The 70,507-nt window shown below is 49.9% G+C and overlaps 1 protein-coding gene and 1 long non-coding RNA gene across 4 annotated transcripts; one reads left to right on the forward strand and one right to left on the reverse strand.

Annotated features, from left to right (window-relative positions):
- Positions 1-17,388: 17,388 nt before the first annotated feature.
- On the reverse strand, positions 17,389-26,421 carry LOC132252142 (uncharacterized). Its single transcript, XR_009463937.1, has 2 exons — positions 26,336-26,421; positions 17,389-21,063 (listed from the first exon to the last, which is right to left on the reverse strand). It is a non-coding gene; the product is annotated as an uncharacterized LOC132252142 (long non-coding RNA).
- OCRL (OCRL inositol polyphosphate-5-phosphatase) lies at positions 26,383-55,654 on the forward strand. Of its 3 annotated transcripts, XM_059732676.1 has the most exons (24): positions 26,383-26,480; positions 26,574-26,653; positions 27,813-27,892; positions 28,538-28,576; positions 29,643-29,753; positions 29,828-29,923; positions 30,452-30,575; positions 30,664-30,825; positions 31,701-31,802; positions 34,045-34,159; positions 36,066-36,182; positions 36,361-36,548; positions 38,008-38,119; positions 40,482-40,591; positions 41,519-41,654; positions 42,641-42,751; positions 42,874-43,039; positions 43,307-43,542; positions 47,365-47,388; positions 51,463-51,582; positions 51,848-51,932; positions 52,174-52,301; positions 53,242-53,353; positions 53,466-55,654. In XM_059732676.1, exons 1-24 carry the CDS (start codon positions 26,436-26,438, stop codon positions 53,588-53,590), a joined length of 2,724 nt encoding a protein of 907 aa, XP_059588659.1. In that variant the 5' UTR covers positions 26,383-26,435; the 3' UTR covers positions 53,591-55,654. The 3 variants fall into 3 exon arrangements, with proteins under 3 accessions (XP_059588659.1, XP_059588660.1, XP_059588661.1); XM_059732677.1 differs by lacking the exon at positions 47,365-47,388; XM_059732678.1 differs by lacking the exon at positions 29,643-29,753.
- The last annotated feature ends 14,853 nt before the right edge of the window (positions 55,655-70,507 follow it).

Genomic DNA, 70,507 nt, shown 5'->3' on the forward strand with positions numbered 1-70,507 from the left:
ATGCCTACACAGTTGGATGGGTAAAAAAAATTGGCTGATGGGGCGCACCCAGAGAGGAGTGGTGGACGAGTTGTACTCAGCCTAGCAAGATGTGAGCAGTGGGGTAGCCCAGGGCTCAGTCCTCAGGCCCGCACTGTTTAACATCTTCATCAGCGACTTGGATGAGGGGGTGGGAAGCACGCTGTCCAAGTTTGCTGATGACACCAAGATGTGGGGCGAGGTGGACACACTTGAAGGGACAGAGAGGCTGCAACTATATTTAGACAGACTACAAAAGTGGGCAGATGAGAATAGGATGGGGTTCAACGTAGACAAATGCAGGGTGCTGCACCTTGGGAGAAGGAATCCACAGCATACATACAGGCTGGGGAGTTCCCTTCTTGAAGGCACAGATGTGGAAAGGGATCTTGGAGTCATTATTGACTCCAAGATGAACATGAGCCACCAATGCCAGACCACAGGCAGCAAGGCCAGCCATACCTTGTCATGCATCCAAAGTTGCATCTCAAGTCAGTCCAGAGAGGTGATACTTCCCTTCTATGCGACTGTGGTCAGGCCACAGTTGGAGTACTGTGTCCAGTACTGGGCACCGCACTTCCAAAGGGATGTGACCAACCTGAAGAGGGTCCAGAGGAGGGCCACCCGCTTGGTGAGAGGGTAGCAGGAGAGGCCCTACGAAGAGAGACTGAAGGACCTGAACCTGTTCAGCCTCAGCAGGAGGAGGCTGAGGGGGACCTGGTGGCTGCCTACAAACTCATCGGGGCAATCAACAGCAAATAAGTAGAGCCCTTTTCTCCCCAGCACCACCTGGTGTGACAAGGAACAATGGTAATAAGCTGATGGAGAATAGGTTTAGGTTAGAGATCAGAAGGCAATATTTTACAGTTAGGGTGGCCAAAATCTGGAACCAGCTTTCCAGGCCAGTGGTCCTCACCCCTACCTTGGGCAAATTCAAGAGGAGGTTGGATGATCACCTGTCTGGGGTCTTGTGAACCCAGCATTCATTCCTGCCTGTGGCAGGGGTTCAGGCTAGATGATCTGTTCAGGTCCCTCCTGACCCTAGCTACTATGATACTATGAACCTAGAGACTGCTATTTTGTGTGTTTACATCAGTCCTACCAGGGGTGTGATCACCTACCTATAAGCGTACATAGGTTGTTACAAAATTAATTTGTTACCAAATTATGTCTATAAGCCTTGAGTTCAATAGTATTATTGCATAAATTAACTGAGTTATACCTTAGAATAGATAGCAATGTACGTGTACGAATACAAATATATATACGTATGTATGTAAATATCTGAATATAAATTAGTGTGTGCGGTACATAATAAATATTGTAAATAGTTACCTACTCTGTTGGAGCGCTGTTACAGGAGGTATCCCCATACTGGGATCCTGAGGGTCCTTATTAGCATAAAGGAACTAACAGGACAGGCCTAGCTGGTGCCCCCAGGGTTCCACAAATTGCCACTGGCAGTGGTTAGCACCGTGCAGTGGGGTGTTACAGAAGAAAGTGGGATCTTTCTCTTCTTTCACATGCATTTTCCAAATCACCCCCAGACCACAGGGATTTGATACCTGAATAAAATAATGACCTGTGGTACCATTTTGTATGTGTGTGTGCACATAGCAAGAAAAAGCAATAAAGAAAGTAATTTGGTTCCTAGTTTTATAAATGCCCTCAGCTTTTAGCACTTACCATATGAGGCTCAGAACAGGGAGAAACGTCATTCTCCCCCTGTACTCGGCATTAGTGAGGCCGCAGCTGGAGTACTGCGTCCAGTTTTGGGATCCACAATTCAAAAAGGATGTGGAGAAGCTTGAGAGAGTCCAGAGAAGAGCCACGCGCATGATCAGAGGTCAGGGAAGCAGACCCTGCGATGACAGGCTGAGAGCCCTGGGGCTCTTTGCCTGGAAAAGCGCAGGCTCAGGGGTGATCTGATGGCCACCTACAAGTTTATTAGGGGTGACCACCAGTATCTGGGGGAACGTTTGTTCACCAGAGCGCCCCAAGGGATGACGAGGACGAATGGTCACAAACTACTTCAAGATCGTTTCAGGCTGGACATAAGGAAGAATTTCTTTACTGTCCGAGCCCCCAAGGTCTGGAACAGCCTGCCACCGGAGGTCGTTCAAGCGCCTTCATTGAACACCTTCAAGATGAAACTGGATGCTTATCTTGCTGGGATCCAATGACCCCAGCTGACGTCCTGCCCTTTGGGCGGGGGGCTGGACTCGATGATCTTCTGAGGTCCCTTCCAGCCCTAATGTCTATGAAATCTGTTCTCTTCAGGAAGTACCACCACTTCCCCTGAAGACTTCAAAACATATGCTTCACTGACATCCTATTCAGGGGCTAGTTAAACCTCTTCTCTCTTTCAACTACATGTCTAGTAAGAGACCTCATTAATTTAGGGAGCAGAATATAACCTGGGTCCCCCAGAATGACAAGAGGAATCACACCACCATTCATATCTCTCTGGGTATCATGTGCCTTTCTAGACCCCCAACATTAATGTTGCTGACCCTGCCAGGATGATCATCAGTCAGACCTGGAAGCATCATGGAGAAATGGATATTCAACTTCCTGTTAATGAAGTTTTAGGCCTGGTCTAGATGGCAAAGATGAGGCATGTATCCCATCATTAGTCCCTATACAATTCAGGAACCTCACTGTAATAAGTGGGTGTCCTGGGGCCAGTCTCATTGTTGGCCCACCCACTTGTCTCAGGACTAACCACACGCCTACCTTGCCTTTCACGCTTTTGATTATATTAATTAGAAGTTGATAACAAAGCAGGAAACTGCCCATTTACTTACCCCGATGCCAAGGGCCTATACACTGCTTCAAACCTTCCCTTACATAATGTCCCATGCCTCACAGATGGCATCCATGGCCTAATACCCAGCCTATAAGCCCTTGCCCTCACACTGGGACCTGCACCCCATGGGACTCTCATTCCCATGCCCTCACACTGGGCTCTCAATCAATCAGGGCTCCCAGCCCCTCCCTTTTCCTCAGGCTCCCTGCCCAGCTCAGGACCCTCATACCCCATACTGGGGCTTCATCCTGGGCCTCAATCCCTTTAATCCCCTTGCCCCAGGAACTCACACCTAGGGCCCCACTCCCCTGGAGCCTCACACTCGGCTCCTTTATACAACTCAGGCCTCACTGTAAGGCTGGGCCTTTGCTTTGTCTTTAGGGTGTGCTCCCCTAGCCTTTCCCCTCCATGGAGTAACTCACAAGGTAGTGGGGGCTGAGGCTTTCTGGCGCCCCATATTCACCCTTCACTACGGATGCACAGGTGTGGCATTTCCTGAGGACTGCCCCACCACCAGCAGTCCCACCACTGCTCCAACCCCAGCAGGGTGTAGTTTTAGGTTATGCCCCAGGATCAGAGCTTCCACCATCCCCATAGCTGCTTCCCTGTACCTCCAAGATGTTATGAGCAGCAACTCCAGCCACCTGATGCTCTCTCCTTAACTGATTGCAGCAGGCTGCCGGCTACACTGCTCAGAGCCCTGTTATAATAAACAGCTGGGCCCTGTTCCCAGTCAGGCAATTGTGCCTGATTAGGAGTGCAGTCACCTGCAAGCTGCTTGGCTGTTTGCTCATGCTTCTTTGAGTAACAGGGCACACCCTGTTCTCTGTTACATTCACTCATGTATCCTGGTCAATAACTGCCTTTGTATTGGCCACTGTAGGGCTGTGCAAAACAGCACCATTTTGTTTCAACTGCCATTTTGCTGTTTCAAAGGGACAGTGCTTCGTTTGGACTTTCTGTTTCGTTTTGTCAAAACTATTTCACTATTTTGACGTGGTTTGACGTTTCACCTATAGGCTATAATGGAGAATCACAAAAATGCCTATAACTTTGTCATTTCTTACCTGATTCAAATGAAATCAGCAGAAAGGGTAGCTCCTGCTGAGGCCACAAAGCCTGCCAAATTTCAAGGAGATAGGTGCAGGGGTTTCTGGGAAACTGTACCTCAAGCTGCTGACAAGCAAAACTCGTGATACGTGTGACTCTGTGTGTGTGTGTGTGTGTGTGTGTGTGTGTGTGTGTGTGTGTGTTTAGGCACGCCCTCACTGGCGCTGGGGCCTCTACATGACACGGTAGTATGCCCCAATGAGGTCTCCTCCTCCCTTACAGCCTCAGCCCAGTCCATCACTTTAAATAACAACAGGTAAGTAAGCAGCACAGTAGCATTAGCATCAGGCAACCAGACTGTGACAGCCTTTCTTTCCTTTCCTTCAGGAGCTTCTTCTCTAGCAGCTGCCAGAGAACTCTCCCTGCCAGCCCCAGGCTTGCAGCTTAGATGTGCCCAGGGCCCTGCGTCCTTCCAGTCAGCTGACTAGGGACAGGTGCCAGGGGTGTTGGTCTAAGGACATGGCACTGGCAGACAAGGTTCTTTGGGTCAATCTGATATCTTTTAGTAGACCAACTGAATAGCTGGAGAAATATATCTTAGCAGCTTTCAGGTTGAAAAACCCTTCATCAGGCTAAGGAAGCACTTGCAGTTGCTGTGTGTGCTGTTCCTGGATGGAAGAAATAGTAAAGAAGTCACAGGCTGGCGAGCAATGCAGGCAAGAAAGCCAGTCAGTTAAAATGGAAATGGAGGTGTCAGTGTGTGAGGGACAGGCTGGGGTGGGGGGCAAGGGTGATGTAGCAGGTAAAAGTGGAGAGGTACCTGGGGAGTCAGTTGTCTGTCAGGTTGTAATGTCTCATAATTCCAATGTCCATATTGAGTCCTTGAGTTTCTGTACCTAGGAGGTTAATGAAGTGCAGTTCATATGCTCATCTGCGAAAAGTGGTTTGTAAATTCAATCAAGCACTGAACCTCGCTAGCCTCATCACCAGAAGCCAACTTACTACAGCCCAAAACACACCAAATGGATCCAGACCATGCCATGACAAAACATGCAAAACCTGCCAACAATATCTCCAGTATGGAGAGATCTTCACAATACATATCTCTATGTATCGAAAATGCATAGGAGACACCAAGTAACAACTGCGCACCAGAATGAGTGCACGCCGAAAATCTATCAAAGACAAGAACACCCAACTACCTATCTCTAATCTCTCAGGCCTGATCCTCAAAGGGAATTTACAAACCACTTTTCACAGATGAGCCTATGAACTGTACTTCATCAACCTCCTAGATACAGAAACTCATGGACTCAATATGGACATTGGAATTATGACACACTACAACCTGCCAGACATCTGACTCCCCGGGTATGTACTTTTACCTACGCTGCTATATCCCCCTCCCCCCCTCCGCGTCCCCACCCCAGCCTGTCCCTCATCCCTTGATGCCTCCATTTCCATTTTCACTGACTGGCTTTCTTGCCTGCATTGCATGCCAGCCTCTGACTTCTTTACTATTCCTTCTATCCAGGAACAGCACACACACCAACTGCAGGTGCTTCCTTAGCCTGATGAAGGGTTTTTCAACCCAAAAGCTGGCATCCCATACAGCTAAGCTGAGCTCACCTGGAGCCTCACAACTCCACTGCAACCAGCAAGCCTCAGGCCTGTCAAAGATGTGACGGGTCTGGGCTTTCCCCAGCCAGGACTGTGCGTGCGTGTGGTGGCTGGAGGTTATGGCACCTCCTACACACCTTTCACCAGGGAGATCCTGGTCCTGGCATTTCCTGGGGCTGCCGCACTGTTGGCAGTCCCACCAGGTTTCCCAACCCTGGCAGGATGCAGTTTTAGTGGTCATGCCCAGGACCTGGGGCCTCCTCCTTCCCCATAGCCCCTGCCTATACCTCCAAGTTCATCCTGGCACAGGAGCTCAGCAGGGACATGTTCTTCCTCTGCTGGCTGGTGATGTAGTGAGTGCCCCATCCAGCTCTGAGAGCAGGGCATTAAATGGTTCAGAAACCAGAAACCAAAAGGAAATAGGTGCGGACTAAGTGAGGAGGGTGGCACTCACTCCGTCTGCACCTGGAGCTTGGGGAACCCCAGGAGTGGGAGGTCCACCTTGAGAAACACCAGCTGCTCCACCAAACCAGGATCCAAGGAGGTGCGTTGGGGTGCCACTACATCCCCAGCAATGCTGAACACCCTCTCACTTGGAACACTGGTTGGTGGACAAGACAGGTGTTCCTGGGCAACCGTAGCCAGACTGGCCACATCTGGCTGCAGCTTGCCCAGTAGGCCAAACGGTCACACAGCAGCAGCTCCACATCCTTGGTGAAATAGGCAGCCACCAAGGCCTGAACACTACCTGCCTGATGGTGGAGTCAGGTGCCTCTGGACCCCACTATGGAAGCCATGACCTTGGCCAACATTGGCAGCACCTGTCGTGGAAGAGGAGACTGGCTGGTGAATGATGTGCTGGCACAGGATAGTGGATCCTCCTCTTCCATGTCCCCCCACCTCCACTCTTCTGCCTCCCTGACTCTCTTCACCAGCACCTCCGTCCACTGATCCAGGATTTTGCTGCCACATATGCTGACACTCCCATTCACCCTTGGGTCACACATGGTGGCCAGCATGTGGACTGTACTGGAGTGCAAGGGATCAAGCCATTTCCTGATGAGGAATTAGATAAATACCTTAAACTTTGATTATATGAGTGATAAGATGACATAACCGCTTTGTGGAAAATCGCTGGCTCTGTACAGTAGAACAGATAAGGAAAAGTGTTTGTTCTTTGTAACTCCTCTGCAACTGCTTCGCTCACTGTGGCCTTGAAGATAGCAAATAGTATGTACAGCTCTGATTTCCAGGTGCAAGAAAGGAGTGTTATTTCTCCCTTTGTCTCCCTCATAGTTCTCATCCTGATAACAGCAAAGAAATAATGAGGTAATGTTTGTAGCTGTTTTTCTAGCTAATTCCACTACATGATCACGTGAGTTGTAAGCGACTGATAAGCCTCCTGATTTTGGAGGGGGGTGGGGAACCCCTTCCAAGTGCTTGAGAAATCCATGTCACTTTGGGGTCTCCCCTACAGCTGTAGTTTCATTTGAATAAAAGCTTCTGCTGACCTGACCCAAAAGTATGCTGCATGTGTTTCCACGACACTGATGCCCTCTTTCAGCCACCTCACCAGTGCCTGCATGTCTGGTGACAGTGGCTTGCCCCAGCCAGGAACATGATCCCCTGGAACTTCTCCATTTGGTTCTGAAGTTCCCTCACTACAGGGATCACCTGGCTAAGGAGGGGATTGCCAGCGCTGAGGCTCTTGGTGTCCTCGAGGAAGGGCTTGAGGACCACCAAGATATGGGAGATGGTACCCCACTCAGCTCTGTTAAGCAAAGCCATCTCACGGATGGCCTTCTGTTCCTCCACCAGCCTCTCGAGCATCAAGTATGTGGAATTCCACCAAGTCTCTACATCCTGCATGATTTTGTGCTATGGGATGTTTAGCTCTGCCTGTTTGTCCCACAGTATCTTGCCCCCCTTGATGCTCTGGTGGAAGTAGGCTGCCATCTTCCTGCATTTGGAAATGGGCTTGCTGGTGGTGCTGGTGCCATCACCAGCAGCCCTATCCCTCTCCAAGGCATCCCTGACAATGAGGTGCAACTTGTGTGCCACACAGCGGATGCCAACACAGTTGACATCACGGACCAGCTTGACCATATTGGCCCCATTGTCAGTGACCATGAAGCCGCAGGTGAGCTCGCCCTGCCCAACAAGCAACCCCTGCACCAAGCGGTTCATGGCCCCCATGATCTCAGTTGCTGTGTGGGACTCATCCATCACCTCAGCTTGAAGAAGAGCCCAATGACAGCCTGACTGGTTGCACCAGTGCCCTGTGAGGGAGAGGTAGGCATGATCTCCACCCCAGCTGCTCGAGATGTCCGAGGTGAAATGTAAGGCCACCTGCGGACCTGCCCTGGGCAGCTCCTCCCTCAAGTACTCCCTGCATGCCTCATACAGGGAGGGTACCACCGTCCTGCTGAAGGTGGTGCGTGCGGGCACTTGGTATGATGGGGCCACAAGCACCATGAGCCGCCTGAACCCTGGCTGCTCAACTAAGGAGAAGGGCTGGCCATCCAGAACAAGCATCTCCCCAGTGCTCTGGGTGATCTCGCTTGCCTTTGCAACACCCCTCCTTTTCTGTCTGCCTTTCCCCCACTATTCCAGGGTGGCCTGCCTCTGGTTCGGGGGATAGGGGCTTTGAAGCAAGAGGGGGACCTCTTTTTGGGCATGCTCCCACTGGTGCCAGACTGAGGAGGAGCAAGGGCAAGGGAGTGGTGCATGCAGAGATGCATCAGCATCCCTGTGGTGCTCATGTTTTTCATTCCCTTGCTCCAGCTGGTTTTGGTTTGGCAGTGCAGGCAGATAGCGTATGTGGGATCATCTGCCAGCTCAAAATGATCCCAGACCACACTACCTGTTCACTTCTGGGGTGCAGATGCATGTACGGATGCTGCAATTTCCCCTTCCTCAGCAGGCAGAGGCACAGGAGGAGCAGACTCAGCTGAGCCACTTGCCTCCATAACCTCTACCTCATCCAAAGTGCCTTCTGGGGAAGGAGACCTGGCTCTAGAGGAAACTTGAGGGGTGTGGAGCACAAACTCAGATGATTCCTCCTCCTTCCCCAAAATTTCCCTTGTTATGGCACTCAGATCCAGATCCAACTCCAGCTCTTCCTCTGGCACTGGAAGGCTCAGCATGGGAAGTTAAATGGGGGTGGAGGAGACTGTCATGCTGGTGCTGCTTGTTGTCATGGTGGTGGTGGGGTGTGTGTGTGTGTGGGGGGGGAGGTTATGGCTGGTGCTCTTGGAGGAGATGCAGACTCAGGCACAGGCAGTGACACTGGCACTGCTCTCCTCTCCTTGCTGCCTGTAGAACTGGAAGCCACAGGCCTACTAGATGTAAGAAAGAGGCTGTGTCTCAGTTTGGGGGTGGGGCAGGGGCAACACATCGGGTGTGCGTGAGGGTGCATGTGCACCCTGAGAGCGCTGGTGCACCCCCTGTCAGGCCGCACTCCCTGTTTAGTCAGCAGGCAGGGGGGTAGGTGGGAGTACCAATGCCCCCCCGCTCCACACACACACACAAGTGCCAGCCGGGGAGCAGGGCCACCAGCAAAAGTGGCTGCGCTGCTTCCAGAAGTGTCTGCCAGGGGGATTCCGGGGGACTCCTCCACCCCACCAGTCAGTGGGATCGGCTTTTGGGGGACCCCCTGCCCAGTCGCTGACTGGTGTCAGGGGATGGCACTTCCCCCACACCTCCAACTCAAGAGGCACCAGACACCCATGGGGGGGAACTTACAGTTCTCCCTCTACCCCCTCTTCTGCCCCTCCCTGAAGGCTTGCCAGCCTTTCCAGCATGCTTCATGGTGTTTTTCATAGTGTGTTTGCCTTGGTATGCTGGAAAATTTGTGTGTTCTTCTGTAATGTAATCTGTATTTATGTAATATATGTAAATAATTGTATGCATGTGTATTTGTGTAATTTCATAGATTTCATAGACATTAGGGCTGGAAGGGACCTCGGAAGATCTTCGAGTCCAGCCCCCTGCCCAAAGGGCAGGAAGTCAGCTGGGGTCATAGGATCCCAGCAAGATAAGCATCCAGTTTGCTCTTGAAGGTGTTCAATGTAGGCGTTTGAACCACCTCTGGTGGCAGGCTGTTCCAGACCTTGGGGACTCGGACAGTAAAGAAATTCTTCCTTATGTCCAGCCTGAAACGGTCTTGTAGTAGTTTATGACCGTTCAACCTAGTCGTCATCCCTTGGGGCGCTCTGGTGAACAAATGTTCCCCCAGATACTGGTGGTCACCCCTGATAAACTTATAGGTGGCCATCAGATCACTCCTGAGCCTGCGCTTTTCCAGGCTAAAAAGCCCCATGGCTCTCAGCCTGTCATCGCAGGGTCTGCTTCCCTGACCTCTGATCATGCACGTGGCTCTTTTCTGGACTCTCTCAAGCTTCTCCACATCCTTTTTGAATTGTGGATCCCAAAACTGGACGCAGTACTCCGGCTGCGGCCTCACCAAGGCTGAGTACAAGGGGAGAATGATGTCCCGGGATTTGCTTGAGTAGCATCTATGGATGCAAGCCAGCATTTTGGTCGCTTTACTAGCTGCAGCATTGCATTGCAGGCTCATGTTCATCTTGATGTATGTATTCATGTATGTATGCATTACATCTGTAATGTATGTATGTATTTATGTATTTTACAGAGAGGCATGTAATAAATAAAATATATAAATGTATGTAATATGTGTTCATGTATAGATTCTATGTTATAATATGCAATATATGCTGTTCTTACCTGCACAGTAAATGGAATGCACACTGTGAGAAAAAGCACAGATTTCTTTTCTGGGGGAAAAGAATCAAAATAGAGTAACAAAAACAAAAAGAAGATTTTGGGGGTGGAATAAACTGAAAGGAATGACTGAATATAATAATAAAAGAGTACAGAAAACAAAAGGTATTGAATTCCACTTGCTAGTAACAGGCTAGCAAGTAGGAAGTGATAGCCTTTCTCTGATGCTGCTGAGCTGCTGGAAGAGCTGCTCAGTAACTGACCCCAAGGAAGAAAGCTCAGTTCAAACAATGCTGCTTTTTATGCTGTTTTTTCATCCCTCCCCCAGAGCACTGGGATTGGAAGGGACCTCAGGGAAGGATCACAGTCACTGGCCAGCTACACATGTCAATGTCAGAGCAGTCTTTTCCTGCTCTTCCTCCTCTCTCTCCTTAGTTTCTGTTTTCCTGCAAGCAAGCCCAGCTTCAAAACTCAAAATATTTTGAAACTTTTGAAAAATTTCAACTGCCCTCGTTTCGTTTCAAGGTTGTTTTGAAGCCTTTCATTTTGTTTCGATTTTGCTGTTTTAAGCTCAAAACAAGTCAAAACAGCGTTGAAACAAAACACCCAGCAAACATTTGCACAGCTCTATTGGCCAGTTTTATGACATGACACAGAAGCATCCTCTGAATACCATAAAAAATCTCTATGGCCATGTGTAGAGAAAACAAGAGCCATGTGTGCACAACACTTTAAAGCAGGCAAATGCTTTTGCACTGCTTTAATGGTGTCAGTGTTTGCACTCCTCAACGGTGTATTGCGCATGAATTCCAGCTGCTGTAGGAAATTTGGCGGTGTAATATGCCTTAAATGACTTGGGGTGCAGCAAACTAAAACTCCCCCGAGGAGTTTTAGATTGCTGCCCCTACAGCCGTGGAGTGAAGCACCAGGCTCCATGCAGCTCAGGGGCTCTGCAGGAAGCCCTGTAGGCAGCCCGGCAACAGCCTGGAAAAGCAGGCTCTGCCCAAGAAAAACAATGAGAACCTGATCTTTCCCTCCTATCTCTCCCCCGCCCCTCCCCAGCCTGCCTACTTGCCTGCTTGCCTGGGAGTCCAGTGCTTCCCTCCACGGCTGCGATGCTACCCCGGGACCGCCTGAGCTGCGTGCCTACAGGCAGGTGCTGTCTCAGGGGTGGGCACTGCTGCTATGGAGGAAAACACCAGCTCCACCACAGCCCAGGGACCACTCCACCCACTAGCAGCTTGCCCTCCCCTCCCTGCCAGAAAGGCAGGTAAGCCAGCAGGGTGTGTGCACGACATGGGGGTTTAATCATCCCCTATTGAAGCAGTGTTTTTTTAAACCCACCACTTCAATTTAGGGCCCCCATTTCATCTAACATGCCCTATGACTACTGGCCTGACAGCTGTTTATCCAACACTAAAGTAATTAGCTACTGACCAGTAACAATCTGGGATAGCGAACTTCCAGAACATGACTGCAGTATACTGCCATATGGGGGCACCATTTGTGTTGATGCTCTCTCATTACGGCTCCAGACTGAGTTCTGCATAGAATGTTAGAATAGGAAAGGCCTTTGTTATTCTGAAGTTTAGGTGTTACTGCCAGTCATTCCAAATCTTTGCTGCACCATAAAATGTTGCCCATGAACCAAACCAAGAAGCACCTCTTTGCCAAATGGAGCTGCCCTGGATAATATCCTGTGGAAGTTACTACACTATTGAATCCTCCTATTCCTCCTCCACCTATATCAATATACTGCCAGAATTCAAAGCCAGAAAGCCAAATACTTCTGCCTACATGACTGCGAATGCATGTGCCTCATTCTATTCAGCTTAATAAATGTCAATATCCTTGTGCTCAGCAGCATATCCTCTATGGTGGCTGACAGCACACTGAAAATTGGCAGCAACAGAGTATGGACAAGTTATAAGATGCCAGGAGAGGAATCCCAGTATCAAAAATATATATATGTGGGAAGAAAGCAGTGCAGGGCACACTCCTAGAGTGTGCCCAGAGGCAACCAGAGGCTGGGTCCTCCACGAAGATGCTCTGGCACCCAGCCAGAGCATCTCTGTGTCTGCCCCGTGCCCCTGCTGCCCATGTTGGAACAAATACAAGTACACCAAGGCTGTGGCTCCAACCCAGGCAAGCAGGGACATGGGAGTAGGGACTGTGGGTGGAGACTGTGTGGGGTGGAGGAGACTGCTCTGGAGGGGTGGGTACCCCACCTGCTCCCCTACCATGTGGTGCACAGCCCCCTCCCCCCCCCAGCAGCAGCAGCAGCAGCAGCAGCAGCAGCTGTCAGGGCACTCATGCCCACTCCTGGCAGAGACCCCTGGTGGCTGTACATGCCGCAGGTGTGGCCCTGGCCCAGGCCATGCACCCTTGGGCAGAACTGGGCCATTCTTGCTGTCACCCGGGGTCCCAGTACAGCACGCAGAAGCCGCATGCCTTTGGGCTGGGCAGGTCCTGCCTCCGTGGAGCTGGCCCAGCCTGCTGGTGCATGGGGCACATGGAGGCAGGACCCGACCCAGCCTGAGGACACACGGCTTCTGCATGTGGTTCCAGAACCCTGGATGACAGCAAGAGCCGGCCCAGTTTTGTCCAAGGGTGCCCACCAGTAGGCTAGGCCCAAGCCCTGAAGCATATACAGCCATTGCTATGGTTCTCTGCAGCTACACCACAGCAGGTCTCTGTCAGGAGCGGGCATTAGCACCCCAATGGCTGCTGCTGCTGCTGCTGGGGGGCAGGGGTGGAGGACTCATCCCCCTGAGCAGTCCTTCATCCCCACACAGTTCCTCCCTCTTCCACACAGTCCCTCCACACCACAAACCCCACACCCACAAACCACACCCACAAACCCCGCACCACCCCAAACCCTGGTACAAGCCTCACACTGCCCCTACAAACCTGACCCCCACAAACCCTACACCCACCCACAAACACCCTCAACTCCTCCACAAACCCCACACCCATCCTGTAACAGAGCACAAGTTGTGCTCTGTTACTCACAGGGGCGTGGGCAAGCAGTAGAGCAGCCTGCAGGTGGCTGCACTCTTAATCTGGCACAACAGCCTGATCGGGAACAGGGCCCAGCTGCTTGTGATAAAAGCAGGCCCTGAGCCAAGGAGCCAGCAGTTTTCTGCTAACAGCCAAGGGGAGAACATTGCCTGGCTGGAGTTGCTGCTCATAACATCTTGGAGGTACAGAGCAGGAGTTATGGGGAAGGTGGAGGCTCCTGGTCCTGGAGCATGACCTAAAACTACACACTGCTGGGGCTGGATAATGTGGTGGAACTGCTGGTGGTGTGGCAGTGTCCAGAAAATGCCACACCTGTGCCTCCCCAGTGAAGGGTGAGTGTGGGGTGCCAGAAAGCCTCAGCCCCACTGCCTTGCAGGTTACCCCGTGGAGGAGAAAGACTAGGAGAGCACACCCCAAAGAAAAAGCAAGGGCCCAGGTTAACTGTGGAGCCTGGAGTGGGGTCCAGGTCATGAAGGGGCCTGAGATGGCCAGGTCCACAGTGAGGCCTGAGGGACCTGGGCCAAAGGGACCCCGGTGTGAGGCTCCAGGGGGATGGGATTCTGAGCCCCAAAAAGGAGCTGGGTGTGAAGCTTCAGGGACAGGGGGATTGAGGCCCAGTGTCAGGCATGGGATTAGAGCCCAGTGTGAGGTCTGAGCGGACAAAGAAGGTGCAGAGCCAGGCAGGGAGCCTGAGGAAAAGGGAGGGGCTGGGAGCCCCGAGTGAATGAGATTGTGAGCCTAGTGTGAGGGTACAAGGATTGTGGGCCTAGTGTGAGGGCATGGGAGTGAGAGTCCCAATGTGAGGCACTGAAGTGTGGGTTCCAGTGTGAGGGCATGGGTTTATAAGCCGGGTGTTAAACCATGGATGCCATCTGCGAGGCATGGGACACGGTATAAGGAAACGTTCAGAGCTGTGTATACAGGACCTTGGCATTAGGGCAAGTAAATGGGCAGCCTCCTGCCTGGTTAACATCTATTAACATTTATTAATGATTTGGATGTGGGGATGAAGAGCTCACTGGCCAAGTTCACGGACAACACTGTCACATTGAAAGTAATAGTTTGAATGCTTGCAATAGCTGCCCATTAGCTAGTTTAGACAAACGGCAAGGTTCATCTTCTTATCTAGGTTCGTTGTTTTGCCTGGCCTTGCAACAAACGTGCTTAAAGTCTTGGCTCCTCGATCTTATCTCTAGGGGCCTTTAACAAATTAACCTAAGGACAAGAAAAATGACCCTTAAGCAAATATTCCAAGAGATCAAAACCCTAGGAGCCTTTTGAAAGGGGGTTGTAAATGAAAGGTCACCGCAGTGGTATGGAAAATCTTCCAAAGCAAAATTTAAGATAAACTAAATAGTCAGCGGACAAATTCCGTTGTGGAAGACAAACTGACCACCTAGCAAAAACCTGTTGAGTAAGATCCAAGCCCAAATTTGGGAGTAGTGACAGGTTTGGGTAGGAGGGGCCCAAGATGGCAACTCACCCAATAAAAACTGTAACCTCCATTCCCAATTTAGAGGTAACCTCACTTGCAGAACAAAGAAGGAAGTGTAGGCCGGATCAAACTGATCACCTGAACTACCTTCTCCAGGAACATGAATCTCTTAGTTCACACTGAAGCCGCGGAGCGCCCGAGCGGGACCAAAGGAAGGGGACTTAGTCCTATCAGTATTGAGGCCAGTGCATTGAACCGTACTACTGAGGCCAGCCCATTAAATTGTACTACTGAGGAATTAAACCATATTTAGGTGTTTGGCTTCTTGGAATTCTAGGATTGTAAGTATAGCATGAGAAATAATAGTAGTGATTCGAATTTAACCGTTAGTTGTAATTGTAACTGTTTTTGTAATACTAAATCTTATAGCACTGTTTGAGAAGGAAGTGCATTTGGAGCATTGTTTCTGATATATGTAGTTATTGTGTTTTTAATGTTTGTGGTATTTCTTAAAGCTAAGCAGTGTTATATGAGTAGTAAGGAGTTTTAATAAACATCTTAAAAGGAATCAAAACCATGGTCATTGTGAGACCACACAAGGCTCAACCTCACCCCCACCAGCGTACTAATTTGAACCAATATATTGTGTGGGAACTCTCTCTATTCCATAAAACCCACTAGAGACAAGTTATGGGGAAGCATGGTCATGCTTGAAGATAGGCTACAGTTACAGGTGGACCTAGACAGGCTATCAAGTTGGGTGGATCAGAACCTGATGAAGTTCAACACTGAGAAATGTTAAGTGCTCCACCTCGGGACAAGCAACCCCCAATACACCTACAGGCTTGGAGGCACCAAGCTGACTAGCACCATGAAAGAAAGGGACCTGGGGGTAATAATAGACCACAGTATGAATATAAGCTGGCAGTGCAATGCTGTAACCAGTAGCGCAAATAATACTCTGACACGCATTAATTGATGCACCTCCAAGCAAAACCAAGGAGGTGATTCTTCCGCTCTACTCAGCACTGGTGAGACTGCAGCTGGAGTACTGAGTCCAGTTCTGGGCACCACACTTTAACAAGGACATGGACAAGCTTGAGAGAGTCCGAAGAAGAGCCACCCATATGATCGGTCCTAAAAGGCAAGCCATATGAGGAAAGGCTGAGGGATCTGGGACGACTCAGCCTGAGGAAAAAAAGGCTGAGAGGGGACCTGATAGCAACTTACCGCTACACTAGGGGAGTATATCAAGGGCTCAGTGAGCAACTGTTCACCAGGGCACCTGAGAGGAAGCCCAGAAGAAATGGCCACAAACTCCTGGAAGATTAATTCAGGCTTAACATTAAGAAAAACTTCTTCACAGTCAGGGTGTTCAGACTGTGGAATAAGCTCCTTACCCTGGAAATCTTCAAGAGGAAACTAGATAGTCACCTTGCTGGGGTCACCTGACCCCCACAGTTCTCTTTCCTGCTTGGTGCAGGGAGCTGGACCTGATGATCTTCTGAGGTCCCTTCCAGCCCCTTACAATCTATGAATCTTCCAACTAGTATCATCAAAGGCATGGCAGGAGAGGTAGGTGGGTGGTTAGCCCTGAGACAAATGGATGGGCCAATTATTTCACTGGCCCTGGGATGCCCACTTGTTACACTCTCCCTGACACCCCTTCCCCCCCAAACCCCACAAATCTCACACCCTGCATGCCCAGCCACCAGACTGAATGGGACAGGACCTGCTGAAAGGAACCACAGCTGCAGAGGCAACTGCCACACTGCAGCCCGACCTCATGCCCACACCAACGCTGGGACATGTGGCCCTGGCCTGTGGGGGCTCCTGGTCCCAGGAACCACTTGGAGGGGTGTGATAGAGAGTGACAAAAATGGTGAGGGGCCTGGGAGGCATGACTTATAAGGAAAGACTGAGGAAACGGGGGTAATTTAGTCTAGAGAAGAGAAGACTGAGCGGGGATTTAATAGCAGCCTTCAACTACCTGAAGTGGGGTTCGAAAGAGGATGGAGCTAGACTGTTCTCAGTGGTGGTAGATGACAGAACAAAGAGCAATGGTTTCAAATTGCAGAGAGGGGAGTTTAGGATGGATGTTAGGAAGAATTTTCTCACTAGGAGGGTAGTAAAACACTGGAACAGGTTACCCAGAGAGGTGATGGAAGCTCCATCCTTGTAGGTTTTCAGAACACCGCTAGACCAAGCTTTGGCTGAGATAAACTAGTTGGGGATGGTCCTGCTTTGAGCAAGGGGTTGGACTAGATGACCTCCTGAGGTCCCTTCAAGCCCTAACTTTCAATGATTCTAGGTCTGGAGGTAGGGGTGGAGGTGGCAGCAGGGGTGTGTGTGTGTGAGAAAGACAGGAATTAGGGATGAGGGAGAGAGGCCTCCAGAACTGGGCTTAGAGCCTCCCTGCCCCTCTAGAGCAGGCTGTGCAAGGCTAGGTCAGCCTGGAAGGGAAGGGGTGTTACCTCTCAGCTCTGTGTTCTTGGGGAACCCTGGCGCAGGACGCAGCCTGTCTGACTCGCAAAGAATTTTCCCCTCCTCTACCTGAACAAGAACTGTATAACCCAGGTGGTACTCCAAAAGGTACCCCCTCTCCAATTGAAGGGATCAAAGCAGGTGCACAAGCACTGTGGGAGGTGTAGGGACTCTCCTCCCCCTATAGAGCAGAGCCAGACCACCAATGGGGACTTAACCATATATCTTTTAATGAAAGAACAGTACTGGGAACATAACAGGCATAAATCAGGGGGTATAGGGGACACTACAATGCCTCAAGGGGGCAGGATTCAACAAAGGTTAGACACTTACAATCATTGACAAAAGACAGGGTTAACAAAATATAAAACAAACAGCAGAGCAAACAATACTGGTTGGTGAAATATAAAAAGGCACAAAATACAAAATGTCAAATGACAAGGAAATATATGGCCTAGGTACCTGGAGGGGGAGAAAGGGGGCAAACACAATGGCCCCTTTCCACTGCAAGAAGATTTGCTCCTTGTTAGCTCACTCACCCTAAATCACCCCAGTTGGAACTTGAACTCAAATCTCCCATGCAGTAAACAGAAACGCTGCCGCACAGCCACCAGTATTGGTACTACTCCCAGCTGCTAGGGGTCTTGACCTTCCCAGAGCCCCAGCCTCACATTGAGCTGCTTGGTTTCTGATTGGAGGAGCTGGAAGCAGAGCTGGGAACCTCTCAGGTCACTGCTCAGATCCTTGCTGGAGCAGGGGAGCCTCTCCTGCTGGCCACAGCCTCTCGTAGGGGATCCTAGAGCCCGACGGGCAGCCTCTCCTGCCAGCCACACGCCGCACTGCTGAGGGTCCAACTGCTTCCTGCAGGTCCCACTCCTTCAGGCTCTTCTGGGGCAACTGCTCCCGCCCCGCTGGCTCAGCTCTTGCCAGCTCTTTGAAGCTCCTTCCTTGTGGTCCCTCACTGGTATCCCTTGAGTCAGCTGCGCTGCCCCTTTTATCCCCCTCCAGGTGACCCAAGGGGCCAATCAGGGGACATGGAGGGTGAGTCTCTGGGGCCTGATTGGTGAGGAAAGGGAATCCCAAGTCCACCAATCATCTTTTACCCCTTCAAAACCCCTGGGCCAAATCATTACCAGATTGGTGAGGAAAGGGAATCCCAAGTCCTCCAATCATCTTTTGCCCTTTCAAAACCCCTGAGCTAAGTCACTGCCAGCTAGCCAGTTACAACTGATTACAAAAGACAATGAAGATGCAGTGGGAGACACACCTAAAGCCCTCCAGATAAGGGAGCAATTCCCCTGGTCTCATTTGCAACCTAGATGGAACCAGATGACAACTCATTTAAATGGGAGATGGGACAGGAATGCACCTTCATTAGCATTCAGGATGGAGAACAGAGATTCCAAGGCAAGGACCGCACTGAATTCTGGGATCAGAAAAGCAGGGGAGCACTGCATGATGGGGAATCTGTGTTCCAAATGCTAATCAACAAACATTTACACACACCCAGCTCAGCATTTATCAAACCAATTCTAATCTGGATTTACAAAGGACTTCCCCCCCACACACACCTCATTTAACCAGAACTAAGCAGAAGTAAAGTTTAATAGGCATCTCCCACTGTACATTTTCCGGTCCCACTGTGGGAGGCCTATTTAAACTTGATTGACTAAAACTCGGTTGCCGGGTTAGGGAAAGCTGAGGCAAAGAGACCAAGTCAGAGGGGGTATGGGCAACATTTGAACAATGGTAAAAGGTTCATCACAGCATCCAGCCCATTGGAGCTCTGACCACAAATGCTGTCATACTTTTCCCGGGATGACTGGTGGAAGTCATCCCCACAAAGTTTATGAATATTCCAATAATCTCCTTAAGTCTGTTAAAAGACTACAGTATGATCTGGAAAAGCCATGCTTAGCTGAGGCTAATTCACAACGGGTAAAAATACAAAACCCTGATGCTGCAAGCTACCTATTGTTTCTGAAGAAACAATGAGGTATCCATCCAGTATATCTGCTATCCATAAGAATTTCAAACAGGCTCCTAAGTGTCTGGTTACTCCTTAAAAACTTAAGGAGTTTTTCCTGGTTGTTAATCAGTTTCTTGAGCTGTTCCAAACCCCTTGTCAATAGAAAAGACAATTATTTACACTATTAGAAGAATGCTTTGAAGAAGCTGAACTGAGGTTATAAAAGCAGCAAAGTTGTGCTTCAAGAAAAAAATATCTCTGACACATCCACTGTTGTTCCCGAGAAGCTGGAAGAAACAGATCATTTTCCTTCAAGGATTGTGCTAAGAACTTTATCTGTCAGCATTGGAACCCAAGTGCCTTGGAGCTCTTGCACTCTCTCTCTCTTTTCTCTCTAGGCATAGATTTCTGAACCTGAATTGTGTTAGTTAAACTTGAACTAAGTTTCCCCAAATACTTAGTGAAATCAGGGTAGTATTGTAATTGTGTTTGTTTTCCTTTGCATGTCTATTACTACTAGTACCATTATATATTTCATATACTTAGCAATAAATAACTTTTATAGTCAAACTGGTAGTAACTGGGTATATTTTTCCTTCTCTACTTCTCCTTCCCCACTTGCTCTGCAGCAACACTTCTTTTACCTAAGCTAAAGATCCCTGTGAAGCCCAGAAGTACTGTGGGGTCTGCTCATCAAGAGGCTACCACTACTAGGACAGTTAGGGCAAAAGATCAGGATGTGCTGAGTTTGAAACACATAAGGGGAACAGCTTGTACAGGCTGATTGACCCAGTTTGGCTCAGACATGCCGTAATGAACTGAATGCTGGCCCATGAGGGTGTCAGCTGGACACCCAGCCTAATTCAGAGGGATTCTGTTACTTGTGTGCTTGTGTCTGACTGCAGTTTATTGTTATCTTAATGAACTGATTCCTGGCAGGCATGTCATGTTACTCTGTGTGTGTGTGTGTGTGTGTGTGTGTGTGTGTGTGTGTGTGTGTGTAACAGGGTTTCTGACTGGAGCCCTGTTACTTGAGAAATCTCGCAGCTAGTGGCGATTATGTCCTGGCGGGGCGAGGAGACACCCCACACCCGGGGAGAGCCAACGGGGCTCAACGCCCAGGGATACGAAGAGGACGATGCCTAGGGAAAGTTGCCTTCAGGCACCACAGGAAAAGAGAGGAGCTGCGAGGGGACTCTCCGGGAGAAGGATCCAAAAGGAGGGATCCATGACACAGGACCAGCATGAGCCAAGGGACCCCAGGGCCCGGGACCAGCAGGCCCATGCTCACCACCTACCAGGAGTCCGTGGGAAGGGTGGTGAGTCCAGGGAAGAGCGGAGCCGCCGCATGGAAAGAAACCACGGTTTTTGCATGGGGACACGGTGAGGCAACTTGCAAGCCAAAGGGGGCGGGGGGTCACTGGCCCAGACCCCTGAAGAGACCCTGCCCAGCACCCAGAACTCGAGGGGAGGGGGAAGCTGGGGCCGAGATCTGGGAACTGGGCTGCAGGTAAACTCCCAGATCCGCACGCTGGTACTGTGCAGCAAGAGACTGGGCAGCGCCCGTAACAAGTTGCTAATGAGGTCATTAGCAGTGGGGAGCCCAGACGCAAGAGAAGAAAGAAAACCCTTTTTCTCCCTTTTACTTTCTTTTTATTATTGGGAGCAGGCAAGGACTACGAGTGCCAGGAGGTTATGACAAGTAACTTGGATAAGAAGTGGAAGCGTGGAGATGCCCTACACAGGGCGGAGAACTCAGACAGGACCGGCGGGGACTGATTGTGGACACAGCTGCAAGCGGGCGAGACACTTATTCTCACTTACCGTATTAATTGAGATGCCGGGGATCCTCTTTGGAACACTGGGGTGATCCCAGGGACAACCCAGTCGAGCTGCTGCCTCCTATCTGGTTCTCTGTAAAAGAAAGAATAAAAAGAAAGCACCTAATTATGAAATAGACCAAGTGTGGTCCTTCCGCAGGTACTAATCATTGCAACATCTCTTCCCTCCCCATTTCTTTAATAAGATCAAAGTCGTGGCAGGAGAGAACCACGGGAGCAGGCGGTACCCCGCGCAGACACGCTAACAGTGTGTATGACTATTTGGTGACTGGAGGAACCCAGCCCCATTGAAACTGAGTCCTGCAAGATAGCTCCACTGGGGGTGAGGACTTGCAGAAGGGAGAAATACAGCTCCATATAGAAACACAAGTAACACAGGCAGCACATGGGTAGAATTGCAAAGACCCTAGAAACATATCCCTAATAAATGAGCACACCCCAAAGTGATGGGGAAATCTGGTAATAGGGGCTAGCACACCTCCATCCCTGGGCCCCAGTGAAGGGTTTCCCAGGAACAACATGGGGATCACTGGGGCCTGTGCACAGGCAAAGGGAGTAGAACAGCAAGGGCTGGCAGTGCTCAGAGCCACAAAGCAGCAGGTGGTACAGCTGCAACTGGACTCATGTCCTGGTGGTGGGAGGGAGCTGCTGCCAAGAGGAAGCTAGTGGGGGAAGGCAGGGGCTGCCAGTCAGGAGTGAAGGGCACTGGCATTGCTCTGGGTTAGCAGTGAGGGGCAAGAGCAGGAACAGGGAACCAGCATATCAGTGCTTCTCAGAGCCCCACGTCCTGGCAAGCCAAGGGGGCAGGGGCAACTCCAATTTTTCTATGAGAAAAAAAACAAAAGCAAATGCCAAAGTGTATAGATATTTAGAATTCATTGTATTATAATGCTAGAGGCACTGGTAGGCTTCCAAATTGCTTTAAAATCGTAAACATATTAATAAAACATTGCACAATGGATCTCTCTGTATATAGTGGCATTTCATTTTAATTGCAGAAGAACACAGATTTGGGGTGTTTTAATGAAAGAATTTGTGTTTTTTATTAGAGAATTTGCAATTTTTAAACAGGGAACACCAGGAGCTCTGCTAGTGAGGCACGTGGCAGGATCTCTGCTAGTGAACCCAGGGCCAGCACCAGGGACCCAGCTGGAGTACAGATGAGGTGGCTGACCTCCTGGCCATCTGGGGCCAGGAGGTCATGCACTGACAGTTCAAAGTGGGCCACTACAAGGACACAAGGCAGGGCAAAAGATGCCCAGATGGCAGAGCAAGGACACCAGGAGACATGACTGCAGTGCCACCCAAAGGGCAACTGTGCAGCCATGGCCCATGGGCAGCTGGCCCAGAGGTACAGGTGGCTCTGCTGTAGTGCCCGTACCACAGCCTAGGCAGCCATGCAGTCCCCACCTGGGTCTGGCAGGTGTGCAGCCGTGGGCCCCAAGTCCAAGGGGCAGATGCTGTTGCAGGTGGCAACAGGTCTCAGCCAGGAAGCAGCACCCACTGCCAGACTGCTCCAGTGGGTGGAGGATGCAGGGGCCACTCTAGGTTAGGGCTGCTTCAGAAGTCCAGCTGGCACAAGGGGCTAGTGTCCCCAAACATCAACTGGCCAGGCCTTAGAAGCTCCTGTTTATCTGTGTTACCCTAATGCTGTAGGCCCAAGGGCCACCCAACTAACTAGTAGCCCCTATAGCGTGGGGCCAATGAATAAATAAACACAACTAACTCCTTGGGACAACTAAAGCAAAAACAGGATAAGAGTGATGTGGGGCTCAAAGGTTCAAAATGTAAAAATAAGTGCTCCAGAGGAGGACACCAAGCAGAGCCCCCCGGGCCACACCCACCAGTCTGCAAAGGCATCCAAGGAGCCAGTGGACACCACCCACTGGTGCTCTGTCTGAAAACGTGCACAGACAAGTGAGAGGAAAGTGGCCCCACAGTCTCCAGGCACCTTCCCAGCCAGAGCCTCCTTCCTGGTCAAGTACAGGGTCCACTTGGCCAGGGCCAGGAGCAGGTTGACCAGGAGGTCCCAGGACTTTGTGGGGCTGTGGATGGGGTGACCAAAAACAAAAAGGTGGGGGGTGAAATTCAACCAGAACCTCAGGAGTCAGTTTGCCCCAAACGGCACAGTTTGCCCCACACCAAAGTGCATGTTCAGGCATGTATGCTGAGACACAAATCTCCAGCCCAAATTTGTGCTGCTGCTATTTGCTATTTGCTGCGCTTGCACATGACTGCATGTATGGACGTGCCCTTAGTGACCATGGGGTGCTGAATACATACTAAAAGATATTCTAGTGGTTTCTCATTGCAGGCATAAGTCAAATGTTTTTTCTGCACTTTATGGTCATAAACCAGGGTTGGAACTAAGAAATGTCACTGAGAAAGCCTGAACAAAGCAAGGAAACCCCTAGCAGCAGGGGACTGCTATAGAGCAGAAAGAGTGGGGACGCAATTGGTCAGTATCCCATGCAAATGCAAGCTGAGATGTCCCTTTCTGCACAGGCAGGGGATGTAATGAGCAAAACCAAGACCCTGACCTGCCCACAGTGGGTAGAACGTATCAAAGACAAGCTTAGCCAGCAAAAGTGGAGACTGAGGGCACAGATTCATGCAATGCTTAAACCAGTTTGATATACAAATCAGTTTAGACTGTGTAAATGACTGTGCTTCGTTGAAGCCAGCTGCTTACACTTAGAGGACCAATCTTCTGCTCTTCTGCTTACATTTTGAGGACCAATCTTCTTCAGTTCTTAGGCCCTCACAGTTTGACCTGGTAGGTAACTGCTAATGGTGTGCAACCTCCACTCGTCTGCCACGTCTTGACGTATATATGTAAAAAGGGATGTTCCTTGATCTGATTCACTGGCAACTCTTGGCTCTACATTGTTCCTCAGGGCTCTGCCTCCCCTTTCACCCATCCTTGCACCAACCCAATCTTACAGATCTTGCTCAGGTTATCTGTCATTAGAATACCGAGTATTCCTGTCCTCACAATTGGTTCATATTATAACACAGTAAATAACTGACTTTTAACTCAGTCCTTGGGGTTTAATTGCATTACATCCAACTGGGCTAGGCCTTATAGTTCCCTTTTTATCATTTCCCTTAAGAAAAGTCCAAAGGGGCACCTTTATCTAAGGGTCCCTGGGGGGTTACCCCCTCCCAGTGCAATCAACTCACAGCTCGTTGCTTTTTCAGCGAGGCATCATGGACCTCTTGGCTCTCCTGTTTCCAGCCTTTGGACCACTGTTACTGGTCGCTGAATGCAGGTAGGTGCCGAGACTCCTTCAAGTTTCTGTTCAGAAAAGCAGTTATTGCTTTTCTCACATTGCCTCTGTCAGGGCAAGCTCAAGTTGGAGCCGGCTCTTCGGCAGCCACACTCCCTCCTCTCTGACTCCTCGTCCTCGGCTGGGATGGAGCACGTCTTTATGATGCCACTAGCCGTGCGTCGGCCAACCTGGAGCTGGCACAAGCTGATAAAGCATGGCGGCTGTGGCACCAGGGATTCCCCAGACTGCGCTGCCTGTGCTTCTTCCAGTAACCTGTTGCTCCTGGGGAAAGCTTATTCCTCCTTTTCCCACACCTCAGGAGAGGTGGGGACACCCTTGGGGGGGTTTTGGGGCTGCAGTAAGGGTCAGCAGGAAGTATCCTGCTATGACAGACTGGTTTAGATCTTCTGGAACAGTTCAAAAGTATACCTGAAAAATCAGATACTGTTTTAAACTGGTGCTTTGTGAACTGATTCAGTGTTAAATGTGGATGCCAAATATTATGTGACTAGGGTCTGGTTTGTCCTCCAGGCATTGGGATACTCCTGCTCCTCATCACTTCCCCCCTCCCCCAGAACTCTACTGTCCCTGGGGTCAGTCATAGGTTATTTGGCCAAGCCCAGTACAGAAGCCAGCAATTGACTACAGTTCATAGGGTACCAGGTGGATTTGGAGTGAGTGGTCAGGTGGGGAGGATGCTTTACCTGCCCACTCCACGCAGAACTCACAGCCCATGCCTCACTTTCTCTTTTGCAAACTGTAGTTCTATGCAAAGTACCAGACGGCCCTGGTTGCGAAGAGAGGACGGGAGATGCAGGGCAGACCAGTTAACAGGTCAATTCACTGACCAGTTCATTGAGCAGGGCACAATGTTGATTGCCTGTCGTGTGATAACTTGATTTTCCCTACCTAGCTATGTTGACAGCTCCTATGTTCACCATTATTTTCTCTATTATTACATAACCACCAGCTGTGTCCTCACACCTCATTTGACCTCAACTCTTCACCTCCAAGCAGATACTGATGTGGGCGTCCACCATCCACCCAGACACCCCAAGTTAGCACAAAACATAGGAATCCCAGGCGCTTGTACACGTAACGCCATTACCATGAACATATAATGAAAATGTCACTCTGTGTGGCTTAATAGTGTCACATTGTACACATGCAAGAGTTTTGAGGGTTTTAAATGAGTTTGCATCATTGCAAACTAAACTACATCCCAATGTAGTTTAGTTTGCAATGTTGCAAATTGCAAAGATGCAGATGTCAGCTTGCCCCTGGCCGTGGGAGAGGTGGGCAGGCTCCATGGGGGAAAAAAAAAGAAAAAAGGACAGATCTCTCTCACTGCTTCTCCCTTCAGCAGGCTCCTGCAGCTGGCAGCTGTGTGGGACTATTTACTGTCCTCATGCCTGCAGACTGCTGCAGCTGATCTTGGGGCCACCAATGCATGGGTGGCCGGCGGTGTTGTAAGGCGTCTGGGCTTTGCTGTGCGGGTCCAGACAGGTGTTTCATGCCTTCCGCAGATGGATCTTCGGGGCCGCCACACGTTTGGGCGGCTGGGCGCCATAAAAACAGCAACCGATTTCTTGGCAGCTGTGTGGGAACGGGCTGGCTTGCCCCTAGAGCAGGGTGGGAAGGCGGCAGGAGGGCAGTTGGATTTGCCTGTGGCTAGACAAGGTGGTGGGGATGGTGCAGGGAGAAGAGACAGGCATGTCCCCCGCCCAGCCCCGGGGGGCCACCCAGCCTCCCCAGCCGGCACCCTGCTTGGGGAGGGTGGAGGGGCCTCCAATTTTGCGTTTGCCCAGGGCCCCGGAACAGCTGAATGCGCCTCTGGGCCCTGCTGGGATGATCCTTCCTTGAGCAAGGTTGGAGTAGGCCAGTGGTTCTCGACCCGTGACTGCGGGAGGGTGCCCGGGGTACCCCGCGGCAGGGAAAGCGCCTCGCAGAGCGCGGGCGGCGGCAGCCACAGCAGGGCGCGAAAGTCGCGCCAGCTCCCGCCGCCCCGGCCCCACGGCAGGGGCCGACCTCAAGCGCCCCCGCCCCGGCCGAGCCGCCTGCGCATGCGCTCACACAGCTCCGCCGCCCGGCAGGGGGCGCCGGGTCGGGCCGAGGCGCCGCTCCGTGCTGCTGGTGTCGCCGGGAGACCGACGGCGCTGAGCGACGCGAGCCCATGGAGCCGCCGCCGCCGCCGCCCGCCGGCGCCCGGAGCCGCGCTGTATCCGCTGGGGCGGGGCGGGCCGGGGCGGAGCGGGGCCGGGGCGGGGCGCGGGGCCGGTCGTGGCCGGGCGGGTTCCTTAGCTGCGCGCAGGCCGTGGAGGGCGTGGAGCTGCGCGCGGGCCGGCGGGAGCGCTGTGTGCTGAGCCTCGCCCCGCGCCACGGCCGCCTCGAGTGAGTAGCGCCGCCCGGGCCGGCGATGGGGGCGCCGGGGCGGGGATCGCGCCGGCCTCGGCTCCGTGCGCTGAATCGCCGAGGCGGGACGGGGCTGCCCCGTACGTGTCCGCGGCCTCCTGCTGCCCGGCACGGCCCGGCACGGCCTGGGAGCCGCTGCTCTGCCCCAGAGGGCCTTGCCCTGTTCCTGTGTGCACCGGTGCCCGTGCAGCAGGGGGACAGGTGAAACCCAGCGGGGTCTCAGCCAGGCCCTTCCCCTGCCGCCTGCCTGCTCCGCATCGAGCTAGGGGCTGCAGGTGCAGTGCAGTGCCTGGCACTGAGGCCTGGTGTGCAGCTGGGACCCCGGTATCGCCACTTCCAGCAGAGGGGGAGGCGATTCCTTCCTCTTTCCCTGTCCTTGCCTGCTGCAGCCTGCAGAGATATGCTGGCGCTGGGATACTGACTTCTTATTGCCACAGTTGGCTCCCTGTCCCTGCACGGATGGCCATATCTGTAGAAATCCGCTTTATGTTGCCCCAGCCTCAGGGTGGAGCTGATGCCACTGTCACGGGCGCAGGACAGTGACTGGTGTAGAGCGTTTGTGTCCAGACGTGGGCCACTGCTACTGCTGTTGCCGTATGAACTGCTGGAGTCTTCCCCTGCCACTGGCGTCAGAAATCCACTGATGGTTGTCAAGCAGGAAGGGAACACAGTTAGTTCCCATCCCTAATCTGCCAGCTGAGTGCCTGGCTGGACAGACCAGACACTTCCCTGTGGAGCTAAAACTCAGGGCTTATGATCCTAGCTTTCTACTTTTCCCAAATGTGTGGGGAGTCTTCCCTTCCACTTAGAGCCTGTCCTCTAAATAGAGCAGTTCCCCCATTGCTCGGGCATTGTCTGTGGACCCACTGCCAAGAAGCAGTGCCACTTATGTCCTGGAACCTCACCTGTTCCCTCCATCAGTGGAACTTGAGGGCTATATATGCACACTGTTGCAGGCATGCATCTGTGTGTGGCTTCTGATTAATGCAGTTCCTTTTTTTTACCCACTTTCAGTAGGGTAGGGGGAGACTAGGCACCATGCCCTCTTTGGATCTGAGATATACAGCTGTCATCTCATAATGCCTTTGCTCTAAAATGTTTCAAACTTTGTTGTTACAAGTCTTCCCTCTGCTTCCAGGTTAGTTATCCATTCACTGGAGAAGGAACCACCTGACCAGTGTAACATTCCCATCAATGGTCACTTCAGATGTGTGCAAGGTACTGACTCTCCCACAGCTACCCACCTAGCCCTTAGTGTCAGAAATTCAGTGCTGTTTGTCAAGCAGGAAAGGAATGCATTTAGTTCCCATCCCTAATCTGCCAACTGAGAGCCTGGCTGGATAGACCAGAAAGTTTTAGCTCCCTGTGGGGCTAAAACTCGGGGTTTATGATCCTGGCTTCCTACTTCTTCCAAACATGTGGGGAGCTGTTTCATATCTACCTAAATGTAGATATGTGGGTCTTGGCTAGCTCAACATAAGTGATGGCTTATGAAATTCTAGCATCCAGCATAAGTCAGTAGTGACAGAAAATGGTTGGGTTTTAAACATTGTTTATTCTTTCCTATAAGAAAATACTATGTGTTAGGGAGCCTTAGTCCCATCCCAAATATGTAACTCCTGAAAGGCCTCTCTAAAGACTTGTTAGTAGCACTTCCACTGTGCGGGGACCTCTGTCTATGCCAACCTCTGAGGAGTGATACCTTTCCATACTGGAGAGGCATACAGGAGCCCTTCATTCCTTTGGTGGTGTTGGTAATTTTGTAGGGGAGGGCAGGCTTTGTGTTTATTTGTGTGTGGGCTAAGTTTCTTCGGTGTGCCAGGATACTCTAAACTCTCCTGATCCTTCTCTCTTCTCTTCCAGAGGCCGAAGAAACTCTTCTGATTGATATAGCTACAAACAGTAAGTTTTATGATCACAGTATCATACTTCTGCCCTTGACATGCACTCCTTCCTGTTTCAAGCACTCTGTTTTTGTGTTTTTTGCCCTACCCCTATTTTCTGTCCTTTTGTTAGCTATATAGTTTATTCCCTGCAAAGCTTTAAGGGGTAGAGGGAAGGGTAGGGCTGGTTTGTTTACACCTTTGAAAGGCACTCTTATCATAAGTGTAATCTAAATATCAAGATGGAGAGTCACTTGGCTGAGTTTTAACCACTTCCTAGCCACTTTGCTCAAACCTACTTTCTGTGAGCCCCTCTTTCCTGGTGCCTGTGCTGTTGCTACATATTCCTTGAAGCCATACAAAAACTACCCTTTGAGTAGCTTTTAGGAATGGAAAGCTGAATGCTGTTTGGATTTGGTACATAACTTTACTTCTGAGGTGTTCATATTCTAAAGGTTCCTGTGATTCTTAGTATGCACTATAGACCACTGCTATACATGGGCTTGGCTTTGCCCTGTACAGCGGGGAGAAAAAGTGCATGTCAGGATTAGATTATCAAGTGCATAGGAATAGTAGCATGTAGGTTATGTGTCTCAGGGGATCTGCAATCACTCTCCTCTCTGAAAGTGTATGTGTACTGTTACAAATAAAGCTGTGGTTGACCTGTTTGCGTTTTGCAATATGTGTTTGACAGCACTTCATGTCTGTAGTCACTGTTACCATCTCCTTTCTAAAGGAGTCCTCCTCTGTTATTTTGAGATGGCCTTTCACTTAGACACAGGGAAGAGAAATATTCTTAAAAGCCAGGGAAATACAAATGTAAACTATTCCCCCCCACTTCCCCCCCAAATCAGTGGAGGCACAATGAGACCTGAACCTCACTTACCTCACTTTAACAAAAATAGGCTAGATGTCAAGTTGTCAAAATACCTTTTAAATAAATAAATAAATGAGGAATTCCATAATGGGCCCAGGAGAGCAAATGGCGCCTGTTAGCCTGAGGCGTATAGGAATTTGAAGGTCAGGAAACTGAACCATAACCGGCTTGATGTATGTGTGTGTGTGTGTGTGTTATATGCCTGAAGCTGCCTGCAAGATAAGGATACAGGGTGATAGGACAACGGAGCGTCTCTTTGAGATCCCTGATGAGGACAGCTGCTTGGGGTTCCTTTCAGAAGTTCAGAACATACAGGAAGGTAACCAGACTCAAAACCCCATTTGCTCCCTTAGCTCAGGAGCAGTTTTCTGATGGCAGTATTTCTTCTTCTAGCCCAGTCCAAAGCTCCTTTTCTCGAATCCAGGGACCCAGTCAGCAGGTATCAGATGGAACAAAACCTCCCAGGTCCTTCTCAGTCTTCTGCTTCAGGTACCAGAGTAAATCTTTTCTATGCAGATGTTGCCTTGTGGTCAGTGCACAATTCTGGGGCCCTCATTGCAAGAAAGTGGGGTTGGGCAAGATAAAGGTGACATCATTGGTTCCTTGAACTTTGTGTTTTGTTGACCCTGTCATGCAGGATGCTGGCTTGTGCTTCTGCCTCATCCAGTCTAACCCTGCAAAAAATAAAACACCCCCTGGTCAGTATATTACTGTGGCCCTGTCCTTCTCTGTGCCAAAGCCCCTGTTGGTTCATTACTTTTCTCCATTGCCTTGGTCTGTGCATCTCAAGTACTGGTTCCATACTGGTCCCATCTCAAGTACTGGTTCCACTGGCTCTTCCCTGTGGTAACATTGGGGTAGGTACATCACTGCTACCACTTGGCATCTCCCACATTCCTTGGGGACTCTTACTTCTCCCTCTTAGACTTCAGTTATCCTCTCTGAATTATAACCTTTCTGAAACTGCTTTCTGAATCGCACCTGCCAATTTCACAGTCTAAGCTTCTGTCATTACAGGCATTCTAGGCTTTGAGGATAATTTCAATGCCCTAAGTCTGGAGAATAAGAGAAACTTACAAAACCAGCAAATGGGATCTCGCCGGGAGCCCCCACCACCTCCTCTGCCACAAAGTAGTAGGCAGTAAGTAGGATCCCAGGTGTGTTCCCTTTGCTCTTCGATCTCCTAAGCAGCAATGTTAGTCTGAATTCTGCTCTTGTTTCCTTTTTAGGTTTCACCGAGAGAAAGAGAATGTAGCCAGGGAACAGCCAAAAGTAACCAACACTATGCGCAAGCTATTTGTGCCCAGCACACAGTCTGGGCAAAGAGAAGGGCTCATCAAATATGTGCTTGCCAAGAGAGAGAGAGAGTTTGTCAACATTCAAAACTTCAGGTTAGGATTGTTGCCGAAACTGTAACTATGAGACCTAGTACATGTGGGTATAGTCAGAAACGGGATTTTCACCCCTTCTTTAGGTCATTGCTTTGAATCTAATTTGGGTCTGAAATTCAGATCTGATGGCAGATAGCATATGTGAAATGAGTAGGTGAGATTCAGCGCAGTGCCTTGGGGGCCAGGGTGACACAGGTACTAAGGTGCTCAGTTGACAGCCCAGAGGTCACAAGTTTGAGGCTATAACAGACGTGTTCACAATGCGGCCATGTCCGATTCCAGTGAATCTGCAAAGTCTGCTAAATACCCTATCACAAGGACAAGGACACCAGAAGGAAGGAAGGAAGTGCAGTACCCCAGTGGACAGGTATTCACAATAAAACCAGTTTCCTCTCCCCATCATTATCCTGGTATCATGTGGACGATCTCAGTCGAGGCTTAGGGTTGAATTCTCCTTAGTCCTAAACAAAGCCAAGGATCTTTTGCAGAAGAGGTCTGCAGGCAGGTTGCCTGTAATTAGCAGCCCAGAGGCCTGAAAACCTCTAATCTGGCACATTTTGATGACATGAAATTCACTTTAAAAATGTGAAAGGGTATCATGGACCTTGGCCACAGGGAAGTGTCCTCTGTTTTGCTGAGTTCTGGGAAGGCTTAGTAAGTTAAAAACTGCCATACCTAGATTTGTCTGTCTTGCAGTCATTTAATTTTAAGAGTAATTACTGTTTCTCCTGTACAGTTCACATAACTTATTATGTGAGCTCTTGTGCACTGCATGAGTATAATACTTTGATGCCAGTGTGTATACACTGGGGGATCTGGACCTACTCTGCTGATAAAGTCCTATCCAGTAGCAGGCAACTTTCTTTGAATTTCAGGTTTTTTGTGGGAACATGGAATGTTAATGGTCAGTCTCCAGACAGCAGCTTGGAACCCTGGCTAACCTGTGACCCAGATCCTCCAGACATCTACTGTGTTGGGTGAGGAGTGAATGCTTGCTAATTCATACTTACAGCATCTGATGTCTCATTGCTTCCCTTTTGACACATGGATTTTACTAGTTTTAAATTCCCAGGCTTTCCCAGTGGATGCCACACTTCACATGACTAGCACAGGGGTGGCCAGCCTGCAGCATGGATACCACAAGTGGCATGGGCAGGCTCTGCATGCGGCTTGTGGCGGAGTAGGGAGGGGACAGGCAGCGCAGCAATGAATAGGGCAGAAAGCCGAACAGCAGATCAGGCAGGTTGTATAGGGCTGGGGCAGAAAACAGCTGCAGATAGGGCAGGAGAAAGGAATCAGAGTGGTACTAGGTGAGGGTATAGGGCAGGGGTGTCCAACCTTTTTGAATGTGGGGCTGGATCATGAACTTTTTATCACCCAGTGAGCTGGTGAGCCATATTCAAACATCCTCTGTCCTGTGCCAAAGAGACCCTGCCTGTGTAGCCCTACTGCACCTGCCTGTTACTGCAAGGTTCATGGTAGCTGCTGGTGGGCAGGGGCAGGAGGGACCCATTCTGCATCCAGCCAGCTATTGCCCCAGAGTGAAGGGGAGAGATAAATAGCTCCACATCTCCATCCTCTGAGCAGCACAGCCCCATGAGCCAGCGCTGCCTGAGGGGGGCTGGAGCAAGGTGACTGCTGCACCGCAGCCCCTCACCTGCCCGCCCGCATGGCCCCACTCACCGTGGTGCCTGACCGCCAACGCACACAGCCCTGGTGGTCTCAGCGCTGTGAGCCCGGAGCTTGGGGTCCGGCAGACACCAGCTCCCACTGCCTCGCCCCGCAGAGGTCACGCGAGGACCCCGCCTGCCGAGGCCCCCTGTGCTGGCTTCCCGTGTGCTGCTGGGGACGGGAGGAGGCCGGCCAGGTCGGCACCAGCCAGCAGAAGCAGCGGTGGAGCCATGTGCCGCTCGGGACTGACCGGTGCAGGCAGGGGGAAAATGCAGCTGAGCCCCTGCCGCTCTGGCTGGGCCCGTCCCGTCCTGAGTGGCACATGGCTCCGCTGCCGCTTCTGTTGGCCGGTGCAGACCCGGCCGGGCTCCTCCCATACCCAGCAGCATGTGAGAAGCCAGCTTCAGGTGCATGCTGCTTTTCCTGGCCAGTGCTGACCCAGCTGGGTCCGTCCCATCGAGAGCAGCATGCAGCTGAAGCCGACTTCCCATGTGCTGCTGGGGACAGGAGGAGCCCGGCCCGGCTTGCACTGGCCAGCAGAAGCAGCAGCAGAGCCGTGTGCTTCTCGGGACGGGATGAGCCCGGCCGGAGCGGCGGGGGCTCAGCTGCATTTTCCCCTGCCTGCACCGGTCAGTCCCGAGTGGCGCATGGCTCCACTGCCGCTTCTGCTGGCTGGTGCCGACCTGGCCGGCCTCATCCTGTCCCCAGCAGCACGTGGGAATCCGGCTTCAGCTGCATGCTGCTCTGGATGGGACAGACCCGCCCAGCTCGGCACCAGCCAGCGGTGGCGGAGCCGTGTGCCGCTCAGGACTGACCGACGCAGGTAGGGAGAAAGTGCAGCTGAGCCCCCTGCTGCTCCAGCTGGGCTCATCCTGTCCCGAGAAGCACATGGCTACTCCTCTTCCCATACGCACTGCGTCTGTAATGTTAAGCTGATGCGGTGCGTGTGGGAACCTTGTCCCTTCCCCAGCCCTTCAACAGTCATTAGGAAGCCATTAGGGACAAGCGGTGGGAATGAAAGTAAACAGTGTTTACTTTCATTTCCCGTTGCAGCACTGTGGGCCTCAGAAAATGCCTTGGCGGGCCGCATGTTGGACAACCCTGGTACAGGGCCAAGTTGTAGCATGCTCACCAAAGAAGGTTGGCCCCTACTGATCTTACATGAGCCCTAGAGGTGCAAACCAAGAGTTCTTATTTTCACAGGATCTTGCTTTGGGGAAGCAGTGATCCAGACCATCCAAAGAAGCATCTTAAACTCAAAATATCTGCTTGACCTAACAAAACAGTGAGGCCTCCACTGTGTCTAAAGTCATGCTACCCCCAAACCAGACCGAACTAATGTCGTTTGGGGAGATGATCTTTGGAAGCTTCTAAGACACTGAAAAAAGCTACATAGCTTTTAAGAGTGGGATCTATGTGCTCATACATCAGAGTGGATGCCTCAGAGTAAGATTGATTTGCAGCTGCTACAGGAGCAGCTTCTGCTGGTGGTGCAGGGGAAGCTGGCTTGTGGGAGGAGTGTAGTGTCCTAAATTGCCTTGTTTTTAGGTTCCAGGAGCTGGATCTCAGCACAGAGGCTTTTTTCTACCTTGATTCTGCAAAGGAGCAAGAGTGGCTGGCTGCTGTAGAGAAGGCTTTGCACCCCAATGCTAAGTATAAGAAAGTGAGTTCTATTCAACAGTTGCCTCTGGCATGTGAACTGGTGAGATTGGGAAGCAGAACAAAAATAGACTCACTCTTTCCTTCTTCAGGTTTACTTGAGCAAAAACAGCACAGAGCAGAAATTCCCCAGATTGTGTAACTAACACATCAAAAGACTAGTTTTATGGGTAGGGAGACTTGTGGTTACTGTAATAAACCTGAAGTGTCAGAGGACATAAAAATTCTATGGAACAGCTCTTGGCTCTCACTTAGGAAGCTCCCACTGAACGGCCAATCAATAACTGCAGAGACTTGGGAAGACAGGTGCAATGTGAGATATGATTGAGTACTCCAGTAAGATCCCTGCAAAGGGTTCAAATTCCACATCCACATGACTGCAGTGGCTCTGTACCTATATAAATTGGGTATGTCTTATCCTAGGGAACCAAGTAAATAGCTTCTCCTTGAGGAAACATAATGTTTATTTAGGGAGAAGTTTGCCAGCAGCAGTGGGAGGAGTTACTTTTGGTGGCGCTAGCTGGGCTCCTTCTGGACTAGTTTTGAGTGAAATGGTTCCAATTCTTTTGTAGCAGGCTAATGTAGCAGCTGTTTGTCCAGTAGATGTCACTACCCTGAGATCATTAGTTATTTTGCTTTTCCTCCTTCCCTTCTGCTGCAAATCTATGCACTGCTTTTTCTATGTCGAGCCCAGTGTCAAAAGTGTTGAAAGCAAGGAAGTTGAGGAAGTGGTGCTTCTAAAGTGGGTATTAGAGGAGGTGGGGGCAATGGTAGATTTGATTTCCCCATGTTTGCTTTACTTGAATTTTAAAACTCTCCATCCCTTCTGAAGGGCAAGTTACATGATATGGCTGCAGGCAAGCGGAAGTGACTAAAACCACAGATAAAAACCATGGTTAAAAATGATTATGTCAAAGCCCTGCATAACTTTCTGATGTCTCTAGTTCCCCCCACTTAGGGATGATTTAACTCTTGTTAATGTAAGTGGGACATTTCTTGGCTCCCCTCTGCTGTGGAGGGTTCATTCCCGTTTCTACTAATACTTTGCTGTTCCCTACAGAGTATTTCAAAGTGCTTCATCTGCCAATTTATTCAGCCTCACAACCCATGTTTTGGAGGTGGGTAAGCTCACAGGCCCAAGATAAAATGATTTAGGTCATGTAGAAGAGTTAGTAGCAGATCCATGTAGTACTGTAAGATGGACACAAACCCTGTGTTTAGCAGGTGTAAAATAAGCCATGCAGTGGCAAAGACCTCCCTCTCCTCCAGGAAAAAATGCTTCCTATGGAAGGGAAGAAAATGTCCTCCATGAGACAAGGAGAGCCGAGGATCACAGATGCTGCTGTGCTGTGCCTAGGAACCAGTCGTTTCTGATGCCCTGACGTCTGACATACTGCTTGTTTCCCCTGCATTAAAATGTCTTTGCCAAGTTAAGCATCCTGTTCCCGCTTCCAGTTTTCTGCACTTACATACAATCAAATGAACAGAAATACTTGACTGGCCCCAGATATTTTGTGAGGCTCAGTCAGTTCTTCCTCAGTTTTTTCTTGATAGGATTGTAGCTTAATAGGGAGGCCTCAGGCCTGTCACACAAATACAAAGTCTCAAATCTCTGAAGAGAGCAGTACTTCCAGGGTTTCAGGGGTGTACTTGGCACTTCCAGGGAACACAGTATGAGCTCAGCACCATCATCTGGTAACATTGAAGAACACTGACTCTCCCCAAAAGTTTGCTGTGCTTTAGGGAGTCCCCAGGGCAGGTCTGTATATGAAGGGTTGGGGCATCATGGCAGCCTATGGAAAACAATGGGTATCAGGAGAAGCCCTGAGAGAAAGGACAGTATGTGAAGGTGAGTAGTTGGACATGCGTTGCTGTTGTCTTTTGTGAATTCACAGAAATTTTTTTTGCAGGTGCAGATAGTACGCCTGGTTGGCATGATGCTTCTTGTATTTGCCAGGAAGGATCAACTAAGTTATGTCAAAGATGTCATGGCAGAGACTGTGGGGACTGGAATCATGGGGAAGATGGTGAGTGGTTGCACCACAGTAGCTGACTGGTTTATGTGAGATGTGGCATTCTGGTGCTTACTTTTCTGTGCTATGAGTCTTCCTGTCTGCATGCCTCCTGGTTACTTTGTCTTAGCCCAGGTCTCAATTGTTCCTTTTGTGTTCTTGCCTAATAATCAGTGTTAACTGCACTTCCCAGGGTAACAAGGGTGGCGTGGCTGTAAGGTTTGTGTTCCACAACACTACATTCTGCATTGTCAATTCTCACCTGGCTGCTCACGTGGAGGACTTTGAGCGGCGGAATCAGGATTATAAGGATATCTGTGCCCGGATGAGTTTTTTACCCCCTGATGAGGGCCTACCTCAGCTGAACATCATGAAACATGAGTGAGTCTCCACCTCTGTTCCCCTTCTCAAATTTAGAAAGTCTTAACTAAACATTCCCACCAGCTGGAGCCCAAATGTAGATAAAACTGCTTGCTTTATTAACATGATAGAAATTCCTAAGCCTTATCTATAAAAGAACTCCCATCAGTGCAGCTGAATCTGTAGGGGCACTGATGGCCAAAGCACCAGGGCAGAATTTGTATTGTAGTCAGTTGCACAGTCTCTAGCAGTCCTGTCCTCACAATTGGTCTGTAACACTGTCCTCTCAGTAACTAGCATTGCTGATTATTAGAGTTGTGGAAAAAACACTTTAACGTTTTTTAGAACAAAAATAGAAACACACTGCCTGGGGAGCATGTTTCAAATTTTCATTTTTGGGTACTTTGTTTCCCCTCTTCTCTGCTTTCTTCTCGCTCAGAAGGTTTTTCCTTGAAGAAATTATTAATCTGCAGGTGCTTTCATACTGAAAATGAGCTCAGGTTTCAGACCAAAAGAGAAGAGTGAAGAGAAGTGAGAACATCAAGGGTCTTGCAAGGGTCTAGCTGCAAGGAGATGAGGAGGCTGGAAGACTGTGTGGAAATCTATAGAGTAGGGTCAGCAACCTATGCCCTGCGAAACCATTTAATCCAGCCCACAGACGTGGACATGGGGCTTCAGCAGCATTTGGGAGTGCGGGGCTGGTACTAGTTCCTTTCCTGTGCTGCTGTAGGGGAAAAAGCAGTGGTAGTGGCTGGGTCCTAGTGCCCATGCATCTGCTGAAACTGGGTCAGTCCAGCCCAGAGCTTTAAAAAGTTGCTAACCACTATTCTAGAGGAGGGGCAATAGAGTTTGTTGGTAGCTGTAGAGAGGTGTGTAGGGTGACTGCATTCAGGAGTTCATAGATTCTTACTGGACCTGTACTCTTGTCCAGACAAGAGTCAGCCTGTATTAGGCATGCAAGAGAGGGCTGTTGGTAACAAATTTGATACTGGTAATATTTTTTTGGTATACAAGGGCAAATACAAAGCAGTAGTAGGCCCAGCTTTAGTAGACAGAGGCTCTGTTGTTTTTTTGTCTTGTAGAAGTGCAGGTTTTTCTTTGTAGACAATGCATGTGCCCCATGTTTAAGGAATTAATTAATTACAAACTGAATTGTGGTGTACTTCTGGTTCATTTTTATAAAAAATGTTTTGGTCCTTTCAGATGTTTTTTCAGATTGAGGCAAACTTCAGCAGCCTTGAGTTAATGACTCCTTTATGCCACATAGAATCCTTAAGGAAACTGAATTATCTCATTAGAAATTAGTAGGTGATAGATTCATTCAAATCTTGAAACTTCTTGTGATTGTGCTGTAGGTGTCTCACCCATTACGTCTTATAATACCCTTTTTAAATGCAGCCTAGCTGATACCTGTTCCTCTTCCTGCCAGGTGAGTTCTGATACTAACTTCTGGCTCTTCTTTGTTTACCTTTGTGCTCAGTGTCGTCATCTGGCTGGGAGACTTGAACTACAGGCTGTGCCTTCTTGATTCCAATGAGGTGAAAAGTCTGATTAGTAAGAATGAGCTTCAGAAATTGTTGACATATGACCAGGTTGGTGAACTTCAGTCGTGTGTGGCATGAAAAACATGAAGCCGTATCGTCCCTGTGTTTAAGAGCTGGCCTATGCCCTTTTGTAATAGACCCAGGTTTGGTCTTCACTACAAAGGTTTGCTCTAGGTGTGGAAAGATCACATCACACAGCTGTTGTAGATAAACCAGCAAAACCTGTCATGTGGCTATGGCAGTGCTTAGATTTCATAGATTTCATAGATTTCATAGACATTAGGGCTGGAAGGGACCTCAGAAGATCATCGAGTCCAGCCCCCCCGCCCAAAGGGCAGGACGTCAGCTGGGGTCATAGGATCCCAGCAAGATAAGCATCCAGTTTCATCTTGAAGGTGTTCAATGAAGGCGCTTGAACAACCTCCGGCGGCAGGCTGTTCCAGACCTTGGGGGCTCGGACAGTAAAGAAATTCTTCCTTATGTCCAGCCTGAAACGATCTTGTAGTAGTTTGTGACCATTCGTCCTCGTCATCCCTTGGGGCGCTCTGGTGAACAAACGTTCCCCCAGATACTGGTGATCACCCCTGATAAACTTGTAGGTGGCCATCAGATCACCCCTGAGCCTGCGCTTTTCCAGGCTAAAGAGCCCCAGGGCTCTCAGCCTGTCATCGTAGGGTCTGCTTCCCTGACCCCTGATCATGCGCGTGGCTCTTCTCTGGACTCTCTCAAGCTTCTCCGCATCCTTTTTGAATTGTGGAGCCCAAAACTGGACACAGTACTCCAGCTGCGGTCTCACTAAGGCCGAGTACAGGGGGAGAATGACGTCCCGGGATTTGCTTGAGAAGCATCTATGGATGCAAGCCAGCGTTTTGGTCGCTTTACTAGCCGCAGCATCGCATTGCAGGCTCATGTTCATCTTGTGGTCAATGATGACCTCCAAGTCTCTTTCTTCCATAGTGCTAACCAACATAGCACTGCCGAGCCTATAAGGATGCTGCGGGTTTTTCTTCCCAAGGTGGAGAACCTTGCATTTATCGGCATTGAACACCATCAGATTCTCATCCGCCCACTTGCTGAGCCTGTCCAGGTCAGCCTGGATCACCCGCCTGTCTTCTGGTGTGGATGCTTTGCCCCAAAGTTTGGTGTCATCGGCGAACTTGGCCAGTCCGCTTCTGACTCCAGTGTCCACATCGTTAATGAAGATGTTGAACAGTATGGGTCATTGCATTTTAGCTTCTCATAGAAGAAACATGGAGATTTTGCAGTAGAGAGAAGTTATGGGGGGCAGTTTAGGGTTGTTACCCAAGTACATTGGCTGGAGGCTTCTTTCTTAGAGAAGAAAGCTTTGATTTGGATTCCTTTGAGGAGGTAGTACAGCTACTCTAGAAGCCCTAGCTGCCAAAGCTGTAGTGGTAGGAGATAGAAATGCCCCTAAACTCAGCTCTGAAACATTCTTGTTTGGGTCATGCTGTCATTTAGTTCTCCCTAAAAATATCAAAACGTGTCTAAAACTGAGTAAGCTCTTATTTGATATTTGGGCTGTAAAAGTGTGTATTAAATATAACCTAACCAATACACACTACATGGAATGGCTCCCTCAGAAAAAATTTCCCTTTGATGCAAGTTTCCATTGCTCTAACAGTGCTGCTGTCTTGCTGATTGCCCTACACTAAGGATGGATTTAGAACAGTTATGACAGTGACATCTGTGAAGGATTTTATAATTGGTATCCTAGAAAGTGTGTTGGGATCCTGCATACTGCTTAATAAGGGTGACCTAAATTCTGTAGTGGAAGCGTATGTTATACAGCACTTCCCTGTAGATCTATAGAAACTGAAGCAGCTTTGGAATAATTTAAAATGGGGGATTTTATCAATGAAATGTTTGTTGCACATACTTTGAATTTGACTTTGCTGTTCTTAATGTCTTAATTTTAACTGTTCTGCAGAATATGGTACTGACAGCCATTGCATTTTAGCTTCTCATAGAAGAAACATGGAGATTTTGCAGTAGAGAGAAGTTATGGGGGGCAGTTTAGGGTTGTTACCCAAGTACATTGGCTGGAGGCTTCTGCTAAAATGATCAGCAGTGAAGCTGTTAATACTGGTTCCACTTTAAAGTAATTACCTTCCAAAGTTAATACTTGGATGGGACAGATGGAGCACAGCAGTTACTGTTTTCCTTAGCTATTTCTTCTGTCTCTGGACTCACAGCTGTTCTCATTTGGAAGGCTTTCTTCACAGCGGCAAAAGCTTTAAAAGAGTATATTCTGAAACACCAGTTCTGGAGTGAGGGGGGAGTCTGTGGCAAATTTCATGCCTGTTAAATACAAAAGACCCTCCCTGTAACTGCTGTCCAGAACAGTGATGTTTGCTTTTGTGCTAATAAGGATGTTCCTTTTTGCCTCTAGTTGAATATTCAGCGTACTCATAAGAAAGCTTTTGCTGATTTCACAGAGGGAGAGATTAAATTCATCCCCACGTACAAATATGACTCTAAGACAGACCGCTGGGATTCCAGGTAAAATCTATTGCTGCTGGTCTCTTAGCCTTGGCCTTTTATAACATTTATGCTACAAAATTTAATTCCCTGGCTGAATTACTAGACTACAAGCCATGTCCTAGAAACACTCCTATAGAAAACAGTATACCACCAAGTAGTCAAACAGATCTTTTATTGCTTTCTTTGTTGTGCTCTCTGAAGTAGAACCCTCACCAGTGGGATGGGTTACCTATTTCAGTTTACCTGAAACAGAGCATTTCACTGCATCCAGAAACTAATGAGGATAAAGAATGAACTGTACAGTGATTGCTTAAAGGAGCTATAACAACTAAGGACAGAAACAAAAGAAAATTGAGGGGTTAGAAATAAGTGCAGTCTCCAAATGAGTCAGTCTGTCCTATGAAAAGTTAACTAAGCTGGAGAAGCTAACCCAGAACTCAAGAGAGACAGTTGCAGGGAACAGTAGTAGCTGAGTTGATTTTCCAGAGTGGAAAGAGTGGACAATAAATTAAGCTGTAGCTTGCACTAAGGTGTGGTGGCAAAAACTAGTGTGACTGAGTCTACATATACAGAAACCTCAAGTTAGAGTGATAGTTACTGTACAGCCTTATTTTTCAGCTGCCAGTGAGATGTTAAGAGACTTTGTGAAAAGCAAAACCAGTGATTAGATAGGAAGGAGGATAAGAAATCCAAACCTGTACACGAGCTAGATGCCAGCCAAGGCAGCATGCCAACTTCAGGGACAGAAATTCAGCTCTTGCATGAGTAGGGGAGAGGAAATTTCAGAGAGAGAGTTTTTAGGCCGACAGATGTGGGAGCCCCATCCCTGGAGTTGAATCCCTAAAAATTGTACACTACAGAGAGCATTTTGGCCAAGAATGAGAATGGATTAAATAGGCCAATAGAGACTGTCTAATTGCATTTGTAACCTATGTGTCTCTGCAGTGGGAAGTGTCGTGTACCAGCCTGGTGTGATCGAATCCTCTGGAGAGGAGGCAACATTTATCAGCTCCGGTACCGCAGTCACATGGACTTGAAAACTAGTGACCACAAGCCAGTTAGCACGCTCTTTCTGATTGGGGTAACTGTTGCTTGATGTTGAGAAAAGCACTTGTTTGGTACTCTCTGTTCACTAAAGCAAGAGAAAAATGCCTGTCTGAGTGTGGTGGCTACAGAAGGGTGGAAGGAACAGAAATGAGTAGTATCCATCCAGCTGTTGTGCAGTGTATTTTGGCAGCCTCATTCACTCCAGCCAGTACAGCTGGGCAGTTACAGAATTTGCAGTGCTTGCATGCAGCATAGTTCAAGTGTACAACTCTGAAGCAGACTTGTTCCTTGTAACACAGGTGATTTACTGAAGTTTAGCATAGCAAATGTGGAAGTATATTCAGTAAGACAAATGCATCCCATGTGATTGCTTTAACAGTGTTTCTTATCCTTTGATGTGCAACTCCAATGCATCTACCTCTAGAATGAGGTTGCTTAGCTGTTTTGCAGATGCCTCTTCTCAGGGACTGGAGCAATCAAAGCAGTTGCTCCTGTGATGGCGTTTCTGATATGCTGTGAGATGCATGTTCTCTTGGGCCCATAAGTGTTAGTTTGGTTGCAAACAGCTGAATAGGACTTGTGCTAGGCAACAGATTTGAGGTTCCCTAATCTACTGGATAGATGTAGCATATTTGTTCAGTATTTCTAGCTCAAGCTGCAGGGGAGAGGGTCTTCTGGAAGAGGTGGTGTTTTCTCTTTTTATGCAAGCATGTCAACCTTCTGAAGAATGATGCATGTCCCTATAGAATGTCAATGCATAGGCCACCCCAAATGGTAGCTTCTTTCTACTTCCCCTCAGCGAGACAGACATTAGTACTGTTACTGTGGGTGTAATTTGCGTGTAAGTACCCATGAAGCTTTGAGGAATAACTACATCAACTCTCAGAACCTTCAAAGCTACATACAGGGAATGCCCCAAAATCTCCTCTGCTTCTGCTGCAAATTACAAACTACTCTAGGAGTTTATGCTGAAAGGCAGAGAGCCTAAACCTTCACAGAGTATTTTCTGATCTTCTGCAGGTGAAGGTTGTGGATGAGCGGAGATACCGGCAGGTATTTGAGGATATTGTTCGAATGATGGACAGAATGGAAAATGACTTCCTTCCTTCACTGGAGCTTAGTAGAAGAGATGTGAGAATGAAAACTGAATCCTCATGTGCTTCATAACTGCCAGCAATTTTTCACTTGTGGAGTTTGCATTTGTGTTTTGCCCCCAGATTATTAACCAGATTTGTTTCTTCTTTGCCCTGCAGTTTGTTTTTGATAATGTGAAGTTCCGGCAGCTTCAGAAACAGAAGTTCCAGATCACCAACAATGGGCAGGTCCCCTGTCATTTCTCCTTCATCCCCAAACTCAATGATACCCAGTACTGTAAGCCATGGCTTAGGGCTGAGCCCTGTGAAGGCTACCTGGACCCAAGTGAGTCTTACTACTATCTCTGTAGTGTCTTGGACAAGACCGCTGTCATCATTTCCATTCTTTCCTTTCCTGCTTCCTGCTGCTTTTGCTTCTTATTATTCCCAAACTGACTGAGGTATTTGTCTCTGTACCTCCTTTCCTCTGCTGTTTCTTTTTTCTGCCATCTGTCCTGCTTTCTGTTGTCTGTCTGCAGGTGTCTGTTTGACTCTGACTCCATCTCCTCCATAGAGAGTTTCTGTAATCCCCGTGTCCCTCATCCTGTTTCAGATGAGACTATAGACATCTCCCTGGATGTGTATGTCAGTAAGGACTCTGTGACCCTCCTGAACTCAGGTGAGGATAAAATTGAGGATATTCTTGTCCTTCACCTGGATCGAGGCAAGGATTACTTCCTCACCATCAATGGGAGCTACCTGCCCAGTTGCTTTGGCACCTCGCTGGAGGCTCTCTGTCGAATGAGACAACCAATCCGAGAAGTCCCAGTCACCAAACTCATTGACCTGGTAAGAATGTAATTGACCTGTAGTCTCTTGCTTTCTGGAGCTTGAGCTGTGTTTTTAATAACCACATAGTGAAAATTTCCTTTTCCATTTGTTCCTAAAATGGCAATGCTTTCCAAGGGAATAATCTCACCTAACATGAATAGTCTTTGTGGTTTCTTTCCACATGAGCAACCCTGCAGTCTCTTTTCTGTTCCCCTAAAATTCTCTGTTGCTCTTTGGCTGTGACCTCCCTTCTCTTCAAGTGGCTTTGCTTGATGTTATTTAATGGGGTGAAAAATTAACCCAGATCCTCACATATGTGTTGCCTCTGTCTGTAGAATTGCTTGGATACCTGCTCAGAATACTTGGTGTTACTGTATAGCTGAACGCTTGGTTCCATTTGAAAACTTTATTTGAGATGGTGCCGGTTTTCAGCTCAGGTTTGTAATGGAGTTAGGAGTTTTTTCAAACATTACTTCTGCATAATGTTGAACAGCTATTAGCAAGTCTTTCAAAAATCAGAGACTGGTACAAATCTGTGGGAAGAAGGGAATATATTTCGCTAAATGCTTAATTAAATATTTTGTTCTTCCAAAGCTGATTTTTTATTTATTTTTTTTCCCTGTGGGTAGTAAGGCGGCCTCCTTTCAGCCATTGCTGATAGTTTTTGGGTTTTTCTCCTCCCAGTCTCTTCTCACTTCCATGCATCATTTATTTCCATTCTCCAGAGCCACCTCTAGCTGTGCTCAGGTTCTGATGTTGTATTCATCCCTGCAGGCTCTTATGTCTGTTTCTGTGATGGGACCCCTCCTTTGGTCTTTTAAGCTTCTTTTTCCAGGCTTCTTCTCTCCTAGCTTTCATCGTATCATTTGCACTTTTAACCTTTATCTGCTTTATCTGCGCTGAGACTCAGCCCTACCTCTGTTTCCATCCTTTTACTGACCCTCCCTCCCACACTTTCTGTGTATCACCCAGGCAAACTTGAGATGCTTATTTTCTTTATCTAAAAGTCTCAACACTTGTGTTTGGGCAGAAACACCAGCCTGTGATACTGTTCCTCTATTCCCCTCAACTTTGAACTCCTCTACTCATAACTTGGTTTCGTCCTTCACCCTGAATCCATGTTCTTCCACATGTCCTTTGTCTGCAGACCCACTTATTGTCCATGTATAGCCCTGGATATCACAGCCTCTTCTGTCCACAAGAGAAATCCTTCTGTTCTGTCCTCCGCTTTATCTTTGTGTAGAATTGCACAGAAATAGGACTGAAAGGGGCCTCCATAGGTCATCTAGTCCAACCCCCTGTCAAAACCATCCAACAAAACTGTCTAGCCTCTTAGCAAAACTACCTAGCCAACTACACAAGATACACAATGAGTATGCTGTGTACTGTTTCAAGATAATAGGATGGAGCGGGTCAATGAAGGAGCTGCAAGCTGAGTTTGTGCTGAATAATGAAGTATAACTGAAGACTGGTTTGTATGTGGTTCTTGTCAGCTGGAGGCATTGGTGGTGATTCTTTATTGGAACCTAACTAAAGTTGATTTTTTTTTTGTTAAATGCTGGCCCACAACCTAGTGAAGCCTAGTAGAGGTTTGTGTCTTCAGGGACAGATGATATTACCACAGTGAAGTTGAAAAGTTTGAGATATAATTGTGCTGAGGCCAACAGGGAAATAGCTGAAGGGAGGGACAGGAGTGCAGTGAGATGAAGGTGGGAGAGGGCAGGCAGGCCACTGAGCTAGATAGTTCTGATGGTGAAATGAGCTCTTCTGTATAGTGGGCTAGGATTATGTTGCTTGTCTCACCTCTCTCTTGCATCACACTTAGGAAGTGAAGCTCACTTTGCCAAGGATTTGGAGGTTACAAACCTGTCCTCTCTGTCAGATGTTGGGTTTGGGTTGCCTGCATGATTTTTATGATGAGTAGGTGCAGGACAGATGACCTACAGGGAGAACCCTGGAGCAGCAGGGACTGGTCAGGGTGGCAAACTTTCCTCTGCCTCGGTACTGAAGTGTCAGTTCCTAGGGTGGGTCTGGAGCAGAGCCCTTTCAGCAAGTGATAACACTTAAAAGTGCACCAATAGTATTGGTTACATATTGGATTGGCACTGATAAAAGGAAAAATACCATTATCGGCAATTGGCTTTTTCTGGCCAGTATAGCCAATAATGTCACATGTATGTGCGCAGCAACAGCATGCACATGGCCAGGAATGCAGCTTGGAGAGCAGTGTCCGACTGATAAGTCTGTGTGGGGCAGAGGCAGGCGATACCCAGTCAGGGTGGTGAGTACGACCCCAAGAGCAGGATGGAGTTAAGGGCAGCTCGTTCAGGGGCTGCAAGGTGTAGGGAGGGGGGCAGCTCCCCGCTGCTGTGTGCACCCCTAGAGGAGGCGTGGGGGGCATGTGCCCCCTGGATTTGTGTGCAGGGCAGAGGAGGGCAGATTGCTGTGGGCCCTGGGCCAGGGGCTATGCCAGCCTCTTCCCGGCGGGAGGGCAGGGGTGGGGTAGGCAGCAGTGGTGCTGGGAGGGGTGGCTACAGGGTAGGCTACAGCCACCCCAAAATTCCCTGTAGCCACCCCTCCCAGCACAGCCACTGCCTGCACCATTCACACGCACCCTGACCGAGCCCCTTGCCAGGAAGAGGCTGGCACAGCCCCTTGCGGGCAGCCCGCCTTCACCCCGTGCACAAATCTAGGGGGTACATACCCTCTATACCTCCCCCAGGGGTGCACAGAGTGCACTCCCAGATGAGCCATCCACAGCTCTGTCCCTCTCCCAGGGTTGCGGTCACTGCCCTAACTGCACAGTACCTGCCCCTCTCCTTCCCTCACCGTGGGGGCCTCAGTCTGCTCACCCCAGTGCCCCTTCCCTCCGCCCTCCCACCCCTTCCCCCTCCACAGACTTACCAGCCAGATGCTGCTTTCTAAGCTGCCAGGCTGCATTCCTGTAAATCGGCTATTGGATCAATATGGACTGATATGGTTGATCAATAATTGGCCATCGGTATCAGCCAATAAAATCTTTATCAGTACACCCCTGGCAAAACTGAAGTCCTGCCACAGCTGTCATTAAGGTGCACTCTCCATAAAAGGAATGATGTCCTTGCAAAATACATTTCAGCTTGGGTACTCACTAACCTACTTTCCCCAATGGTCTCCACCCATTGGACATACCCTCCTTTACTTCCTGTCTTAAATTATGGTGTTGTGCACTGCTACATGGCTACTATGTTTCAGGAGTGGCTGATGTATCCCTATGCACCCAGCCGGAAATGGCTTGGAACAGTTGCAGGTGACAAGTACCTTACAAAGAGGAGATGGTGTTTCTTACCATGAAGCAGAAGCTTGTTTATCTGGGATTTTAAAACATACTTGGTCATTCTCCTAACCTCGTACAATGTTGCTCATGAGTGTCTCTAATTTACCAACTACTGGTTGGAAGAAGATGGACAGGTGAGGTTGTATGAGGACACTTGATTATGATTGTAGAGCTACAAGAAGGGAAACGGGCAAGAGCTTTCACACAGGCACCAATCCCAAATATGTCCTCCTGCAATTGGCTTGGATGTCTACCAAGTACTGAGCAATGGTACAAAACCATTTAAGGAAGCTCATTGAAATCCTGACATGGCTTCACATCATGTGAACAGGGACTCTGCTAATTGGGACCTAAATCTTCAGCAGTAGCTTAAACTTTAGTGGTGTCAGCAAAACATGTGAGAAGTAAATGACAGTCAGTGCTGGTGGGTTCTCATCAAGATGATTCTGTTTCTGGATAATCCTAAATCAGATTATCTCTGCTAATGACCCTTTCCTCCTCTCTCTTTCCTGCTCTACACTCAGGGAGAAGACAGCTTCTTAGAAAAGGTAATGCAAGTGAATACTGAGGGAGTCTGTCTCAGTGCCATTTGTTTATATTCATGGTCAAGAATAAGAACTTTTCTTCTGTTTCCTGCTGGAGTGGGCTGAAGGAGTCTGCTCCAGAGGGAGCATCTGTACCAGCCATGTAGCCTAGGCAAACAAGAATGCCTGACAGCACTGGATGCTTACTTCTGATTCTGTAGTTCAGTGGTCCTTTTTTGTACCAGAACCCATTTGTAAACTAAATTTTCTTTGGAGCAAAAATTCTCCTGATTGATTCTAGCCCCAAAGTTGGATCTTTCTAGAAATTTTGATCTGGGTTTAACACCTTGGAATTTGCTTAATCAGTATATGGAAATTGGATTTCACAGTGAAGGAAGAAGAGGAGTCTGGATTAAGGACCAACCTAGGCTAGTGGTTCTGTTTCCATCTTAACATGTTTGCTCAGGGAGACGAGAGGCAGGGCCCTTGCTGCAGTTTGCGGAAAGCACTTGCAAGGGATAGATTTTTTTCTCTCAGATGTTTGCAGCAGGAGTATGAAAACCAACAATCTGGTAAATCTTATCGATACCAGGAACTGAGCAACCCTAACAGAGCTGGGGTGATGCTTCTAAATATCCCTGCATTTGCAAACTGAAATTCAGACTCCAATTGCTGACTACCTTATTTTTCTGATTATGGGTCACAACCTGGTTTTCCAAAATCAACCATAAAAATCAATCGACTTCTATGTGGGGTCAGCCTATAGTTGTAATAATATAGTATTATTGCATGAAACAGATGCCCCCACATGGCACTCCGATAGGTCAGTGAATGTGGGGTCATCTGCTTTGCCACCCTAAAGTATGCTGCATGGGGTCCTCTGCTCCATTGCCACCATGCTGGAGCAGATCACTTCGTGCAGCTGACTTACAGGCCATACTGACTTGACCTAAAGGGTGCCATGCAAGGTCATCTGCTGCATCGTGGTGACAGCCAGCCAGCTCACAGAGAAGCGCTGCAATGGCTGTGTGACTCAACCGTCACACAGCAGTTCCCAGGGATCTCTCTGGTCTGCTTCCCTTGAGTGGGAAGCAGGCAGTGACAGGAGTTCAGAAGTCCTAAACAGCCCCATAGTACTGGAGTCAGAACCAGAAAACAGCCCACAGGGCAAGCTGGCACAAAACCATACAGAGCTGGAGACTTTTCAGAAGTGTGATGGTTAAACACCCCCCCAGTAGATAGGCTGTGCATATGATAAGATAAAGACTAGTAGTGTTCTCAACAGTTTCTATCACTAACCTAAATATGTCTGAAGTATAAAATAGTTTAATCACTATGTTTCTTCTAAAGCACAAGTTAGCTGAATGCACTTTGTTCAAGTTTTAGGAGAAATCAAATTTAAGTTTATGCCCACCTGTAACAGTGGTGTAAATGCAGTCACATACTTTCTCCATATTTCTTACAGAATTAGAAAAATTTGAATTCTGAACCCACCTCAAAACAAGGCTATTTTGGATCCAAGGTTCAGGATGTGTATGTCATACAAAGTTTGAATCTAGAACTATGGTTCAAGTCTGGCCTTGCAGATTTTTAAACAGTTTCCATGTAACTAAAAATATTTGTCTGGATTGGCATTAATGTAGCATTTTAGGCTGGAGACAATATGGTGAGCCTTGGGCAAAACTATCTTTGGAACAGAGGATACATTTTATTTTGATATGTTAGTGCATTTAACCCTTTTGGTTATTGGGGTTTTTTTTACTTTTCTGTGGGCTGCTGTTAGGGCAGGTGTAGTTCAAGGACTTCACCTGTAATTATTGATTTATATTTGAAGGGGAAAAAAGGTGTTTTTTTGAAAGCTAAAATTGAACCTGAAAATGGGATGAGGTTAAAATGGGAACAACACAGTCTGTGTGATGGCAAGATGAGCGAAGAAGCCATCAGTCTTCCAGATACACATTTGAGGTTTGCCCCTGCTTCTCCTCTTGCAGCTGCTTTTAGGTTTGCTAATGATCATGGGTGAAACATGGAAGAACTTCCTGAGTTGTGCTGCTGTTGCTTTTCTAAGCTTTGGGTACTAGGGACAGGGTGAAAGAGAAAAGGACATGGTAAGCCACTGTACTCTGATATACAGCACAGCAAGGAGGTGACATCTAGATTTTCAAATAGCTACAGCTACAAACCAAGATGAAGAATACCCTTTCAGGTAGGCTAGAGAGCCCCTCACCCATCTCAGAAGCTACTGGTGCCACCTTTTCCAACAGGTTGCTGCTCTGAGTCACCCTGGAACCCTGTCTAATTTTTACTGTAGCCACCTCTGCCGCATAATCCTTTTAGTTATGATTTTACCTGACAGCCTATAGCCATTAGGTTTGGGTCCAGATTTCAAACCCCAACCTCTACCATGCTAGAAGGGTTGAGGATTCTAAATGTACTACTTGAGGGTCTTTTCCTTGTGTGTTTGAAGAGGGGAGAGGGACCTGTTATGTACAGTCTGAATCCATGGACCCTAGGTACAGTTTGCATTGGATTGTTTATTTGGAGTAGGCTTGTTAAAGTTGTGCTTGCACATGGCTTAACCTGCTTGCAGAAACTTACTGTGAAGTTCATGTAAGTTCACAGTACATTCACCTCCACTCTGCATGCAGTGAACTGCCTCTCCTATATCCTTGGATTGCATTCCCTTAATGGTAGTCCTGAATTCCTGGCTCTGCTTGCTACATCCCTCCTCAGACCCCTGCAATGTGCCACAGAAAGAGAACTTGAGAGGCAAGAGCAGCACCTGTGCCTTGGCTGTTGTGAGGGTGAGAGTTTCCAGAGCAAGAGATGACCACATGTCCTAAGGAGCTGTGTAAGCCCACCTGGGGATCAATTTATGTGCAGGGTGTTCTCCACACATGCCTAACCCAGAGTTTTTGGGACTCTGTCTGAGAATGACTGAGCAGGAAGTTCAGCTTTTGTGATTGTCTCTTGATGTGGGGCTGGGTGAAGACATAGGGTTGTCTCTTTCTTTGGGGAGGTGGAATGGAGGGATTGTTGCCCATTCCTGCAGGCAGACAAGGCAATTTAGGCCACTTGTTCTAACATCTACCAGTGGCTTCCTTCACATCAACATGATCCTGCTGGGCTAGGCTTCAGCACCTTGTTCTGGCCATGTTCCAGTTTCATTCTCACATCCTCAGAAAGGCATTTTAGAGCCCTTGGGTTAGATGACACTTGAACAGCACACTACACACCAAGTATGAGATGGTTCTTGCTCTGTCTTCTTGATTCTGGGGCCAGTCAGTGTTGCCCTGGTGTAGTTTGAGTAGCTTCACCACTGTTTCAAGCACACAACCTGCTCTAAGAGGAAACCTGTGCAAGTGGACTGGACCAGCAGGGAACTTCCTGGTTCTGGAGGGATCCTCAACAAGGTAGACCTGTCAGAGCTCAGCTGGGCACAGGCAGAGCAGGGCTAATTCAAGTGCACACAGGCTTGGCAGAGGCAGCATAGGGCTGATCCAGGCATGTGGAGCCTGATCTGGCCTGTGGATCAGCCCCAAGCTACTTATCTGGTCTGCAGAGCCCAAAGTTTAAGCACTATTGTGTCAGTACAGTTGGAGGCTCAGGCTGAGTTGTGATCTAGAAAGAGGTATTGCATAGGAGACTTTTTGTTCTGCTGGAGAAAAGTAGCCTAAAAGTGCTGTTTATTTCCACCTATGCTTGGATCCTTTCCTATTCCCAGTTGCTAGCAGTACTTCATGTAATACTGTACAAGAGGCTTGGGCTGCTTTATCCTGGCAAGGCTGTTTGCTGTGACTGAGGGAAAGGGTGTTGCATGAGGAGACTAAAATGTGGGGGAGGTTGCATCCTGCAGATCCCATGTGGGGTGGTAGTTCAGTACATGAGCCTGTGTGAGTAGTTGGCGCCAGGAGATTGACAGTGTGGGAATGACCTGAGGGCATGGCAGGTCAGGGACTAATGGGGGTAACTGATATGTAGACTTACCTTGTGGGAGTGAGCAAGTCCAGCTCCCTGGTGTCTCTTATGTCACATGTAAGCTTCTGCACTGTAGTAGAGTGAGGGCTGCCTGTCACTATACCTGCTTTTTGCTGTCAGGAGAAATCACTTCTCCAGATGATCCCACAGGACAGCGAGGATGCCAGTGAGAGACCCCTGCAGGTGCCTAAGGAGATCTGGCTGCTGGTAGACCACCTCTTCAAGAATGCTTGCCATCAGGTGTGTGGAAATGTCCTGTGCTTCAGTTGGGGAGCTTGCTGTGGGGTTTGGGGGTTGAAATGAAACATCAGGCCTGGTTCATTGGTTGCACCTAGCAAATGACTTCCAGTGGGTGTTTGTAAGGCAGGGTGGCTCCCCCTGGCTTAGGCTGGTACACCAGTGTTCAGCCCCAGCTCTGACTTTAACCCTTCTTGAGCATTCTGTGCACTGCAGCCTTTCAAAAGGGCCTTGTGTCTACCACCTGCCATGGCTTTGCTCTTTGTAGGAGGACCTGTTCCAGACTCCCGGTATGCAGGAGGAGCTGCAGCAGATCATTGACTGCCTGGACACCAGTATTCCTGAGACAATCCGTATCCTTTCTGAGCCCTTCTTCTCCCTTCCTCACTCTTGACTCCTTCCAGGAATCAGCTTGTTCCCTAGGAACAATTCAGTCTTTGGGTTGGAGGGACCTATTTTTCCAAGGAGATGATGGAGCCTTGCCTTCATCTTGGCAGGTGCCTGCTTAGGAAAGCTGTCTTAGAGGCAAAGTCCATAGTTCAGGTTGCCACTTCACAAGGTGGTGGGAGTGCTCCTTGACTTACCATGGCACAGCAGGGAGCAACCACTCTGTGGCTGAAGCGCTCCTCATCTTCCTGGAGGCCCTGCCAGAGCCTGTCATTTGTTATGAGCTGTATCAGCGATGCCTTGAGTGTTCACATGACAGCCGGCTCTGCCGACAGGTGCGGTGCCTCTCTCCTTGCATGCCCTACACATCTCTGCAGCCCACCATGAAGCCTCTTAGGCTCCCCACTCTGCCTGCTATTGAGACCTGCCTTCTGCTGACAATACATGCTACTCTGGCTTTTTATCCTGAGTCTTCTCTGGTCGGCAGTGTAGCCTCAGCAGCCTGGCAGTACAAGCCTGTCCTTGGAGCTGGTGACGGCTAGTTGGGCACAGCAGCTGCAGGCATGTACGTGTCTATCTGTTAGAGCAGCGTTTCTCAACTTGTGGGTCATGACCCAAAAGTGGGTCACACGAGTATTTCAAAGGGTTGCAAGCAAGTGCCAGAAAAATGTGCAAAAGCGTGGGTTCCCCTTGCAGGCTGGCAGCATTCCAGCCTGCAAGGGGCTGCTTGGGGTGTGGCCAGCACGCAACCAGGTAGGGTCGTGGGAACAGCCCCAGGAGCCAGATGAAGGTAAGTGTATAGGGAGTGAGGGTTGGAGGGCCAGGGCTTGGGAACTGTCAGGGGCAGTGTGTGCATGTGTGGAAGGGATGGGTGTGGTGGGAGGCAGGTGCCTGCTGGCACGGGAAAGATGGCCAGAAACTGAGGCTACAGCGGGGGCGGGACACTGGGTTGGGCACCAGCAGGGGCAGGGGAGTGTGGGTTGGGACAAGCCATCGATCTTTGCTAATCTGTCCTGGAACGAAAAAAGGTTGAAAACGAAAAATGTGTTAGAGCACCTAAGGTAGAACTGAGGACAGTGTGAGAGACCTCTTCTCAAAAGTCCTACTGCTGAGCACTGGATAGTGGGGTTTGGCAGATGATGATGGCCCTCCCTGTGCTGTGCCAGTCCAAGGAGGCATGACACAGTTGGGCACTGACATGAGAGGAGCTCTGGTAGAGCTTTGCTGGCATGGGAGGGATGTGTACTCATGGGGGATCCTTTTCCCCCTTTGCAGGTGATCTCGCAGCTGCCCCGGTGCCACCGCAACGTCTTCCGGTACTTGATGGCATTCCTCCGAGAGCTCCTGAAGTACTCAGAGGACAACAATGTCAGTGCCAACATGATTGGTAGGAGTCCAGCCTGCCCTAACTGACTCACCACACTTTGCACATGGTGCTTCTCACTGGTGCCTTCATGGGTCCTTGCCTGTGTGACTAATGAAGGATTTTATCTCTGCAGCCACCCTGTTCACCAGTCTCCTCCTACGGCCTCCACCCAACCTGATGTTCAAGCACACTCCGCAAGACCGCCAGCGTGCCATCAGCTTCCTCCTCGGCTTTCTGCTTGGGGGGGATGAGGAGTAACCTCCCTGTCTGAGGTGCCAAAGTGTGGGAGCCATGCCGTAGGCATTGAGGAAGCCAGCCTTCCTGGAGCCCTGAGGGCAGAAGGCTTGAAGCTACTCAGTACTGTGTTTACAGTCATAAAGGAGGTGGCCTTTCCTTCACACTCCTGTACCATGCTGCCGTACAGGCACACATCACAACACTACCCGAGCCAGGACTCTGCTGCTCCCTTTACAGGTTAGGCATTTGGGCTGGGGCCCAGCTCTCTGAGGGATTTGCTGGCCATATTCCTGGTGCCCAAATGCTATGCCAATGCATTGGGTGTGTTGGCCTTGCTCTGTGGCCTTCCACCTGTTCTTGGCATTGCTCGAGTCATCCACCCTCTCAAGCAAGCTTGTCCTCTCCACTGTATCCCTTCCCTGCCAGAGGAGCTATTTATTGGAAGAGCAGAGACTGTGTGCTCTCCAAAGGCCTGGAGTTGCCCTGCTAGTGCCTGGGCTTCACTCTTTGCCCCTGCCGGTATGTGTTCTTGCGTGTACTGGTGTTTGTCTCTTGCAGCCTATGTGCAGGGGCCTTTCTAAATGTGCTTGTGCTGACCAGGACCATCTTCCCTTGCTCTGGACCTAGTGTGGGACAGGGCATGTCTTGTGGCCACACATTTGGCTTCTTTCCCTTTAGCAGTGCATGGTCCTCCCCTCTGTTTTGTGTGGTGTTGGCACAACAAGCTGTTCAGACCTTCGTTCCTCCTGCAGGAGCAGCCACCCCTCCACATCACTTACTTCCCCCCAGCATATCGATTTTTGCCATGTGGCTTGCCAGTAAATGGTAGCAAAGCAGACCCAGAAGGAGCAGTGAGCTGTGGGTCTGCTCTCCCCTGGCTGTGCCAGTGCAGCTCTGATGAATGATGGGCAGCCCCATGTGGGGACAGTGTTTGCAGAGGCTCTGGTGAGGGGTGGTGAAGGCTTCTTCAGCTGTGGGAGTTCCTGAGTGTATGAGTTGCATGAGTGACAGTTTCACATAGCGACATGCCTTGCTGTGTCATGCGGCTAGCCAGTGGAGTTGGCTGTTAGGGCATCAGCTTGCTGCAACCATATCAAGAGGTGTATGGCTGTTCTACATCCAGTGGCTGTCACCACCATAGTGTCTGGGCATGGTGACATGGGCATTAGGACCCCTAACCCCACATTGCCTCCCCAAACAAGGAGAACAGTTCTCATCTGTGCTATCCCTGTGCTTGTTACTATAGCAGAGACCCAGTCAGCTGGTACAGGGCCCTGTTCTACCCAGAGCTTGGTGGCCACCTACGGCACTCCTCCAAAGGGCAGGAGTGGGAAGCCCTCAACCCTCGAAGAGGACAGGACCAGAGAGCTAGATGCCAGGTCTTGGCACTGATATTTCCCTGCTGAGCCACAAGAGGGAGCTAATGGTGAAGGGATGTGCCATTTCTCTATGGAGAAAGGAGGAGCCTTACCTGTTTTGGGCAACTCCCAGTGGTGCCCTTAAGCTGTGTTAGTTTGCACTCAGTCATGGCTGTGATTGCAAAACCCAGCAGGGCTGAGCAGTTGGGCTTGAGCCCAGTAGTGGTGGGTTGGGGGTTCTTTTAGCAGTGTGTGTGTGAGGCTCATGGGAAGGGTGCTGAGGGGGATTACTGAGGCCTGTGCTTGTCCTTTTACTGAAAAACTAAGCAGAGACCTGCTGGCTTGGAGCCCAGGGCTCAGCTCTGGGGTGCAGAGCATGGTTAGCTGAGCCTTGGGGTCAAGTCATGAGAGGGGAAAAATAGAACCTCATAACCAAAGGCAACTTGGTACATGGGAGAGAGGAGTCCACTGGGCTCAGCTGCATAATAAGTGATTGGAGGAAGGGGGTTGTCCTTCCTCCCACCCCCACCCCCCGGCAGGGAGGAGAGAGGCCAGTGCACCCCATGGCAAGCTGTAGTCATGTTGTGTCCTGCAGCAACTGTCCCCTCCCTTCCCTGGGCCCTGGCAGAGCTGTTGAGGTCTCCAGTACCTTGTGCTCAGTCTATTTTTTAATTGCATAATTTATTGGAAAACTCTTTATTTCAAATAAACCTCCATTGTGCAATGAGTCAAGTGCTGCTTCAGCTGCCACTGCTGCCCTTCCTTTCCTCCCCCAGTCAAAGCATTGCTCATCAGGGCAGGCATGGCAGCCCAAGGGGCTAGATCAGGGGTGTTGCACTTTGCCTATGAGCTGCATCTGTCCTGCGGAGTCCCATAATCCAGCCCCTGGGGCTGCCCAGTTGTCCCATGTGCTGACCACATGAGCCCTGTGTGCAGTGTTGGGGACATGTGCCTCATATGGCACTGCTGCGGATGAATCCTGAGCTGCGCTGCCTGCTTGATCTATCATCCTGAGTCAGCCCAGGCAGGTGCCACATGTGCTGGGTAAGGATATAGGTGGGGAGTTTCCAAGTGCTGGGGTGGCACTTTCCACAGGTTTAATCTTTACACAATAGCAGTAAATCTGAAGAACCTCTAAGAACCCTATGATGACCTGCAGGATGGGATTTACTGCCTGTATCCACGTATGTACAAACCAGAGCTTTGTGCACTAGTGTGCACAGTTGTGGTGCTCACAAGTGTTTAAAGGAAAACTGTCTCCTTATACATTACAGCTGGAGAGGAGATATCAACCTCTTCCTGTAGTAGATGGCCTTTAGAGCAGCTTAGTTTAGCTCAGTTCAGTCTTCTCTGGAGCTTTCAAAGCCACAAAGAAAATGCAACCCACATACAGTTCTCCAGCACCCCCTTCCCCTTCTATTGTCATAGCTTTCCAACAGCAGCAGCTCCTTGCTGTAAACAGGCACCTACTGAGCAGGTTCTAGAGCCAGACGCTAGTTTGCAATGGCTGGGCTAGAACTGGTCTGTCCTTGTTCAAAGGGGGCCTGAAGACACAATGTGAAGCTCTCCCTTTTCCCTCTCAGCGTCCCAGCCGCTTCTGAAGGCAACAGGCCCTACTCAGGCATGTGGCTGGCCCAAGCCCCAGGTGGGAAGCTGACCCTATCACTGCCCAGTCTGCAGGTAACATCAGTGAAAGCTTGAAATGGGGGAGGGGAAAAACAACCTCACAGTGCTGTTGTTGCCAGTGTCAAGGCACATGCACTGCCCTAGGACTATGCTGGGGCCTTGCATCTGCTAACCCCACTCCTGTCCCTTGGTAATGGCTACTTGGTTCCTAAGCCAAGGGAAGAAGTGGGAAGAGGGCTCAGCCTGAAAAGGGTAAGGCAGATTGAGCTGTGTGAGCTGCATTGTCTGTAAGTGCATGCAGCCCCAAGGTCTGATTCCCTTGGTGATGGCAATGGGCTAGACCAGGGAGTTCAGGCTGGACATGGGGCAGGCTCTGACCAAGTATGTGGCCTTCTGTGGAGACCTTACTGCTGAGATTTACTTCTCTCCTTGCTGAGTTTATACTTTTGCCCTCTGCTACAGTCCCATGGGGCCTTGCCCCAGATTTGACAGCCCTAGTCCTGAGCAGAAATGTTACTGCTGTGTGAGGAATCTCTGAGCATGTGTTACTGTTTTCCAGCTCTGGGGCTGTGGTGAAGAGCTTGCCTGACTAGTGTCACCTTAGCACCAAGTGCCCAGTGTGCTGGGTCCCTCACCTGGCTTTAGGCTGATAAGGTAGACTGGGTCACTGCTGTGGAAATGGTTCTGTTCTCCTTGCATTGAGGGCATTGGAATCTAGTCTGTAAACGAACCGCAGCTTTTGTTGCTCCCCGAATTTGCAAATCTCTAATAAATCTCAAATTAAACAAAGCCCCTTCCCATATCCAGCAGGGAGGTTTGGTGGCTCCCAGTGCAAGCATTCATATCACACTTTAGAGCACACAGTCCATTGGGCTGGTGATACTTGCTCAGAGCTAGTTGCACCCAAAGTGGCAGCAATACCATTCATGGCCAGCAGGTAGCTCCAGCATGCTGCTTTTCCACTGCTGCATGCAGATATGCAAGGCTAAGACACCCTGTTCACTGGTAAGTTGCTGCTTGTTCCCTAGACCTGTTTGGTATCTCAGTGTCTGTGGGTTACAATTACACCACCTTTGCTGGCTGCCTCCCCCACCCAAACTCAGCCACCTTTGTTCAATGCTCTGTGCTCTGAGTCCTTGCAAAGACTCTGCATGCTGAAGCCATTGGTCACATTCCTGATGTTAATTTGCTGGGTTCAGGTGCCAAACCAGCTTTTGCGGCCTCTGAAGGCAGATTTGAGGACAGCCACCAGAGGCTAGTGCTACTCACGCCACTCACAGCAGCCTTGCTGTGCTGCTTCTGCCCCAGGTCTTGAGAGCAGCTGACTTCTAGAGAGCAGGGTTCTGTGGGGAGGGACTGTGGCTTTTGTCCTGTGTGTGCAGTGTCTGGTATGGTGGGTCTTCAGCTGAGGTATCATCTCTACTACAAGTCCTGATTAACCTCTAGGCTTCTGTCAGCCAAAGGCCCACCATTTCAGATGCTGCACACGGTACAGTGTAAATGCCAGGGCTGTGTTAATCAGGACTTGTAGTAGAGATATCTTTTATTAGACCAACCAGATTTTTGCAAAAAAAAAAATTCTTTAATTGCAAGCTTTTGGGCACAAACACCCTTCATCAGGCACTGGAGAAAAGACTGTAAAAGTTCTCCTGGGGAGAAACGAAAGTTCATATTTCATAGGATTTCACAGAGGAGTCAATAGATGGAAAACTCCTCTGGGCAGTCAGTTCATAGCTGGCATGAAGCCTCTCACCTCCTGTGAGGATCTGTGATGATGCAAATTACATTGAAACAAAGGCAGGAGCAGGATCTCAGGTTTCAAGTGGTCACACTTGCTTCCTGCTAGGGAAAATACGAAGATTTCATTTTTAAAAATGAGCTAAAATTCGATATCTTCCATGTGTCAGGTATCCAGGTTGTAGCTGTATTGGTCTAGAGGAAAAGGCAATCAGGACTTGTAGTAGAGATGATATCTTTATTCGACCAAACAGATTTTTGGTTGTCTACCTAACACAGAACCTTTTCTGCCTAATGCAGTAACAGGGCTGTGTTAGGCAGACAAGGTTCTTTGGGTAAATCTGATATCTTTTATTAGACCAATTAAAATAGTTGAAAAATTCTTTGCAAGCTTTTGGGTACAAACACCCTTCAACAGGCTGAGGAAGTAGTTGAGCTGTATTAGGGCTTCAGCACACCCAGCCCTTCTACAAATGCCCTCTGGCCCTCACAGCTCATCTGGCAAAGCCAAGGCAGAGCTTACTGCACCCCACTGCTCTCTCAGGGGCCAGGGAAGCAGAAGGTACACAGAGGTGACTGAGGCTGTCCCTGGGCATCCCCAGTGAGGCCTCAGCCAGGTTGGCATTCCCACCAGTTAGGCCTGGTGAAGTCGGGGCTGAGGTGTCTCAGCCCCTGCTCTGCCTCTGGTGGTTCTGGCTGCTTGAGATGGAACCAAGCTTAGAGGCTTAGCACAAAGATGCCACCTGCTGCCACCAAAGTGCAGCAGTGCTGGGATGGAAAGGTAGTTCTTCGTACAGCCAAGGCCAGAGCTTCCAGCATCCCAAAATGGCATCTGGGACCTTCTCATGCCAGCCTGCATTCCAAATGCAGCCTAGGGCCACTCACTTGAATTGGGCCTGGTGCCAGGGGATGCCAGCAGAGCCCTTGTGGCCTGTGAGTACTTAGTGGGTCTGAGGGAAGCTGGTAAATGCATAAGCAGCAATCCTGCTCGTGAGTGTCCACAACAGCTTGTTGTCTGAGTAGTGTGAGGGCAGGCAATGGCTGCAGAGCCAGCACTGCTCAAGGCACTGACATCTCTGCACAGCTTTTGCAGGCTCACAAGTACATGCCTTAGACAAAACTACTTCCCTCCCTGGAGCTGTGCTGTGTGTGTTGCACTTGCTGGGTGCCATGCTTCAGGCAGATGGCTGTCCCTGCTGAAAGGGGCCTGGGCCCAGCCTTCCCAGTCCCTGCTTAGGGTTCACACAGCAACCAAACAATTCCCCTGGCAATCCCCAAAGTGCTCCAAAGCCACTGACATAAAAAATGCTGGGTCAGGGCCTTTTACGGAGCTCTGTTGAGGCCCTAAGCAGACAAGAGTTTAACTCAGGCTGGGGAAATGACCTCTTCCCCACCAACACAGGCTGAACCAAAAGCCCTCTTGTTCTGGGAGGAGAGCATTCCTATGGAGCAAGGCTGCTGATTTGAGTGTACACCTGAGTAGGGTTACTGTATGTCTGGGTTTTCCCATACATGTCCTGTGTTTAGAACCTCCAGTCTTGGTCTGGGATGTTTTTTAAATTTACTCAAATGTCCGGAAGTTTGGTCAGCTCAGCTTCAAAGTTTTTTTTCCTGGCACTTCCCAGCTTGCCCTAGCAAGGGGCTGCTCAGGGCTGGGGGCAGGGCGATTGGAGCCAGGGCGTGCACAGGTGGTTGGCATGTAGCCAGGCAGGGGGTGGGAGCAGCTGGGTAGCTAGGTACAGATAAGTCTGTGGGAGGCAGTGTGTGTGGGTTTGGGAGGGAGGGGGCAGGCCGGGTCTGGGGCTGCAGCAGGGTTGGGGAGGCTCCTGCCACTTTCAGGGGCATCAGGGAGCTGCATGGCTGGCCTGAAGGCACTGAAGCTTGTGCTTGTGCTCACAAGGGCTGGGCTCGGGATCAGGGGGCAGTGGGTCAGGAGTGAGGGACACTGGAAGGGCTGCAAGGCCTGTGGCTTCAGAGTGAGGGGCACTGGGGGGGTCAGAGGTGCTGAGAGTGAGGGGCACCGGGGGGGGGCGGTGGATTGGGGGCTCAGGGCTCTGGCAGCACCAGGAAATTGCAGGTTGGGAGTGAGGGGCACCAGCATAGCCCAGGGGGCAGAGTACTGTGGTTTGGGAGTCAGGGGCACTGGCAGGGTCCATGGTCTGCAGGTCAGAAGTGAGGGGCAGCAGCAGGGCTGGGGGGGTGGGCTGTGGTTTGGGAGTGAGGGGAAACAGAATGGGTGGGGCAAGGCACTGCCACATCAGTGCCCGCCCCCCACCCCCGGTCATATACCCCTGCACAACAGGTGGTGTGATTTTTTTGGAACTGGAAATATGGTAACCCTACACTTGAGTGCATCCTGGGAGTCCTTTTCCCATGTTGACAAGGCCATAGTGACAGACAAAGCCACATCAGACCCTACTCCACAGAACAGAGCAGCTCCCTGCCCCAGCTGGGGTCTGTATCTGGCCATAGCGTTCTACTCCACCTGGGAGCCCATACCCATGCCCAGCACCTAGCTGGTATCCTGCCACCCAGACCACCACACTTCGCTACATAGGACTGGAAGGGTCTCCAGATCATCATGGGCAGTCATTGACCCAAGTAATTCCCCAAATTGCAACTTCAGACCCTCACCCACAGGAAGTAACAGAACCAAGAACATCCTACAGCATACCATAGGTAAGAGGAAGGGAGACAAAGGTACCGCCACTGCCCTACCACTTCAATGAGGGGGAAGCAGTGGGTTAGTACATGCTGAGAAGATTCTAGGGAAAGGATTATGCCCCACACTATGAGGCAAAGCTCCCATAGGCTGTGCCTGTATGCCCACCATTATAACCAGGACCAAAACTCTTCCATCCCTCTCTTTCCTGACTATAGCACCCTAGTTCAGTCCCTGCTAAAAGCCAAGATGGCAGCTGTCACAGCTCTATAAAGGCCAGATCCCCCAAGCCATTCGTTTAGCAAGCTAGGTACTTCAGGAGCCTGGCCTCTATTTGGGTACCACAGTGAAAGCTACTTGTGAAACTGGATGCATGTGCTTGTCTTCTGTCAAGGACCAGACCTTCCCCATGTCACTGTGATTGCTCTGGGGCTCTTGGGGAATATGGTCCTGAGAATTAATCAGATGCTTAGTGCACCATAGGGAGATGCTCAGATATTGTTGTGTGAGGGCAGGATAAGAATTGGAAGGGAATAGAATAGAATTACAAGTGACAGCTGGAGGGAACAGGAGTCCTATCTAAAGGCATATGTGCTTGGGCCACTGATCGGCTAGGCTTGTGGTGGAGTGTCCTGTCCCACAAGCTGGTTGCACTTCCCCAGAAGCTAGGATCCCTAGTGAACCCTCACGAAGCAACTAACTGACAGCACGGCCTAGCTGCTTGAGAGCCAGGCCAGGGCAGCAAAGCCTGGTTGGTGGTTCCCCAGAGCATGCTCCCCAAGCTGGGAAGGCAGCTGGACCGCAGTGGAGAAAGGAAAGTGCATCCTGAAGCAGGAACTGCAGACAGTGTCACCTCCAGCTGCATCCTGCTGCCTCCTTCAAGGATTGCCTCTGGCCTTGCACGCCACCCAGAGCAGCTGCATGCTCTGGGACTGCGTCACAGAATGCCTTGCAAGGTGTCCCCCATTGTTCTATGTAGCTCCTGCATTCCTGTGGCTGATGAGAGGAAATGCCAGAGCAGGGAGCAAATTGTCCATGCAGCTGGGGGGACCCAAGCCAAAGCACAAGCTTGTGCCAGGGGGCTGTAGTATTCCTGCTGCTGCTGCAAGTAAGCGGAGGCTTAAGTTGCTTCCTTTCCCCTGCCCCTTCAGGTAGAGCCAAGGCCAGTGCTTCATAGTCTAAAAAGGGACACTGTGCCCAGGAAAAAGACTCCCTGGGAAAATGGGAAAGGAGGGCTGGCATCTAGCTCTTGGGCATCTGCAGTGTCTACAGAAGAGAAGCAGAAGGAGAAGGGCTCTGGTCTGCTTGCACATCCCTGGAGCAGTGCTGGCATTCAGCAGCACTGAGCTGGTTCTAGGGTGTATGTTATGAGCTATAAGAGTGGGCTGCCCAGTGCTGACTATAGGCAGAGACATCCTAAAATGGAGGTTGTGGTATCAGTTCTGTGAGGCACCTCTGTGCTCTCCCAGGAGGTTACCAAACAGAGCAATCTGGCTAGGATCAGGGGGTGCAGAAGGCTTGTGGTTCAAATCCTGCTACTCACCCAGCCCCAGGGAGGCTCTGCAGGGTGCTGAATATGCACAAACCATTTGCAGCTTTGTTAGCCCCAAAGATTTAAAATCCCAAGTCATTCCCACAGGAGCCCTGAGCCCTGATCATAGAGATTACACCACACACTTGGCTGCTAGATGACTGTGAACTCCTATTCACATGCCCCAGACCTGTGTGGTGCTTCCAGTGCAGCCGGCTCTCATGCATGCAGTTGGGTGGCAGGTGACACAGCCTGAGGCAGCTTTTGTGGGTTACTGGAGCATCTGATTGGACACAATCCCATGGGGAGACTGAGATATGGCAGAAATATGCATCTTTTGGGCTCTAACAGGGCGCAGTTCTGTTCCCACATCTGTCTGATGTGGCCTTGTGCAGCCTCTCCACTCCCTTACCTGTGACATATGTCACCACAGAAGTGTGAAACCAAGGGTCATAGATATGCTAAGAGCAAGGAGTGGAAAGCTGGGATCAGGATGCAGGGTCTCCATCTCAGAAAAGGACACAAGAAAACCAGCTGCTGGCAGCTGAAGCTTGAAGTTGAAGGATAAACCAAGAACAGATTCTTCGTGCTGAGGGGAACTGAGCATTTGAAATATGTACATAGTGGGTGATGAAGTCTCCAGCATGTGGTATCTGCACATCCAGGCTGGGTGTCTACCAGAATGATCCCTGCCTCTGATGGGAGATCTAGGCTGGAGGCAGGAATCACAGGCTGGATACACAGGAGGTCGGACTAGATGCGCAGAAGGTCCCTTATCTAGAAACATGCGTGGAACATGGACGGAAGAGCACGTGTTGCAAAAGGAAAGTGGTCTGTGTGTATGTGGGTGGAAGGCTGGTTGTAGAGGCAGCATCTCTGTGTCTAGTTTGCTTAATAAAGAGAGTTTAGTTTTATGGGCATGCTGTGCTCCTGTGTTATTACTTAGCATGAAATGCATGAAACATGTTTGGCAGCCATCAATCTGCTGAGTCTCCCAGTATGGAAGGGTGTCTGATAAATGGGCAAGGAAATCAGAGCCAGGAAACAGACAAACAAGCAGCCTGGAGGGACCTTAAATACTGGAGCAGCTGAAAAAAGTATTTGATGACTGCCACAACCCCACTCAGAGAGCGACTCATTTTTACCTGAAACTAGGAAGCAGAAGACAGAACAGATTTGTTATAGTGGTGAGACCTTTGGGTTCCATATGTAATTCTGGGGGCATATAAGACCCGTTAATGAGAGAGAGGATCATTTGGAGGCCATCTGATAGTGGCTTATAGAGAAAAAGTGGAGAGAAACAGATCTAACCCAAGATAAATGTCTCCAAGTAACCCAAGAGAAATGTCTCCTCCGTGCCACCCTATGACTTTGCCTCCCCTGGCCCTACTCACTCCACCCGCTCCTTAGGTCCTACCCACACTCTTCTTGCCTGGCCTCTCTCTGTGTCCCTGGTGCTTGAAATGGCAAAGCATTATACCTAGATTCTGCCTGGTTTCCTATTTGTTTCAGCCCTTTGGGTCAAGGACCTGCAGCCTACCTGGCCATGTATCCCCGCTGCCCAGCCCTGGGCACACTAGCCTGTCTGTGGCAGTGACAAACAGCAAGGTACAGTCTGGTGCCATGCCTGCAGCCCAGGGCTGTAGTACGAAGGGACCAGGTTAGCTGGGTTCTCACATGCTGGCAAGGCAGGCTTCTCAGGCCTACAGACAGGAAACAGCACAGGGAGGAAAAATTTTGCAGAGCAGTTTCAAAGCACAAACCAGAAACCCCTTCTTTGGAAGAACCCTTCAGATAAGGGAATCTCCACCTGCTCAGCCTTGGAGACGGCTGGCCACGCAGAGCCAGCAGGCAAGCAGCCAGGCCAGGAAAGGCCAGAGATTCCAGGGTTCCCTGGTGGGTCTGCAGCACAGGGAGCCTCCTCTTCTACTGCCAGCTGGACAAATACCCAGTCTGGGGTCCTCCCTTGGCCCCCAGGGCTGAACACTTCCAGGACATGCCTCAAGGTTGGGGTCAGAGCCCAGCTGTGTATCTGCTGGACATGGGCCAAGCCTGCTCTGCACTCAGAGCTATAAGGCACCCTACTAGGTGGAACCCCACTGTATGGGATGGGCAGGGTGCCATATATGACCACTAGCCTCATCAACTGTGCACCAGAATGAATGCACACCGAAAATCTATCAAAGACAAAAATACCCAATTGCCTGTGGATGCATATTTCTCACAAGACAACCACTCTCTTTCCAGTCTCTCAGTTGCAATCTTCAAAGAGAATTTACAAAGCATATTTCATAGGTGAGCCTACAAACTTCACTTTATAAATCTACTGGATACAAAAAATCATGAATTAATTATAGACATTGGATTTATGGCACATTATAACCTACCTGCCATCCAATAACCCCAGGTAACCTCTCTACATTTTACTAGCTACATTTTATCACTGGTTAACATTCCCTTCCTCTGTGTCCCCAGGAGCTGGGGTGGCAATTGGTCCTATCTGACCCCAAGCTGTCTGCCCTGCACCCACCGCCAGGAGCAACAGCAGGAGTGCGGGGGTGGGCAGGGTCTCCATGGAGACCAGTCCAGGACCCCAGTGGGTAGTGCGTGCTTGGCCAGGTGAATGGGATGGGGCTGTGGGTAGGTGAACAGATGGAGAGTGGAGCAGGATCGGTAGGCAGGGCTGGGGCTGGATCGCGAGCAGTGATGGGTGCTGATTCTGCAAGCAGAAGTTGGCCTCTGTCTGTGGAACCAGCGCCTGTCGCAGGGGCGTGCAGGGAGCAGATTGCAGCTCTGCCCTGGGCCCTGGCCCCACACTGTCACCACCCCATAATCTGATCCCAGCCCAGGCCCCAGCCCCAACCCCAGCTTCTGCCCTTCTGTCCCACCCCTGGATGCCACTCCCTACCCACCTGCCCACCCTTAGCCTCATCCCATTGCCCTACCTGCAGGGGTCCTGGGCCCATCTTGATGAAGACCCCACCTGTCTACTCCATCCAGCACCTCCAGTGCAGTGGGTGCAGGGTGGATTGGCAACAACAGCTGGACAGAGTCCAGCCATTGCACCACCTCTGCCCCAGCCACGCACGCTACAGCCTGGACTGGGCAGGGCCAAGGAACCTGCTGCAGGCCAGATAAAATCCCTTGGTGGGCCAGATCAGGCCCCTGGGCTGTATTTTGCCCACCTTTGATCTACAGCAGGGGTAGGCAATGTTTTTTGGCTGGAGTGCCGAAAAAAACCACAATGTCTACCTTGGAAGGTGCCGAAGTGCCGGCATGCTAGAAAAAACCAAATGAGGGCCTGTTTGTGTGTGTGCGTGTGTGTGTGTGCGTGTGTGTGTGTGTGTGTGTACCTGGCAGGATGCACTGCATAGTAGTATATTTAATAATCATAAATGTTGCCTTTGTTGTTGCATATTCCTTTTTTGTTGAGCCATGTTGCAATGAGAGAGAAAAAAGAGACAAATAAGAGAAAGAGAGAGAGAGAAAAAAAGGAGAGCAGAGAGAGAACCAGACACACGCACACAGAGAACCACGTGCACAAACAGAGAACCAGAACACACCCAAAACAGACACATGCACACACACATCCAGAACATGGATGCATGCAAAACAGACACATGCACACACACAACCAGACACATGTGTGCGCACACAGACACACAGGACCAGACAGAGGTAGACAAACACACAGAACCAGATGCACGGGCACACGGACAAAGTCCTGGGCTGCTGGACAAAGTCCACTCCAAGGCACGCACGCATGCACGCACGCACGCACTCGCTGGTATGGAGCTAATGCCAGAGCCCAGAGCAGATGTTTGCAGCCTTTAGCCAGCCCAGGCTCTGGGTAGCTGCTGCTAACCATGGCAGGGCTTGCAGCTGCCCAGCTGCCTGCTGGGAGCAGCCCGAGCTTTGTGGCTGGCAGCAGCTGCCTAGAGCCCAGGTCAGTGGTGGCGTGCCAAGCAAAATGGCCTCACGTGCCGTGCTCGGCCCATGTGCCGGGGGTTGCTGACCCCTAACCTACAGGGTTTCTAGCAAATGAGACCTGCATTGGCACCGAGACAGCTGTCTCATCCTGGGAGTAATGAAGCCCAGAGCACAATGACTGGGGAGCATTTTGACTGCTGTGAGGCACCTCTTGAGAGGCCAGGCCCCTTATGCTGGGGTCATCCCACTTTCCAGTAAGGGTATAGGCCTGAACTGACAGGTGCCAGCCAGACAACATGGCACCTAAGGAACTCTGCCCCCAGGCCCAAACAGAGGCTGGGATGGCTGTGACACTCCTCAGCCAGTGGGGCTTTGAGCAGGAGCTAGAAAGGAGATATAAGAGCAATAAGGCTCATTCAGCCCCAGGGCCTGACCCCTTGCAGGGGCTGCTACACCAGGGCCAAGAGAGTCAGAGTCAGGTCTTCAGCAAGAGACCTTAGCGGAGACGGAGGGCTCCAAACAGCTGAGAGTCCCCAGGGCCTGCTGGGAGGGCCCCAGGGTCAGAAGCCACTATGTGAACAACTAGCAGGAAGGCAAAGAAGGGAGCAGCCCCCACCAGCCAACAAGAAGGGCAGGGAGGAAGCATGTGTAGTACACAGCAGAAAGAGGGAGGAACTCGTGAGATAATGGCCAGGGCAGGGTGAGGACTTGCAACAAGCCAGGAGACTCTAGGGTCCAGATTCCATTCTGCCTATTGGATGTACAAGGAGATTTGGGCACCACAGTGCGACTCTCCCACTCTGCTTGAGTCTTAAGAATCCATTCATGCATCAGATTTTGTGGGGTTGTTGGCTGTAGCCATGTTTATCTAAGGACATAAGCAGGCAGTGTTCTTTGGGTAGATGTGATATCTTTTATTAGATCAACTAAATAGTTGGAAAAATGGTCTTTGCAAGCTTTTGGGCGCACACACCCTTCTTCAGGCATTGGGAGACTCTGCTGTTGTTCTGAGTTCTCCAAGGTAGAAATGAAACTAAAAGTGTGACTAGAAGTCTGTGAAAATGTAAATAGGTGAAAGTTTGGAAGACAATGGATAGAGAAAGGAAGACCAGGAACCTCTTCCATCCCCACAGTTCCTGCCATTTACCTCCAGGCTGCTCTGGGAGCAGCAGCCAACAGGGTGATATCGCTCCTTCAGACCCCTTGTAGCAACTGCCTCTGGGGCCTACCCTTATACCCAGGCTCCCAGCCCTCTCCACCAATCAGGCGGCTTCCTGCCTGACATGTTACCACCTGATTGGGCCTGCTCCCACCCACAGGCTGTTTACTGCCTACTCAGACACCTTAAAGTGAGAGGCACAACCTGTGCTTTGTCACACCTCAGCTTTTGTAGCACACCGTCATTCAGCCCCTTACACCTGAGTCATAAAAGTGCAGCTAGGAGGAAAGGACCCATCCACCTTCTGTAATGACAGGTTTTCAGGAACTCAGGCGGGGTGGAATTGGATCACACTCAGGTGCCTAAGTATCACACGTCCCTGAAACCTATACAGAAAATCCTCAAACAATTGCAACCCATACTAAAAGAAGATCCAATTCTTTAAGAGATATTCCCAGAACCACCCACCTGAGCCTTCAAACAAGCACTGAACCTCGCTAACCTCATCACCAGAAGCAAAATTCCTACAGCCCAAACCATACCGAATGGGTCCAGACCATGCCATGAGAAGAAATGTAAAACCTGCCAACGTATCTCCACCACCCCCACAATTACTACACCCCACAACAGAACCATCAGCATTCCTGCATCCTACAGCTCCACTTCCAGAAATTTAATATATCTCATCCAATGCACCAAAGTCCCTGATGGAAAATACATAGGAGAGACCAAACAACAACTGCGCACCAGAATGAACGCACACCGGAAATCTATTAAGGACAAGAATACCCAGTTACCTGAAGGGGCACATTTCTCACAGGAAAACCACTCTGTCTCCAATCTCTCAGTTCTAATCCTCAAAGGGAATTTACAAAACACTTTTCACAGACGAACCTATGAACTTCACTTTATCAACCTCCTGGATACAAAAAATCATGGACTAAATATAGACACTGGATTTATCTAAATATAGGCATTGGATTATTTATTTTTCCATCCAGGAAAAGCACACACCAACTGCAGTTGCTTCCTCAGCCTGACAAAGGGTATTTATTCCCAAAAGCTTGCTAAGAAGAATTTTCCCAACTATTTGAGTTGGTCTAATAAAAGATATCAGATTTACCCAAAGAACCTTGTCTGCCTAAGTCCACTAATGCACCTACATCTGGCCCAAGGTGTTCCACTGCCATCCCATAGCAGGCTGAGACTCCCAAGCACTTTTTCCAACCTGCAAAGGTCCTGTGGCTCAGCTTTGTGATGTTCTGAGGCAGGCTTTCTGAAGTGCCCAGTCTCATGAGAAGCTTTGACAGCCCCTGCTCAGGCACCATACTCTGCCCTCTCCAAAAATCTCTGTCTTTCCCAGACCCCTAAGAATCATTCAGCCCCTCTGTCTCTACCCAGCCCTGTGGGCAGAGGAAGCACAACCTTCACTGTATATGGCAGAAAGAAGGGAGTGCCCAAGATCCCAGAACAGGAGAGAGGACCCAGAAGCCCTGGAGCCAGCTGTCCAGGATGCCACCTAGCAGTAACTTCCACATGCTGTCCTCATCCAGACCCCAACAGAAGGTGACACCTGCACTAGGGTTACCATACATCTGGATTTTCCAGGACATGTCCTCTTTTTTGGACCCCTGTGCTGCATCCAAGCGGGTTTTTTAAAAAGAGCAAATGTCTGGGTTTTCTGCTTTCCCAGGCTGGCAGCTTTGGCCTGGGAGCAGGAGGCAAGGTGATTGGCTGTCAGAGGTCATGTGCTCCCCACACAGGCTCCGGTGTGTGTGTGGGAAAGAGAGAGAGAGAGAGACAGCAACGCGGGAGCTGCTTGGGCAGGAGGGCTGGGGGGGGTAGGGATCTACGGGTCAGGAGTAAAGGGCACCCACCTCCCAGCTGCTCTGCCCCTCCAGACCCTTCTTGAAGTCAGGATAGAGGGGCTGGTGTGGACACTACTAGGGCCAGCCAGGGTGCACAGGAGATGTGATTGGGTCAGGCAGATTTCCTGAGCCTTTTTTTTTTTTTTGCAAAAAAAATAAAAAATAAACATATGTAACCCAGGTGGCGGCCCAATAGTTGCCACCCCTGCCCAGTATCAGGGATGGTGTGAGAGTGGAGTAGGGCTTCCAGCCAGCACCAATTTACTTTCCAGCCAGCCCCTGCTCCCCACAGAGCAGCCTGTGGTCCCAAGAAGGTTTAACACTCAACTGATTTAACGATTTACACTTTATTTACAAAACAAGAATAATAGGAAAGGTTATTTACAAGTGAACTTAAATGGCATAACCAGAATCACAAAACAAACCAGGATGTATTAGTCAACCCTTGACTCAAGAACCACAGGTAGGGTAACTGGCAGCTTTCAGCCACTTCTGAGATGCTACCACAAGGAAGCAAGGTGGTCAGTCCCAGCAGGTCCAACTGGTTTCCCAGTAAGTGACTGCAACAGGTTAAGCTCTTCTGGTCTGCATCAACCAAATTGTATCAAACCCCAACCCCTCAAAGAGGCTGAAGGGTGACCCTCCGTGGCAACCAAAAAGGCAAGCAACAAGCAACAGAGTAGGCTCCTGCAGCAATCAGTATGACCCAAGCACAAAGCTCAGGGACTCCATCCAACGACTATCAGCTGCAGAATAAGGGACAGGAATGAGTCCCCTCTGGGGCAGTCAGTGGCAGAGGGTCAGCAGCAGAGGCAGCTCCCAGGGGTCGTTGCTTTAAACCCCTGCTCTGAATGACTGGCCGAGCACCCCACATGCCTTGCGGCTCGCCAATCCTGCTCCGAGCTCCGGCCTGCACCCCGAGTTCCTGGGGACCCTTGTCCTGGCACTCTGCTGCTCCTCAGGCTCCCAATGCCTTGCCTGCTGCTGTCCCGCTTCCCCAGGGAAGGTAAAGGGTTTCCTCAACTCACTGGCCCAGCTCCCTGCTCTGGATTAGAATGCTGCCTGCG

The sequence above is a fragment of the Alligator mississippiensis genome, chromosome 8 (genome assembly GCF_030867095.1).
Source record: "Alligator mississippiensis isolate rAllMis1 chromosome 8, rAllMis1, whole genome shotgun sequence".
NCBI classification, from domain to species: Eukaryota; Metazoa; Chordata; order Crocodylia; family Alligatoridae; genus Alligator; species Alligator mississippiensis.

Excerpts from the sequence above, each read along its gene's own strand:
- OCRL (XM_059732676.1), top strand. The coding sequence starts at position 26,436 with ATGGAGCCGCCGCCGCCGCCGCCCGCCGGCGCCCGGAGCCGCGCT. Across the intron at positions 36,549-38,007 it reads CTGAACATCATGAAACATGA|TGTCGTCATCTGGCTGGGAG; the intron begins GTGAGTCTCCAC and ends CTTTGTGCTCAG. Across the intron at positions 43,543-47,364 it reads TCACCAAACTCATTGACCTG|GGAGAAGACAGCTTCTTAGA; the intron begins GTAAGAATGTAA and ends CTCTACACTCAG.